This window comes from Gambusia affinis, linkage group LG16 (genome assembly GCF_019740435.1).
Source record: "Gambusia affinis linkage group LG16, SWU_Gaff_1.0, whole genome shotgun sequence".
NCBI classification, from domain to species: Eukaryota; Metazoa; Chordata; class Actinopteri; order Cyprinodontiformes; family Poeciliidae; genus Gambusia; species Gambusia affinis.
The window spans coordinates 5,312,319-5,383,740 of record NC_057883.1 but is presented as its reverse complement, the minus strand read 5'-3'; the positions used below and the strand labels follow the sequence as shown (position 1 = coordinate 5,383,740).

General features: G+C 39.7%; 1 protein-coding gene and 16 gene segments (V, D, J or C); all 17 read left to right on the top strand.

Annotated features, from left to right (window-relative positions):
• The first annotated feature begins 753 nt into the window (after positions 1-753).
• On the top strand, positions 754-1,504 carry LOC122846174. The segment is given in 3 exon segments: positions 754-836; positions 977-1,284; positions 1,372-1,504. Coding segments are annotated over 3 exon segments (363 nt in total).
• A 3,278-nt stretch (positions 1,505-4,782) lies between these two features.
• Positions 4,783-8,259, top strand: LOC122846143 (zinc finger protein 239-like). 2 transcript variants are annotated; one of them, XM_044142928.1, is made up of 3 exons: positions 4,783-4,855; positions 5,299-5,347; positions 7,162-8,258. In XM_044142928.1, the coding sequence occupies exons 2-3, from the start codon at positions 5,306-5,308 to the stop codon at positions 8,134-8,136; spliced, it is 1,017 nt and encodes a 338-aa protein (XP_043998863.1). In that variant the 5' UTR covers positions 4,783-4,855; positions 5,299-5,305; the 3' UTR covers positions 8,137-8,258. The 2 variants fall into 2 exon arrangements, with proteins under 2 accessions (XP_043998863.1, XP_043998862.1); XM_044142927.1 differs by lacking the exon at positions 4,783-4,855 and having other exon boundaries at positions 5,243-5,347; positions 7,162-8,259.
• Positions 8,260-9,479: 1,220 nt separating this feature from the next.
• On the top strand, positions 9,480-10,031 carry LOC122846617. The segment is given in 2 exon segments: positions 9,480-9,571; positions 9,670-10,031. Coding segments are annotated over 2 exon segments (396 nt in total).
• Positions 10,032-36,261: 26,230 nt separating this feature from the next.
• On the top strand, positions 36,262-37,271 carry LOC122846164. The segment is given in 2 exon segments: positions 36,262-36,585; positions 36,680-37,271. Coding segments are annotated over 2 exon segments (510 nt in total).
• Positions 37,272-41,073: 3,802 nt separating this feature from the next.
• On the top strand, positions 41,074-41,924 carry LOC122846178. The segment is given in 2 exon segments: positions 41,074-41,374; positions 41,453-41,924. Coding segments are annotated over 2 exon segments (417 nt in total).
• A 762-nt stretch (positions 41,925-42,686) lies between these two features.
• LOC122846190 lies at positions 42,687-43,478 on the top strand. The segment is given in 2 exon segments: positions 42,687-42,883; positions 42,967-43,478. Coding segments are annotated over 2 exon segments (480 nt in total).
• A 1,397-nt stretch (positions 43,479-44,875) lies between these two features.
• LOC122846189 lies at positions 44,876-45,447 on the top strand. The segment is given in 1 exon segment: positions 44,876-45,447. A coding segment is annotated over 1 exon segment (297 nt).
• A 1,711-nt stretch (positions 45,448-47,158) lies between these two features.
• LOC122846169 lies at positions 47,159-47,935 on the top strand. The segment is given in 2 exon segments: positions 47,159-47,419; positions 47,492-47,935. Coding segments are annotated over 2 exon segments (468 nt in total).
• A 460-nt stretch (positions 47,936-48,395) lies between these two features.
• LOC122846177 lies at positions 48,396-49,251 on the top strand. The segment is given in 2 exon segments: positions 48,396-48,469; positions 48,545-49,251. Coding segments are annotated over 2 exon segments (420 nt in total).
• A 2,551-nt stretch (positions 49,252-51,802) lies between these two features.
• LOC122846175 lies at positions 51,803-52,579 on the top strand. The segment is given in 2 exon segments: positions 51,803-52,014; positions 52,093-52,579. Coding segments are annotated over 2 exon segments (417 nt in total).
• Positions 52,580-53,271: 692 nt separating this feature from the next.
• On the top strand, positions 53,272-54,077 carry LOC122846167. The segment is given in 2 exon segments: positions 53,272-53,520; positions 53,604-54,077. Coding segments are annotated over 2 exon segments (480 nt in total).
• A 162-nt stretch (positions 54,078-54,239) lies between these two features.
• On the top strand, positions 54,240-55,033 carry LOC122846168. The segment is given in 2 exon segments: positions 54,240-54,508; positions 54,581-55,033. Coding segments are annotated over 2 exon segments (468 nt in total).
• Positions 55,034-57,432: 2,399 nt separating this feature from the next.
• Positions 57,433-58,244, top strand: LOC122846181. The segment is given in 2 exon segments: positions 57,433-57,511; positions 57,640-58,244. Coding segments are annotated over 2 exon segments (402 nt in total).
• Positions 58,245-61,211: 2,967 nt separating this feature from the next.
• On the top strand, positions 61,212-62,583 carry LOC122846179. The segment is given in 2 exon segments: positions 61,212-62,073; positions 62,192-62,583. Coding segments are annotated over 2 exon segments (411 nt in total).
• A 923-nt stretch (positions 62,584-63,506) lies between these two features.
• LOC122846170 lies at positions 63,507-64,316 on the top strand. The segment is given in 2 exon segments: positions 63,507-63,754; positions 63,904-64,316. Coding segments are annotated over 2 exon segments (465 nt in total).
• A 981-nt stretch (positions 64,317-65,297) lies between these two features.
• LOC122846173 lies at positions 65,298-66,348 on the top strand. The segment is given in 2 exon segments: positions 65,298-65,531; positions 65,628-66,348. Coding segments are annotated over 2 exon segments (444 nt in total).
• Positions 66,349-70,381: 4,033 nt separating this feature from the next.
• Positions 70,382-71,004, top strand: LOC122846184. The segment is given in 2 exon segments: positions 70,382-70,493; positions 70,588-71,004. Coding segments are annotated over 2 exon segments (357 nt in total).
• The last annotated feature ends 418 nt before the right edge of the window (positions 71,005-71,422 follow it).

Here is a 71,422-nt window from a genome sequence, read left to right as displayed (position 1 = left end):
GTTCGCAGCATCTGGTGAACAAACAGACGAGAGACATTTCAGACCAAATATTCAGCAATCAAGATAACACTGAGTGAGATCTGACAACTCCCAGACAAATCATCTGTTGGAAGCTAGTAAATAATCACAAGGCTGGAAAAGTGGAGGAAGAAAAGATTCTACCATTTCTTACCAAGAGGTCCTTTCATTTCTCTAAATGAACACAAACTAAAACATATTTGAAAAAGGAATTGGGCTGAAAACATAAAAGAGGTTAGGAGAAACTAACAAAAAATAAATAAATTTTTTGACTCAGTGGTTACAATATTTAGCTAATTTATTGGAGCAGGTTACAAACACATTCATGGAACAAGACTGATTTTTGACTCAAATCTCAAAAGATAGTTTAGAATTTAATCAAATTCTTTGAATTCAATTTCATAAAGTGGCAGAATCTATTATGAATAGTGATAATTTACAAAAAAGCACATAGAATTTAAACCCCACCGACTCAAAGATCGGTGTTGTGATGGATGACACAGAAACGTGTAAAGAATCATTAGAATCGTGCGTAGTTTAAATTTATTCATCAAACAACACATGGCAATCACAGGCTTTTGTCTGTTTTAATTTGTCTTACAGTCCATATCTGCTTTCACCTGCATTCGCATCAATATCTGTTCCCTCCCCTGATTTAATCAGGGATCGGAATGGGAGGTTCTTACTGCAGACTGGCTTTAACTCTCCTGTCTTCCGCCTTAAATAACTGCAAGCTTAAACATGAGGATGGTCATTAAACACCACCATGTTGGGTTGCATACTTCTCACTTTCATACATGTATTGTTTTGGCAACCAGGTACAAAAGCCCAGCACCAAAAGATATTTTTAATAACCGATGACACTCAAATTTCAGAGTGAATTTAACTCTACGCAGATGATAATATAGTTCATCCAAAATTTACAATTTGTATCGTACTTTTGTCTTTCTTTTCACAGGTCATTACCAGGATGTGACTCAGCTACCTAAAATCATCTGGAAGTCTGCGGCCGAATCCGCAGAAATGAACTGCAGCCACACCAGAGACAAAGGTCACAGCCAGATGTACTGGTACCGACAGCGACGGGGGGAGACCATGACCCTGGTTGTGTACACGCCGTTCGGTGGGCAGCCAGACTACGGAGAAAACCCGCAGAGCAAATACTCAGCGGTCAAAGACACCATAGAGACCGGAGCTCTGACTGTGAAGGACCTGCAGCCTGATGACAGCGGCGTTTATTTCTGTGCCGTCAGCAAACACAGTGATGTGAGGAAACACAACAGCTGAACAAAAACTGACAGCCGGTTCATTCTGTTGGGAGCTTCAGAAATTTACTTGTTTTATTCTTTCCAGTAGATGGCACTGGAGATCCACGAAGGCTTTTCAGCTTCAACTATAATGGCTTGGCAAACTGGGCGTGTTCATAAAACAGACTAAAACGCTGTTGGACACACTGGTCTGCTCAGAGGGAGAGAGAGAGATAGAGACAGTACCTCATCATGCAGATGGTTTTCCTTTGGTTTTCGCTCATTGGTAAACAACTTCTTTATTTTTCATATTTCCTGAATCCTAATTTATATTTCCCATACACTTAAAAGAGAGATGGATTTTTTTTTTTTTTCAAATGAAAAGTCGGGATGAATAGTAAAAACAATTGCACTTCAGTTAGAGGGATTCAGGTGTGGAATAATTGTTGTGAGGAGTTAAAACTGTGTTTCTCACTTTTAAGATGAAAAAGAAAAAACATGTATAAAATACAATAAGGTTTTTATTATGTCTTGTTTCATGAGTGTGTCAACAAACTTAGTGGGAACTCCATATGTTCTTGAAAAATACACAAGAAAGAGTCTGATGGTTTGATTATGACGGTAATTTATTAATAACAATGTGAAAAGACACATAATAAACGTGTGCTCTGTTTACTCTTTTGTCCCTCCAGAAATATTGTTTATTTCTGTACTAGTTTTGTCTTGTGTTTTTTCTTCAGCATTGTGTGTGTGTATGTTTTTTTCTTTTGTGACTTGTATGAAAAAGTTTAAAGATGACCAAAAAAATATAGACATATATAATTGAATTGAATTTTCTTTCACTATTCAAGGCGTTTGTCTGAGCGTCGAGGTCCATCAAACTCCTCCGGCAGCTTTAAGAAAACTCGGACAGAACATCCAAATGGTCTGCAGCCATGGAAAGACCGACTACACGCTCATGCAGTGGTACCAGAAATCCCCCGGAGACAAAGCGCTGAAGCGGATTGGACACTTGAACTACGGCAACAAAGAACTTGAAAAACCTTTCGAGGGACACTTTAACCTTCATGGAGACCTGAGTGGAGAGACGGCGAAGAACGGCTCTCTGTTAATCACGGACCTGAAACCTGAACACGCTGCGGTGTATTACTGTGCAGCCAGCTACGCACAATGACAGCAAAGCCAGCGTTCTTCATACAAAAACTCAGACCGGTTTCCGTTGGTTTATGTTTGAATAAGCCCCGCCCACGTCTTGATTTAATGCCATCACTTTTTGTTCTCATAGTTCACTCTACCGTTAGTCAGAATTGCAGTCTGATAGCATTTGTTACACTTTTAAGATTTAATGTCACCGATCGGGTTTTAATATGATTCGTTTTCTCTTTTTTTGTTTCACAACAGGTATTATCTTGACTGTAATCAAACAAACTGTGAACCAATTCCCCACATTTCGAGATCATTTATCGATCTTTGCTGTCTTCCAGATGTTGCTTTCGGTCTTGAGGTCCGTCAGTCCCGCTCCGACATCACCGTGACACCTGGAGAAAAAGTTCACATCTTCTGCACCCACGAGAAAACAGACTTCTGGGTAATGCTTTGGTACCGGCAGCCGCCTGCAGACACGGCTCTGAAACTAATTGGACATTTGTACACGAGCGACATCAAGATGGAGGACGAAGACGATCGAAACGTCCAAATTGCCGGAGACTTGAGCGGCAGCACGGCAAAGAATTCCTCTCTGGTGATCAATGTCGCCGATCCGAAACACACGGCTGTTTACTACTGCGCAGCACGAGAAGCACACTGATGAAGAATCCTGCCCGTGCTTTACAAAAACTGCTTTATCACCACCATCGGTGGTTTGGCAGAAGAATTTGGCAAAAAATAAATAAATGCTCTCAAGCACCTGCTTCTCTCTGTTTTGAATTGAGCGTCTTCGTGTTACAAAGTGACATTGTTCTATTAAAAAAAAGATAAAAAAATAAAAATAACCCCGAAAAAACAAAACTCGCCCAAAGATATTAGCTAATAAATTAGGCCTAAGCATTCCAGAGAACTAGGTTAATCAAAGTTTATTTCTCAATCAACTAAAAAAAACAAAAAACAAAACAAAAGTAGATTAAGATTACTTTTTCACAAAGGTCCAGGTAAGGTTGAATTTTTCCCCTTAAAAATAAAATCAACATACAAAAAACTGCATTTGGTATTGTTTCTGGTTATTTTTGTTTGACATTAAAATGAGTTTGTCGTGAGTGTATAAAATTGTATTTTGGTTACAGACACATTTGAGGTGATTTTATGTTGTGTTGCCATTGTGTTTAATTGGATTTTTGAGTTGAAAAGTTACGGAGCCACAGCTGTTTTTCAGAGCCTATTCAAAAGATTTCATTATCTTATAAATCACAGAACGGCTCAGCACCAAAAACACATCAAAGATCTGTTGTTGTTGTCATATCAACCTCCATAGCTCTTCTGGTTCTGGTTCTGCTCTGCATCCCCAGAACCAGAACCAGACACGAAGAAGCAGCATTCAGCTTCTATGCATCACAAATCTGGAACAAACATCCAGGAAACCGTAAAACAGCTGAAACACGGAGTTGATTTAAATCATTTTTGATGATGGCATTTGATAAAATATAATGTTTACGGCTTGTTTCACAATGGGTGACTGTGTGACGTTTTTAAGGTGTAAACGCAATTTTAAATGTGAAATGTGAAATATAAAGAAGTTTGACTTAAAGGCCTCATCTATTCATTCGTGTTGCTCTGTTCATACACTAAGTTTGTCCTTTCGTCATTTTCAAATCTGAATTTATTAGGCCCAAGCAGCAAAGCGCTGCGAAGGCCTTTTGTTTTCATACTGTTTATTATTATTTTTCTGAATAATAATAAACAGTATTATTATTATTAAAAAACCTCCCTAAATAGGAGGCTTTTTAAAGCCTTTATCATATTCAAAAACTCACCAAACTTGGCGGACGCATACAGCCTGTTTAACATTTATGTATTTTAAGGTCGTCGCAAAAATTGCAAAGAATAATCTCAACAGCGCCACCTAGCAACTTTCAAATGACCCTCTTACTTCATCGTAGAGACATGACATTTGGTACAATTGTAGAGCTCACCAAGACGCTCAGAAATTACAACTAATGTCATAGTGCAAGTATCACAAGAAGTCGGCCATTTTGGATTGAAGTTCCAATTTTGCATGCTAGCATAAACACAAAGACACACACATGCAGCTTGTTTCAAAAGACATGACATTTACAAAACCAAACCAATATAGTCATTTGTTACAACTATGGTTACATTAAGATGTAAAATATCAAAACAACCTGTCTCCATGGAAACAGTACTGTATGCATCATAACAAGTTTCCAGATCTGTTAAAATAAAATAGATTTAACATTTAAGTGAAACTTTCTGATTAGTCTAATCAGATGGCTGAATGTTATTTTTTAAATACATAGAGAGTTAAATGTTTAAGGAGCTGTAATCCTTTGAACAATGTTACCATGGAAACCATAAGAGCATCTGTCAAATGTCAATATTATGACAAAGATAATCTGAAGAGGTGGCTCACAGCAATTGTAAGTAAAGGCTTATTTCTTTATCACATATATTTGTAATAATTCAGACTGATGTTTAATAATTCGCTTTGCAAAATGTAGAATGATGTCATTACTAAAACTTAAACATGTGAAGCAGAAATCATCCCTCTGTTTCATGATTCTCATTTATTTCTGTTAAAAGTGCTAGAAGTTTACAAAGCATCTGTTTAAATGCATAGTTAGCTTAGCTCATGAAAACTTTCTAATGAAAAACAGACATGAAAACTTTCCAGATAAATTAGGGAATGTATTTAATCCTGGCTGACATAAAGCAGGAAGTTAAGACTGTTTTAAAATCCTAATGTGTGAAATCAGGTTGTCTCTAATCAATATCTGGTTTCAACTATTTCAGAAACTGCTACCACTGCTGCACAAATATCCACAATTAAATTTGACATGTTATGAATGTTTGTTTTACGCAGGACTGAAATGGAGAAACTTCACCTGGAAGAGAAGACATCACTGGAAGAGGTTAGTTATTAAAACTTGTGGGAACTAAGTGCTACTTTTGTGTTTTTAATAGTCTTTCTGCATTTACTTTGACTGTTCTCTCTGTGCATGAATGTGATTTCTCTGGGTACTCTGGCTTCACGCCAAACCTCAAAAATATGTCATTTATTTTCATTTGGTTTTTTTAAATTGCTATAAGTATGAGAGTGTGTATGCGTGTGTGCGTGTGTGTGTGTGTGTGTGTGTGTGTGTGTGGTTGTTGGTCCTGGTTGTCTCTGTGTTGCCTGGTGACCTGACCTAACAAAACCCAAATCTTTTTGTTTTCTTACAAAAGAGATCAGAAACCTTTACAGTCCAAAGAACCATTTAAAAAACAACAACAACACTTTTTTAGAGCCATAAATGTTTCCTGACTTGTCATTTTGATAAACATCTAACTATAGAAAATCTGTTGTCATTTTTTAAAGTACCACAATTTTATTTCTTTTTTGGGATTTAAACAACATAATAATAGGATCCCGAGTTGTTTGGTTGGGTTTTGTTTATTTCTATGTTTCTTAGTTCCTCTTCTTTTATTTGGATAAGCTGCTTTTTGTTTTATTCTGCTTTGGTGTTTTTTTTTAATTGTTCTCATTTCAGTATTTTATGTGTCTTATTTTGTGTATATCAGTCTTCTTTCTGTAATTCAGTCCTTTCTTAGTTATTCCAGTTCATTATGTCTCGTTAGTCCAGTTCTCCTTTATGTTAGATTCATTTATTCCCCAGTGTTCCCCCTCAGTTTTTCTGTCTCCCCTCACACCAGCTACCTGTTAGTCTTTAGCCTGGTCCTTTGTGTCAGCATTCAGCCTCCCAGTACTTAAGCACCTCTCCTTCAGTTACTCCTTGCTGGTTCCTCCTGTCACTTCCCCTCATCTTCCCCATGTTCTCATCACTGGTTTGATCTTTTCATTATTCACTGCACGTATCCGCTGTTTTGCATTTGGGTTTTCAATTAATCTGCCAACAAATCATCGTGACACATAAATCTTACATAAATCTATAGGATGTTGATGAGGTCAGTAAACCTGCCCTAGATTCGTATGTGAAGAATTAAACCAACACAAACAGAGTCAGCGAGGAAAATGGAATCATATGTATTGAATACAAAAATATATCTTTGAGATCACACTTCTCAGAACATCTGACAGCAAAACTCCCAAAGTGATCAGAGATTTTCAATGACAAGAAAAACAGATTAAAAAACACATAACTGGAACTTTTCTTGTCCTTCTGTTGAGGCAGTTCAATTGTTGTATACTAGTGACGACTAGGAGTGGCTCTGTGGGTAAAGTAGTTGTTTTGTGATCAGAAGGTTCTAGGTTCAACTCCAGCTTTTTCATGGCACATGTTGATGTACCCTTGGGCAAGGCATTTACCCCCTACTGATGTATAAATGTGTGAGTTTGTGTGGGTGCATGTGACTCCAGTGTAAAGTGCTTTGAGTGGTCAAAATGATTGGAAAAGCGCTATATAAGTTCAGTCATTTACCATTTTATTAAAATGTACTTTTGTCATTATGCCTAGATTAACAGACCGTCAGTTGGTTTCTCTGCATTTTTAACTAAATTATTAGAAGCCATTAAAAAATGTCCAAAGTGCCACTCGTGGGGCCACAGGTTCCAGACCTCTAGTCTACCTGAGAGAAAGGCAAATTTATACTTTTGCACTTGATTAAACTAAACGGCGAGATGTGTTAGGATGCTTTTAATCTCTGCAAAGCAATAAATGTTTTGACTATCAAAGTGTTTGTGTATAATATTTACTGTTGGCTATAATTACTGTTCTTCCCTTCATAGAACCAAACCTGCACAAACCCAGGCGGACATGAAGATAAAAACTCAGTTGGTCCCAGCGATGGACAGCAGGTTCAGCCCAACCAGAGGCTGCAGAAAAAACACCGTTGTGACAAGTGTCTGAAAAAATTCAGATGGAAGACATATCTGAAATGTCATCAACGCATTCACACTGGAGAGAAGCGCTATCTCTGTGACCAGTGTGGAAAAACTTTCATTCAGAAGAGTGCTTTGAACACTCATCTGCGAATCCACACTGGTGAAAAACCTTATAGCTGCAGTCAGTGTGAGAAGAGATTCAAACAATCCTCACATCTGAAGTGTCATCAGCGAATCCACACTGGTGAAAAGCCTTATAGCTGCAGTCAGTGTGAGAAGGGATTCAAATATTCCTCAGCGCTCAAGAGTCATCAGCAAATCCACACTGGTGAAAAGCCTTATAGCTGCAGTCAGTGTGAGAAGAGATTCAAACGATTGTCAGCGCTGAAGAGTCATCAGCGAATCCACACTGGTGAAAAGCCTTATAGCTGCAGTCAGTGTGAGAAGAGATTCAAACGATCCTCACATCTGAAGTGTCATCAGCGAATCCACACTGGTGAAAAGCCTTATAGCTGCAGTCAGTGTGAGAAGAGATTCAAATGTTCCTCCGAGCTAAAATGTCATCAACGAATCCACACTGGTGAAGAGCCTTATCGCTGCAGTCAGTGTGAGAAGAGATTCAAACAATCCTCACATCTGAAGCGTCATCAGCGAATCCACACTGGTGAAAAGCCTTATGGCTGCAGTCAGTGTGAGAAGAGATTCAAATGTTCCTCCGAGCTAAAATGTCATCAACGAATCCACACTGGTGAAGAGCCTTATCGCTGCAGTCAGTGTGAGAAGAGATTCAAACAATTCTCAAATCTGAAGTATCATCAGCGAATCCACACTGGTGAAAAGCCTGATCCACGTAAGACAGCAGCAACATCTGGAATGTGAGGGAACTTCTTTCTCTCCTCTTGTCTTCTATCACTATGGCGACAACAGTCGGTGCTGTCAGTGACATTTATATCAATAATAATAACAAGCATGCAAATAAATTGTCTTGTCATCTTTTTGTTGTAACAATAACAAAGATGCTGTCAGAATCTGTGGTTTGATTTGGTTTTGGAATTTTGTCATCTTTGGTGTTCCTCAGATTTTTCTATTTTTGTCTTGTGTTCCACTTCTGTTCTTCCTTAGAGTAATTAAATAAAGTTTATTTATAAAGTGCCTGTCACAGACATAAAATCAAAATAGAAATCAGCCTTAAAGCAACAGAAAACATAAAACCAACATAAGAAACTCAGTAAAATCAAGAGATAAAAGCCTGGGAAAATAAAATGTTTTAGTTGCTTTTTAAAAATCTCCAGTCAGAAAAACGGAGCTGCAAGTGTAAACTGGCCCCGCTAGTTTTTCTAAACCCACTTGTTTAGAGTTGTATTTGAAACGTAATCATTTGCAAATTTATTGACGGAATCTGACTTAATGTTCTGTTTTTAATGTTGATTCTATGTTGCTTTGTGTTTTTGTGTTTAATTTGATGTAAAGCACTTTGAAATGCCTTGCTGCTGAAATGTGCTATACAAATAAAATTTGATTTGATTTGATTTTAACCGTGTTCATGGAACGACCAAAACATTCAGAGTTTCAGAACGAAGAACATGAGCAGCAGAATATTTAGTTAAAAACTGACAAAGGTAATCAGGAACCTGGTCTTGTAATGTTCTGTATGTCAGCAGAAGTACTTTAAAACAAATCTTAAAATCACCTGAATATATGAATTATTGTCATTTTCGTCTTTAAAATAGCAAAATTTCCACTTAAATTTATACTTCGGTCCATCTGATGATGTAATTTTTAAATATTAAATGACTGATTATCTGATCAGTACTTGAAAACTTTTTACCAAATACATTTTGCTCTTACTTGAAAACCTCCTGGTAGTTCCACCAAATATTAATTTCTGAACTCTTCCTGAGTTAAAAGATCAGTATTGTTGTTCCTAAATGAATATGAACTTGTTTCCTTTGCATTATTAGAGATCTGAAAACACTGCAACCTTTTTGTTATTTTGGCCTTTTCTTATTTTCTGTAAATAAAAGCTACATTTATGCTTGGAATTCCGGAGAAATGTTGTCAGAAGTTCATAGAATAAAAGAGCAACATGCATTTTACTCAAACATAAACCTATGAAATCAGAGAAGCTGACCATTTTAAGTGATCTCTTACGTTTTTCCAGAGCTGTACAGAAAGTCACTCCACCCATCTGGTGACATCACAGTGATGAAGAAACACCAACAACTGAAACTGAGAGTCAGTCTGCAGATGTAAAGCAAACTCCACTCATCTCAGCGAAAAATGATTTTCATTCTCTTTTGCCATTTCCTTACAGGTACCAGCTACTTTATTCTGGAGTAACACATAATGTTCCTTCACTTTCTAAGTCACTAATCTTTAAAACACAAAATAAAAAAAAATCTTTCACTGCAGCAGGTTTATCTCTGGGAGTTCAGGTCCATCAGTCTCCTCCCGCTCTGCTGGGTAGAGAAGGACAAAGCGTGCAGCTGCTGTGCAGCCACGAACACGGCGACCTCAGAGTGATGCTGTGGTACCGCCGGCGGCCCGGCGAAGCCGCCCTGGAGCTCCTCGGCTACGGATACACGGAGTTTAGAGACGACGGCATCGAGGAGGCTTTCAGGAAGAAAGGCTTCAGCTTAGCCGGAGATCTGAGTGGAAACAAAGCCAAGAACGGCTCGCTCCTCATCGGGAGCCTGAACGCGGCCGAACACGCCGCCACGTATTTCTGCGCCGCTAGTAAACCCACAGTGCATCAAACAGCCAACTGCTCCTGACAAAAACACCTCTCCTACTCTGTTCTCACTTCAGCAGTGGGTATGCGATGTATGCAATGCACAGGCGCGCTGGAGGGGGCGCAAAAACCATGTGGGGAATTTATTTTTTTTTCTTTCTAGTCAACATTTTATGTACTTGACAGCTGTTTGTGTATGAAATGATCAATAACAGAGGAACAGCACTGATTAGGCGCCCCTCCCTCCCATTCAGGCAGCTTAGGCAGCATCCCTTTGAGGGGTGTTTTTTTTTTCTTCCTTTATATTTGAATTGTAGGAATGTACTTAACAGGGAGCTAAAGATGGGGCAGAAAAAAAAAACTCCAGGGCACAAAACAGAAAACGGAAGAGTGGGAAGGATAAAGAAGTTAGACAGATGAAGAAAAGTGTTTCAAAGTGGTTGATAGACAGAAGGTGAGTAATGTCAGTGTGTCAACAAGAGAGTAGTAAATATTCAGTTCAGCCTAAAATGATAGGTGGTTGTTGTTTCCGCCCGTATTGAACCAATACATATTGCTATAAATGTCTGATAGACACACCTAACACACACATTTCAACAATAAGTGTAATAATAATGACCAAAACAAAACACGGTAAATATTAAAGTCAGCTAAATTGTCGTTGCGGGACCTAAATAGTTCCTAATCACCAGACTTCCTCCTCTGCCTCCAGTATCATTCTCCCTCCTCAGGATTTTAGCTTTTTTCGTTTTCCTGGAATGATTTTTGATCAAAGCATATTTGTGTCTTCAAATGGCCCAGTAAACGTCCAGACCTCAAGCCAAAATGAGAAACAACTGCGTGATATGAACTTAACATGTCTGAGCCTGAAGTCCTTGGAACAAAAATGTGAAGAAAAAAAAAGTCTAAGTGGTGTGAATACATTTTTCAGCTTTATACAGCGAGGTCACTTCCTGCTACACCTTCCTGCTCACGAAGCCCTGCAGAGATCAGGGGGGCCGCTCAGTTTCGACATGAAGCTTCACCATCTCACAGTGTGCATCGTCACTCTCTCCTGGTTTGAAGGTATCCCCAAAATATTCACTTCATTTTAGCAAAAAAACAAAAAAAACAAATGGACTACATAATTCATTCTTCAACAATTTCTCTTTTTTTTCTGCAGGAGTCTGGCCGAGTGAAGAGAAACCGGTGTTTCAATCTCCACCTGATCTCCTTCTGCAGCTACACGACGCAGCCAAGCTGACGCTGACGCACAAGATCCAGAGCTACGACACGATCCTCTGGTATCAGCGCTCAGCGGGAGACCCTTCCCTGACGCTGATAGGCTACATGTCTTATCAAAATCCAAAAATCGAGGGCGGATTTGTCGGCCGCTTCGAGGTGAGCGGAGACGGAGAGAACACGGCTCATCTCCACATCCTGAACCTGACCGACGGCGAGTACGGCGGAGAATATTTTGGAGCGGCGGGTAGGCACAGTGGAGAAGACGGCGGCGCTCTCTTACAAAAACCCCCCCATTAGCAGCAGGAAACCAATAAAACCACACAATGCCTGCGGAACAACGTCGGCACGATGCAAACACAAACAGGTGTACTAGAAAAATAATAATGAAGATAAAAACATCTAAATCTCAACACTCCAAACTATAACTGCACTCGAAGAGTGAAAGATTTAAATTCAAGTCAAGTTTGTTTGTGGTGAACATTCCAGCAACACGGCAGTTCAAAAGAGCTTTAAACTAATAAAAACTTCCTACAGTAACTAATTATAAACAATCAATAAACATCACTTTTTGACAAAGGCCACCAGCAAAATCCAGGAAATACACAAGAAGTATGTTGATAAATGTTCCACAACAGAGACTCTAAGAAGACGGGTCTTTAGTCTGGTTTTATGGGAAATCAGTGTTTCGGCTGTTTTGTAGTTTTCTGGGAGTTTGATCCCGATTGCAGAATCAATGCTGCTTCTACATGTTTGGTTCTGGTTCTGCTCTGCATTCCCAGAACCAGAACCTGCTGGAAGGTTGGTATAACAACAACAGATCTTTAACATATTTTGGTGCCAACTTAAATATGTTCTACGTGGGAAAAGAAATCAGCAGTTTCTACTTCCTAATAGACGTGTCGTATTTTTAGCACATTAATTCTGATTAATCAATGAGTTGAAATTCCTCTTTCAGAAACTTTTCAATGGATAAATATCAAATTGAGCAGAACGATGTGAAAGCTGATCAAGTAGCAATATTTTTATTTTTTTTTCTGGAACGATGAATAAAAGTTAAGAAAATATGATTTAACAGTGGGAGAATAAGCACCAAAAAGCAAAACTATTATTTCTTAATCTTTTTAAGGTTTTCTCCCATTTAATAATCATACTAAACTTTGGATTTTTCCAAAAGCTGAGATTATTTTAGACATTTCTGTCAGTCAGTGCTGCCATTAAGCGTGGCGGCTGCTCTGTGTGTCGTTTTAAGTGTGTGAATCTACACCCTGACCAGCAGAGGGCGGTAACAACACATGGACGAGTTGACTTCTGTAAGCTCCTCCTCCTTTAACACTACAATAAATGTTTTCCCTCCAGTTTGCTCTTTCACAATATCTCTGTATGTTTGCACTTTTAAATAAAATTCTATAAACGGAAATAAAAAATAAAATTAAAATAATCAAAAATGTCAATCACTTTCCTGATTCTGTTTTTGTTTGCAGGTGAGTAAAAAGACGAGATGAAGTTTTCTAACAAATATTTATGCAACTTTCACTCTTATTTATTTATTTATTTGTCTTGTAGACATCATGGCGTCACAGCCCATAATCCAGCAGTCCCCAGCCTCCATCCTGGTAGAGCCGGGACAAGCTGCCCGTCTCCACTGTTACCACGGCGATAACAGCTATCCCTACATGCTCTGGTACCAGTCGGCGGCGGGAGGCGGGCGACGGACCGTAGACCTGATCGGACTGCTTCACTATGAAAACCAAAGTCCCGAGAAGGGCTTTGAGAGTCGCTTCAACATGACGGGTCATTCGAAAGGCAAAGCTCAGCTGATCGTCTCCGACGCCAAACCTGGAGACACAGCAGAGTATTTCTGCGCAGCGAGTCAACACAGTGCTTCACTTCCCCTGGCTGCTGCACAAAAACACTGGAGCTCAAACCCGCATGGGCTGAGAGATAAACGTTTGGCAAGAGGTGTGCATAAGACTGACTTGACGCCGACATAAACATGACATAACACCTGTCATGAGCAGGAAGGAATCTTTATGAATGTTTACGACTGTTGCCATGAAGAGTCATTCGGTAAATCATGACACTTTTAAAGCAAAGTTGCTCTAAAAGTTGCATCAAAAGTCCATTAAAAGTGTCAACTTTGCATTAAAGTGTCATTATTTACCCAATAATTCAAAGCTGGGCCCATTAAAGGACTTTTAATGCAACTTTTAAAGCATTAATAGTGTCATTATTTACCAAATGACACTTTATGACACCAGTCATAAATACTCCTTCATGTGTTATGTCATGTTTATGTTTATCCCCGCTCTGAAGACGTGAAGGTGTTTAAGAGGTGGAACACTCAGAAACGAGCTTCTCTCCATCTTTGTTTCGGAAGTGATGTCACTTCCTCCTGATAGATGCTAACCCTTTGGCTCAGTGAAGTTAAACGGTTTTTGCTACTCTGAGGACAAAATGACTCCAGGTAACATCGCATGGGCATGTTTCATATTTTGGACTGCAGGTATAGTCAGTACGGTTTCTCTTATTATAATTAATAATGAGCAAAGCCATCCAGCATTGTTATTTAAGATTTTTAGACATTTTTTAATTGTTTTCCCAGGTGTATGTGAGTGCGTCCTGATCACTCAGTGGCCCAGAGACATCATCAGTAACTCGAGGGCACAAATGCACTGCTACCAGAACGACACCGAATATGAATATCTGTACTGGTACCGACAGCTTAGAGGAGGAGAGATTCAGCTCATCGTGTATTTGCTGGCTGGCAACGCAAACTATGAGCCAGACTTTAAATCCGGCTTCGAAGCAAAGCGCTCGCAGACGAAGCAGTGGTCTCTGACTGTCTCCAGCGTTCAGCAGAGAGACGAGGCCGTGTATCTGTGTGCTGCCAGTCACACAGTGCAGCAGCACAGCTGGAGACTGTGACAAAAACACACCCAGGTAGTAGTAGTAGTAGTAGTAGTAGTAGTAGTAGTAGTAGTAGGAGTAGGAGTAGGAGTAGGAGTAGTAGTAGTAGGAGTAGGAGTAGGAGTAGGAGGAGGAGGAGGAGGAGTAGGAGGAGGAGGAGGAGGAGGAGGAGGAGGAGGAGGAGGAGGAGGAGGAGGAGGAGGAGGAGGAGGAGGAGGAGGAGGAGGATACTCAAATACTTGAGTTTTTTTTGTTTTGTTTTGTTTTTTTTACACACATAAAAATCCCAAAATATTATTACCACTCGGCTGATATGGCCATATGACTCTCATATATAGTACAAAGTCTGCAAAACGCGCATTCATAAAAATATCTAAATAATAAATAAATAGAAACAAGCTCTGTCTGCAGGGATGCTCGCTTATGTTACAATCAAAACATTAATTTAGGACAAGTTACCAGAAAAAACTTTATTGAAGAAACATTGTCAATATTGAACACTGAAGCAAATGTCAATTTCTGATACTTTATTTGCTTCAAAATTCTTTTACAGTAAAAATCTAGGAACAAAATGAAAATACAGAACACGCTGTTACCCAGTTCATTTCTTCCTAAATCGATTTCGTCTCAATATTTTCACAACACTCAGCTGCAGAACTGTGTGACGAAGCTGCCCTGTGCTCACGTCACCAGCAGGTGGAGCCACAGCACATGACATGCGGCCTCCTCCAATCGGGTGTGTTCACGATTTGACCCATTTCTCGCCCTCCTCCTTCACCCGGCGGAGACTCTGCCTCTTCACCTCATTGCTTCACAATGTCTTCACCAACACAGACCTTCAGCTTCCTCCTCATCTGGTTCTCATGTAAGATTTCAAATCCACGTTGACATTTATCACAAGTACTGACCTGATCTTCTGCTTTTGTCTTTACAGATCAGGTAAGCGCTGCCAATTTTCGCCAGTCTTCTCCGCTCATAGTGAGTGAGAGCAGTGAGGTAGAAATCACCTGCAGCCATGACGATAGCAGTCTTATACTGATGCTCTGGTATCAGAGTAAAAAGGACACAAACTCAATGACCCTCATCGGATACGGATATGAAAACTCCCAAAACTACGAGGGGGAATTTGACAAGGAATATAAGCTGACAAGAAAGAACACCGTTGAAGGAGCCTTGAAGATACTCAAAGCCGACCCGTCTCACTCGGCTGTGTATTTCTGCGCTGCCAGTACACAGTGATGTGGTTTATTGGAACTGCCTCACCAAAAACCCTGACAGGTTTTCCTCCTGTGAGACGTTCACGCTTCTAAAAGTCGCGTCTCTTTACAGATCCCGATGGGAGCAGCGACAAAAACCTGCAGGACGCCGCGAATGATGATCCTGCTTCTCCTCATCTTGCCTCAGTGTAGGTTATGATGCATTCAAAATGTCAAGAAATTTTCTATTTTACTTTTTTTTTCTTCTTTTTTTTTTTAAGTGTAGGAAGAGGATACGGGTCACTGGAAAAAAAAAAAAAAAAGAATTCTGACTAATCTCAAAATTCTGAGAATAAAATCATGATTCTGACATTTTAAAATCAGAATTCAGATTTTAAAATAATAATTCTTATATTAAGGTAAAAATTCCAAAGGAAAAGTCAGAAATCTGACATTTTCTCAATTTTGAGAAAAAAAAAAATCAGAATTCTGAGATTAAAATCAGAATTCTGAGAAAATATAAATAAATCTGAATTGTGAGATAAAATTCAAAATTCTGACTCTTTTCAGCGGCCCTAATCGTCTACCGTACATTTGCAGTCAGACCTAACAAATCATCCGTTTTCCCCACAGATCAAGCTAAGAGCGTGGAATTTCAACCAACTGATCCCAAAATAGTCAACATGGCAGACAAAGTGGATTTCCACTGTCGTCACAACGACAGCGGGCTAAATGTTATGCTCTGGTACCAACAGACAGACACTGGTGCTATGGAGCTGATAGGATACAGCTACGTCGGGAGTGAAGCGGTCCATGAGAAAGCCTTTGAAAGCAGGTTCAAGATTACAAGAAAAGACACCCAGACAGGAGGCCTGAACATCACCGCCGCCTCTGCCTCAGACTCCGCCGTGTATTTCTGCGCTGGCAGTACACAGTGATGTGGTTTAATGAAACCTCATGACTAAAAGTCCTACGCTTTCAGAAAGCTTCAAGTTGGGTTGCCTTTGTCTAATGACTATCGATTTCTATGAAATCATTCAACTGTTATTGGAGATTGTTGCAATTTTTCCTTTTATGTTCTTTTTGTTTTCATTATTTTACTTTTACAGCCAAACTCAAATGACTGCAATGTTGAATTTACCTACATTTTTGGAAAGACGAGCAGTGTGAAAATCAATCAATCAATCAATCAATCAATCAATCAATCAATCAATCAATCAATCAATCAATCAATCAATCCATTCATTGGTTCAGGATCAGTGATGTTAATTTGTAATGCGTTACTGACGTCGGACCACTTTTTCAGTAACGAGTAATCTAACGCGTTGCTGTTTCAAATCGAGTAGTCAGACTACAGTTACTTATCAAAATCACTGTGCGTTACTATCTTCTTTTGTTATTTACCGTAATCGTATTTCCTCTACTCGTCTTGTCGAGTGACCAACGTCTCTATGCGACAAAAATGTAAACAATGGAGGGAGATGAGCATTTTGTTGGTGGAAAAACTGGAACTATTTTGAGTTTCTGTCGCCAAGTCCGATTATTATAAGCGGCTTTGGGCTTCATTTTTTAAAGTTGCTTGCCGATTTAATGAGCGGCGGGTTGCGCTTTTTGGGCTCGTTTTTGAATGTGAAGTTACTCATTTGGGCTTTGGAATAAGCAGAGACTCATAATAAATCCAAGAATTTGTCCGTCATTGAAGTAGTTTTACTCAGTCTCTCCCTGTCCATCATTTCTCAGATGATCCGTCCCGCTGTGTTTTTGTTAATGTCAAGATAATGCATCACCTCTGAATGACGTCGAGCTTCGCATTGCGCTCCAGAAAACTGCAAACATCGAGAGCAATATGAACAGCACAATAAACGTGTCCGTAGTTGGCAATGATTATAATGGCAAGTTAACGCCATTATGATTATTAATGTTAAGATAAGTGTCACCAATCTGTGCAGCCATCTGAGTTGTGGAGCTGCAGGAGGAGCTCTGTGCTGTGACAACAAATGCAGGGCCGTAACGCAGAACCTGAAGGTGGGGGGTGGGGGCTTTACAATCCTTCTTAGAGTTTTCCAGACAACAGTGGACCACACATATTACTCACGTTTTTTATTTTTTTTTGGACTGTTTTTTCTACAATCTCCTCTTCAGTTCAGCCTTATCAGTGGAGACACATTGTTGATGTTACCATTATAAAATAGCTTACAATTAAATATTGACAAAGATCAATGTTATTTTCACAGGAGGCGGAGCGTTGTTGTTAGCAGCTGCTGAAAGTAACTAAAAAGTTACTTTTAGTGTAACTTAGTTACTTTCCAAATCAAGTAGTCAGTAATATAACTAAGTTACTTTTTCAAAGGAGTAATCAGTAGTCCGATTAAAGTTACTTTTTCAAAGTAACTATGCCAACACTGCTCAGGATAGACTCTTCCATTTAAAGGATCTTGACGTTTATGCCATTTCAAAGCAGTGCTATTTTCCAAACATGGACACTGCCGTCTTTTTTCCCTTCTTTCCATCATGCTACTATTAGCTGTGTTTCTATTTCAAATGTTTGCAAAACTTTGTCAATATTCTGTTAATGTCAAAATCCCCCCACAATTTAGTAATTCCTGTGTTGCCATTAAATAAGAAATGCAATTAAAATCACACAAGAACAAGTTTGTTCACAGCATGATCCTCGATCTACTACTGCTTGACCTCTTCTTCATGGTTTGCACCAGTGACAACATCCGGATGCAAATATATATTTTTTGTGAAATAAACCAATTTCAATTAGGCATCCCCCCCAAAACAACAAACAAACAAACAAAAAAAAAAACCTCTCTGATCCCTGCACCAAACACCTTTTGTCAAAAAAACAAGAGTTCTTTCCAAACTGCCGTGTTTCGATTGAGCAAACTTTTTTTCGATATGCCACACAGAAATTGACTGAGGGAGGAATTATGTTTTCACATAAAGCCATGTTGGCTTGAATAGTTTTTTTTTTTTTTATCCCCTTAGTGAATCCAATTAAAGTTCAAAACCTGCACTTACTTACAGAGTTTATCTGATGTGAATGATTACCTGATGGTCTGACAGGAAGCAAAAACAACAGAAATCTGTATCACATCTCACATATTGATAAATTACAGACCAGTGTGAACTTCAATTGGATTAAAAAACGGATTGTTAATCCAATTCCTGGACTACAAATCCAGGAATTGTTAACTGTGACACTGACTGGTGAAATGTGGTCATGTGACCTCCTCCTCCTCCTTTTTCTTCTCTTTCCTCTCAACAGAGCGGCTCTGCCTCACTCAGCCCAGCGCTCCTCCTCAGGCAACATGCTGCCCACAGCTCTTTATCTGCTTCTGTTTTTACACTTAGGTGAGTTCAGCAACGCCAAGAAAAACTTATTTCTCATGCGTTTGACCTCCATTTCACTGTAACGATTAAAACTAAATATTTCATCTTCTGCAGGTCTCACTGGTGAAGTCCTCCAGCCTGCAGACGTCATTTCTCACCAAGGAGACAATGTGACGCTTGAGTGCTTGTTGGGAAAACGTTACATGACTCACTTAACCATGTGCTGGTATCAACAGAAGCACCGCGGCGCTCAGGTCGAGTTCATCCTCAGAAAGAACCAGACGAACGCCGGACGCTTCCAGTTGTTTATCGATCACGAACAAAACAGCTTCACTCTCCGCATGTTTGGGCTGTTTGTGAACGACAGCAGCACCTACTACTGCGCTGCCCGTCACAGTGATGCACACAAACCACAACCTCGTTCAAATAGCGTTTCAGAGGAACGCAGGAAGGAGCTTCGATGGGTTTGGTTTGGTCTTTGAGCTGCGCACTAGTGGGGGCCGATATGGACATGAAGTTTTGTCACAATATTCTGCGGTATTATTGTTGTAACAAGAAAAGTGATGAGAACTATTCATGACTCTTTTTAGGTAACTGTGTTACTGTGACCTGATGACAGCAATCCTAGCCACACAAACTCTTACTAACAATATTCCTATTTGTCAGGCATTTCTCTAGGATGCCACTCAAAGAAGTGTGGTTGGTACCACTGAAACACACAGTACACACAGGTCTAATCATATGTTCAAATTTATTGATATTCAAAATCTTACTGTGGTAAGAAATTTATTATGATAAATAATAAACGATGCGATAAATGGCCACCCCTAAAAACACGAGGGGAAATCGTTTATACGAAAAAAATTGATGTAGAGTGAAGGAAATAATTAGTTCCTCTGCTCTGAATGAGCCTCCTCCTCGTTTCGCAGCTTCCTCCGCCTGTGTTGAAATCCTACAGCCGCGAAAACGACCCGTCCGTCACGCTGGCGTGCGAGCAGGACGACGACCAGCACCACTACATGTACTGGTACCGATGGAGGAGCTCAGGTGGACCGCAGCTGGTGGCGCTCTCTCTCGGTAAAGACACGTGGGACGTGGAGCCTCCTTTCAACAAGTCCAGGTTCGCCATGCGGCGACCCGCCGTGCTCAGCTCCACCCTGCGGAAACGGCGGCGGACTCAGTCGTGTATTACTGCACGTTGAGAAGAGCACAACGACTCAGAAAAAGCCTCGGCTGCTCAACAACAACCCGGAGAGATCACAGAAAGGGTGGGGGGAGGAAGATTGGTGGAAGGAAAAACTCCAGCGGATGCTGAGCAGGATGTAGCAAAATCAAGAAACAAACTTTTAATGTGAAAACTAACACATACTTTGTGTTTTTTGTTTTTGTTTTTAGCTGTAAAAGTAAAAGTATTTACATTTATGTTGGCATTTCTTTTGCATTCAGCTCTGAAACACCACAAAGCTGATCTGCTCTGATTAGGCTGCAGGTGTTTGCAGGGTTAGCCGCACAGAAATACTGCCTCATAGTGTCTCATCAGTTTTCATTTAAAAGGTTTCGCCTTTAAATGCTTTTTCTTATTTGGATTTCCTGGCGATTATATCACGTTTCAGATGTGATCACACACTGACCTCTAGAGGGTTCATGGAACATTACACTTAAATGGAGTAGTATAACAACAAACTAAATCATGCATCCATCATGCATACATGTATATATTTTTACATAACCAACAGATTGGTGGGTCTGGTTGCCCCACAGTGTCAGGACAGGTTTGCTTTACAGAAAGGGGAAAATCCTGAATGACTTTATTGAATTAAAGGCTCAACTGATCATATTTCTTTCAGGCAAGTGGAAAACATGCAACGCAACACAACGAGAAAAACAACAGGGGGTCAGAGAAGACGGACGAGTGTGGAGAACGCCAAACAGTCACAAGCTATTCACGATGTAAGGAGAAGTAACTGTGATTTCAATTTCACTAGAGCCACTCACGCCTGATTACTGGCTGAGCTGCAGGAGAGAGAAAGCAAAGCAAAATGTAAAAATGTATTTAAAAAAAATAAGAGTTCAAAGATTTTTGAGCTTTTGAAGTGGGTCAGTCTGGAAAAGGATCACAAATCCATTTTGGGAGGCTTTGAGAACACAGAGGAAGTCAAAGTTATGAAGCACAAACAGAGAAAACATGAAACTTGACTACAAAATGAGCTCATCAACAACTCAGACAGGACGTCACAAAGAAGACGAGTTGTTTTAAAGGTGACTGTTTTTAATAGTTCTTTGTAGAACATTTTAACTGTGTAACTAATTGCAATTGTCTTGGCCAGGAAGCCTTTGGAAAGTGGTTTTTAATCTGAATGGGACTTTCCTGGTTAAGAAAAGGTCAAATAATACTAATAATCAATAAATAAATTGGCAACGTTCATCATTGAGCAATAAAAGAAAAAATGAGAGTTCCCAGGACCAAAAGGGACTCGTATCTCACATTTAGAAAACAGTATGTTGATTTTGAACGTGTGGGGAAACATTCTGTGTTTTGAAGGTATGTCCAACAAGAATTATTTATGCTCTTTATAGCTGCACAACAAGTTTAGTAAATGCGTAAAATATATAAATGTAAAACTCAAACATGGACAAAACCAATGCTTTGTGATTTGTTTTAACCAGAAGTGGGTTCCCTTATCACATCCTGCCCGGGTCCCAGGATCACTTTGGACCGGCTCTCATCAGTTAGCTGTATCACGTTTTTATGGTGATGGTGTGACTACATACATAATGATGTATGTAGTCAAAGGAAGAATAATAAAATCTACCTGGAGAGTTTAAAAATGCAGCATGAATTTATGAGAATGTATGAATGAATGTTGATATTATTGTAAGCATGAAGCTGCTCTGTTGACCAGAACCAAACATGGAGGAGCTTCAATGATTCCTCCAGTCTGGAAAAAACTTCCAGAAAACCACAAAACTGCCGAAACACTGAGTTCCTATAAATAAAGGCTAAAAACCAATTGAATCATAATAACTAGAACATTGATCAATGTATTTTATGTGCATTTATTTGATAATTTTAGTGATGGCATTTAACAAAATGTTTATTCCTTGTTTCATAATTGGGGACTGAATTATTTCCTTATGGTAAAACATTCTCTGAACCGTACAAATAAACTTGACTTCATATTTCTAATCTCTTTTCCTCAAATTTCCAGAATTTAAACATCAATACACACATCATGAACCTGTTCTCTCTCTGCTGACTGATTGGCTGCAGAGCAATGGAAGTTTTCGTCCAATCAGCATATTCCTTAGATGAAAAAGAACCAATCACAGCCAACAAGTCAAAATATTCCAGGAAATGAGAGTAATTACAAGATTATAGGACAGGGAGGTCACAAGTGGGTAGCAAAGTCCCGATTAATTATATATATATATATATATATATAATTATATATATATATATGATGATATATATATATGATATCTATATATCATATAGATAGATATATAGATCTATCTATCATAGATCCATCTATCATAGATATATGATAGATAGATCAATCTATCTGTCATATATCTGTGATATATGATAGATGATTCTATCTATAATAGATCTATGATAGATAGATCCATCTATCATAGATCTATGATAGATAGATCCATCTATCTATCTATCTATCATATATCACAGATATATGACAGATAGATCGATCTATCTATCATATATCACAGATATATGACAGATAGATCGATCTATCTATCATAGATCTATGATCTATCTATCATAGATCTATGATAGATGGATCTATCTATCATATATGATCTATCTATCATATATCTATGATAGATGGGTCTATCTATCATAGATCTATGATAGATGGATCAATCTATCTATCATATATCTATGATAGATAGATCCATCTATCATATATCACAGATATATGACAGATAGATTGATCCATCTATCATATATCTGCGATATATGATAGATGGATCTATTTATTTTTTTTCTCTGCCCTGCAAAATGTGTAACTAAAATAGCTTTGAAGTTTTCCCAGGCACAAAACACTTATGTCGTATAATCTCTCGTGTCCGTCCATCCATCCATCCATCCATCCATCCATCCATCTTCTTTCGCTTCATATCGCATAAGTTAATAAGTTAATATTCTTTCTATCTCTACAGGTTAGTGAGCGAGAAACTAAGATAAATTTAAAAGACACCAATTAACCGAATCACTTTTTTTCCGAAGGTAGGAAAAACCGGAGCACCCGGAGAAAACCTATGTATTGAGTTTAATAAGTGTTTCGTAGAAAAAACACAATGTCCAGGACAGGGAGGAACGCAAGTTATTAATTAATGTGTTAATCTAAAGTTGATTAGATTAACACAGAAAATTATGGCTATGGCCAAACAGCGAGAATAAATAAAAGTCTAAACGTTATTAGTAAATACAAGAGGCGTATACGAACTGTCCGCCCGCCTCTAATGAGGGAACTTTAACGTTCTCCTCTCCCACCAGGTTGACCGCTATTTTTTCCGGTTAGATTTTCCACCCCGTCCTGCCTCCCGCTATAAATGGAGGTCTTCCAGGCTTTCCTTGGCTAGGGGGTTGTGGCTTACGCTGTGTGGTTAAATTGTCTTTAAAATCTGGCAATAATTTGCCTTCACCCAAACGCAAAGTTCTTCGATTGGAAGATACCTTTGGTTTGGGTGGCTCGAGGTTGGAAACAACTGGTGGTAAATATCTAATTTCACTATTTTCAATTGGTGCCTTCATGTTGTTTTCAACATCTGGTCTCACCACAGCAATGTCTTCTTTTTTCTTATTTAAGGATTTCTTCAAATCCGCTTGTTCAATTCTCTTGAACAGCATCTCTCTTTTGACCTCTGACAATTGCTCAGTTAGTATTTTTATTTGCTGTTGGTCTTTCTGTCTGTTCTCCATATGGACTTTTATCTCTGCATTTAAAGCCACGTTGTCTCTTTTAACCTGTCTCCAATCTGCCGCAGTTGGTTCAAACCTTTTTTTTTCTGTCTCAGGCTCTGTCTTTACCTTGGAGGGCGAGGGTCGTCTCTTTGCCTGCTCCTCCAAGAGCTCATTGAGCTGCCGATCTTTTTTTGTTAGGCATTCCTGTAACATCCTGCTTCGCTGCTTTTCCTTAGCGAAGGCGTCAAAATCAAGTCTGGCTTCAAATGCGATCCTTGTCCTTTCAATGGCTTCATCCCTTGGAGTTTTTGCCAGTTTCTTCATCAGATTTTTGTTTTCATTTTCTTCCTCTATCAGTTTCTTTTCTAGTTCTCTGATAGAGGTCTCAAGAAGTTTGGACTTCTCTTTTTCTTTCTGAATTTCGTTGTTCTTCAAGCCGATCTCGTTGACTTTCTTGGACAATTCGATCTCAAGTCTTTTAATTTCATGTTCATTCTTTTCAGTTTTAAGTCTATATGCTGTGAATTGTGACGTCACTTGCCTTTTTTCTTCTACAATCTTTTCTATCTGAAGTTTGTAGTCCCTCTCCTGGTTTTTCAAAGAGTTTTGTAAATCCTTTACCTTACTTTGATAGGACTTCACCTCAGCTAACAATTGATTTCTGTGGGAAGTCCAGGTCTCTATTTCTAGTTTTAGTTTTGGTATTTTTTCATTGTTCAAATATCTGTTGTGCCTGTGAGAAATCTGTAAATCTTTAGTCAACGAATCAACTTTCTCATTTAAAAGGTCGATTTGTTCTTGGGATTTTTCCAAGTCCTGCTCCAGTATGTCTTCCTTTATCAAGATTGCAGATTTCTCTTTTAACCGTTGTAGAAAATCTACAAGCAATGTAACCAGTTCATCTCTGGGCATCAGTCTAATTTGAGACAGTGTCAATGAATCTGTACCAAATAACGACATTTTTATTATCCAACTAACGTATCCAAAAAGCTACGAAAAAATGTAACGATGAATCCAATATGGCAAAACTACCGTCCGTGTTGCTGCTCCTCGCGATCTGCCAGTTTGCTTCAGATGCAGGATATTCAAGGCTTCTGTCTCTTATGACATCATAACACTATGACATCATCAGATTCCATCAGTGGAAAAATCTAATGTATTCAATGTTGCTAGGCAACAGCAAAGCCAGCTCTCCTGGGAGGCTTATATATATATATATATATATATATATATATAGTAAAATCCAAGAGCATGAATGTTATTTTAAGTCACTGTGTAATGAGGGGCTTCACCACAAACCCTTCCCTGTCAACTCATGTTCCTGCACTTTTGAAAAGTTCACTACATCACGGTGATCACAGAATGAAACCTTCCTCTGTCTTATTTACTCAAAGCCACAGACTGATCAGACGGAGCAGCTGGCAGCAGAGTGCAGTTTTCCCACTCTGTAATTTGATCCTGAATCACTCCTCATGTCTCCAAGTTCAGATTTTCCCTTAATCCTATATTCCCATTGAGATTAGGAAGTTTAAATTAAAATTCTCATCTTATACTGACCTCTACTGGCCATGTGGGAAAAATACATTACAAAATACATACAAAAATACAAGTGAATCGATTCACAACACTCGACTTTAACTTCAAACTATTATATAACAGAATTAGATTTTCAACATCTGCAGAAAAATGGATTCTATCAGGATAAATAAAGTTAAATGTGCAAAATGTATTCAGACTTTTGAATTGCTGAGACGTCTTTAGCAATTCTGGACGTCTTGTTTACTTTACACACTCTGAAAACTTAAAATTAAATTATGGCAACAAAGTAACAATTAATATAACTGAACAGATTTTAAGAACTGGTGGGAGAATCTGTTGCTATGACAACTGTCCACTCTACAAATAAGGCCTTTACAGAAGAATGGCAATAAACTAAATAAAAAATAAAAAAAATAAAAACACATATAAAGTTTTGTATCCATTTTGCCACATTGGTGCTTCTCAGGGGGAGGTTTATTAATTCAGTCCTGGTAGGAAACGTGGAGGTTGCAAAAGTTTTACCTTCCAGTACAGGAAGATCCCCAAACATGCTTACGTTGCATATTCTCATGTCTGAATGGCCCAGTCAAAGTTCAGAGGCTAATCCAACTGGGAATTCTGACTGAGTTTGAGCTCATTTGGAAAGAAGGATGGACAAACTTTCTGTAGACATACAATACTGTTAGAGGCTCATAACTTCAACTTTCAACCTTGAAAAAGTTTTTTTATTTGTTTCTGTTTCATAGTCATCATTCCAATTTTATTTTTTGATAATACAACAACCTTAAAATCAATACACACATCAGTGAACCTGTTCTCTCTCTGCTGACTGATTGGCTGCAGAGTCGTGACCAGCTGACGTGTCACTTCCTGTTTATACCTCCAAACAAACAAAAGCAGTCAGCAGCTTCCTGTCCTCTGCTCTGCCTTCTTTTCTTAGCCGACCCAGAAATAGCAGCAGGCAGCTCGGAGCTGCTCCAGCGTCAAGTCGGCCCGACCTCCACAGCTGCTCCCACAGACTCACAGATGGAGGCTGAGATACGGAGAGGCTGGCTGGGGGGAGGCGGGGAGAGACGGAGGCAGCAGGTTTTTGTGTGATGCTTTTTCACCGTGGGGACAGGGGGCCACGGTGATACAATCCTATAGAGCCGCCGTACAAAAACCTCCTCCCATTGACATCCATCATGTGGACGGCTGAGTGGAGCTCAGAGAGCAGCAGCAGGCAGCAGGTGGAGGTGGGCAGGGTGGAGGCTCAGCCAGGCTTTAAAAAACACTTTAATATGTAGAAAATGAAGCAGAAACAGCTTTAATTAACACATGTTTGAGTTTATACATGGAGCCACTGGATCATTTGTTCCTCAGGGTCACAAATCACAACTTCTTTAAACGTTGTGAAGCTCATCCTGCAGGTTTGACCTTCCTGATGATCTGGGTTCTTACAGCCAGGCTGAAGGAGAAGATTCTGGAAAGTCTGGACACTTTTTGGTCTAGGAGAGATTCAGTGTGACACTGGAAGCGAAGCTTACTTTGGAAAAGGAACCAAACTCACAGTTTTAGGTAAGTTGGATTCTCACATGTTCAGGTTTAGATCAGATTTAAAATTAACGCAAAGGTCAGGTGGGAATAAAGAAAACGTCTTTATAGTTTAAAAGTTCAGACGTATTAACCTGAAGTTGAAGCACTGTGACCAACACTCAACCTGCTTACTTTGGCCAAGGAACCAAACTGACAGTTTTAGGTAAATATTTCACTATATCACAGAGTTTTAATGAGTAATACTTTGACTAGGACCTCTGTACAGACAGATGTGTCTTTGTAAAGTTAATTCTGGTAGAAAAACAGGTTCGTGTTCAGTATCACTGCACTGTGACAAACACTGAAGCTTACTTTGGTCAAGGAACCAAACTGACAGTATTAGGTAAGTTTAACTTCTCACATGTTCAGTTCATTAAATCAGGTTAAACTAAATTCAAAGCTCCTGGATGAAAATAAAGAAAAAATCTTTAAAGTTTAAAAGTTCAGACGTATTAACCTGAAGTTGAAGCACTGTGACCAACAGAGATCCTGCTTACTTTGGCCAAGGAACCAAACTGACAGTTTTAGGTAAATAACTCACTTCATTACTGAGTTTTAATGAATAAGACTTTGACTAGAGCCTCTGCAGGTTTTATGAAGAGAAATCTGAGAGGCAAACTGGTTCATGTTCAGTATTGCTGCACTGTGACAACGCCAACGAAGCTTACTTTGGAAAAGGGACAAAACTAACAGTTTTAGGTGAGTAAGAGACGCATTAAAAGTAGCTAAAATCACCAGTTTTATGACAACATTAGCATACAGAGTCTCATAGTTATACCTGAAGTCCAACTCAGCACTTCTTGACATTAAGCCGAAGCTCTGTGCCAACTTTGAAGCTTATTTCGGACAGGGAACAAAACTGACTGTTCTGGGTGAGTAAAACGCGAAAACGTCACTTTACTGACTCACATAAAGTACATCCTGCAATGTGATACATTCATATGTTTTGTCATTCTAAGAAATATATTGTAAATGTAAAGCTTTAGAGTTAAAGAAAGAGGAAAAAGTGTTTCAGATAAAACACCCTTGAAGTGGAAACGTGTAGGACAAGCAGCAGATTAGCTTGTTTTGAGCGTTGATCTGCTACACTGTGACTCTGGTGTTAACGAAGCTTACTTTGGAAGTGGCACTAAGCTGACGGTTTTAGGTGAGTAACAAGTTAAACTAATAAGTGAAAAAAATGGGCTATTTTTGAGAGACACTTACTTTGGAAGTGGGACTAAGGTAACTAGTTTAGGTGGGTAGCACCTAGAACCGAGCGTTAGCTAAGCGCTAATTCAGGTTCTGCTTGTTTTTGCTGGAATGAATCATAAAAACCAGACGTAGCTGGTTTTTATGACCTAAATTGATGAATAAAACCCCTCTAGCTTGAAATATTTGTACGCTGGTTAAAACTTGCATCTACTTGTTGGTTTTAAATATATATAAAATAAATAAATAGTAAAAGAAGAGAAGGTAGAAGCTGAACGATCAGCCATTACAAGCAGGGATCTTTCATGCTGTGGAACTGATGGCTACGACGCTCACTTCGGTGGAGGAACGAAGTTAACGGTTTTAGGTAAGAGAAGCTGCAAGTTTCAGAGAAAAGCTGCAAATTATTTACAATTCTTCAAATTATGACAATTCTACCTGATCAGCTTGTTTTTGAGATGATAAATAGATTTAAACTTAAGAGCGTAGGGGACACAGAGAGGCAGGAGGAAGAGGTTTTGTCGCTGTTCAGAGTCTCTGTGCTCCTACGAACAGGCTTACTTTGGAGCTGGAACGAAACTCACCGTTCTAGGTAAGGAAAGTTTGGAGAGACGAAGCCAGCGCTCCAACGACCTGGTGGTGATTTTGTTCTTGAATGATTTGCAATAATTACACAAAACGTGCTAAATAACTTACTTTTTTTTAAAAAAAGGTTAAATTATGATAAATAGTTAGACTTGCCGAGTAAAAAAAGGGTGAACTTTTAAACGTTGATTTGTGCGAGTAGGAACAGGTGTTCTCCACGTTCAGCTTAACCACGTTTGGCTCCAAGCCCAGATTATTAGTCTGTCAGTCAGTTGTTATCAGCTCTGTGAAACACTGTGACTCCCAGTCTGAAGCTTACTTTGGAGCTGGAACTAAACTCACTGTTTTAGGTAAGAAACTCAAAAATAATTCACAATAAATCAACATGAACAAAAAAAAAATCTGATGTCATGGAAAATTGGTTTGGAAGTGAGAAAAAATAATAAATCACTTAATCTTCAGCTGTAGTATAGATGTAAAACAATAAGAAAGAAAACTAACAGGAGGAGGTGAAAGAATTAGTTTTTGGTTGAGTTTTGCTACAGAGGTTGTTTAGTTTGCGTGTAAAAGAGGTTGAAGACGGCGGCAGCTTTTCCTGCAGCTGTTTCTCAGTGTGAACAACTTCGATCCTGCTTATTTTGGACCTGGAACTAAAGTCACCGTTTTAGGTAAGACAAAAATAAAAAAATAAAAAAATTGTAGCTCCTGATTTGGCCTAATTGTGAAATTTTTTTTTTTAGACATAATAATACGTAACCTTCTTGATGATTCATTGTTGAGAAGTCAGATAGTTGTTTTAAAAAATGTCAGATTTATGACATGTCTCAAAAGAACAAAGTTACAATCAAAGTGAATTTTTGTTAAAAAGAAAAGAAAAAAAGTAACAAGAATAAAACTATAATGTCAGCGTTCTGGTTCATGTAGAAAACATAAACTAGAGAGTGTTGGGTTTTCTACCTGTGACCCAGTTCTGTGCTCCGACTCTTATCCTGTTTATTTTGGAGAGGGAGCCAAACTCACAGTTTTTGGTAAGAAGAAAATATTAATAAAACATCTGGTTATATGGCGAAAACCGGACATTATTTCTAATAGTGTTTCAGATTTTGACCATGCAGATCAGAGTAAGTAACTTGCTTAATTTTCTCTTCTTCTTTTTTTAATAAACAGAAGATGGAGCAATGGTCACTGGACCAGAGGTGAAAATCCTTCGTCCTTCACCCAATGAGTGCAGAGACCAGAAGAAGGAGAAAGGGGAGAAGAAGGAGACGAAAGGGGAGAAGAAGCAGAAGAAAGGGGAGAGGAGGAAGACCCTGGTGTGCGTGGCGTCTGGTTTCTACCCGGATCATGTCCGCGTGTTCTGGCAGATCAACGCCCAGGACATCACTGATGGTGTGGCGACTGACGCCGCCGCCAAGAAGGACGAGAGAACAAAAAAGTTCTCCATCACCAGCAGGCTGAGGCTGCAGGCCAAGACCTGGTTCAATCCTGACAATGAATTCACTTGTTACGTCGCGTTCTATAATGGAACTACCTACACAAACCATCCAGCATCCATTAAATGTACGTTACGTTCAGAAAACAAACCTCCATCAGTGACTTTTTATGCTTCAGGTTTACTAATGGTGTCGTCTTCTTTTTTATTGTCTTGCAGCAAATGAAACAGACACAGGGATGACACGAGGTAAAACAAAAATATATATATATGTATTTTTATGCTCAAACGGGTGAATCTGGTGTTAACAGGTCGGCCATTAGCCTCCACAGCTCTAATGTTTCTCCATCATCTCCCCAACAGAGAAATACCTGAAAATTACCCAGAATGCCAAACTCTCCTACAGCGCCCTGATCGTGAAGAGCTGCCTCTACGCCGCCTTGGTCTGCCTTCTGGTCTGGAGGCTCCAGGTCGGTCCTACAGAGTCTGCAGCTTTATCATCTCCATTAATACTAAAGAGATGAATGTCAGGAACTGGGTATCAATGTGGGATTAAGTATGTTTTTTCTTCTTGTTTGTGTTCTCGTTGTTTTGCAGAGTTCACCAAGAAAACAGAAGAAGTGAGCGTTGAACTGATGCCTGAACAAAGTAACAATCTTCAGGAGAAACTATTTTTTTTCTTCTTCCTGGTTTAAAACTTTCTGGTTTCTTTAAATAAAAACTCCAGAGCAGAGTCTCTCTGTGTGTGTTTGTGGTTTGTATGGTTTGATAGGATGTGCTGTATGATTCAATTCTAAATACTGTGATAATCTGAAGGACTTTGAAAAAAACGGAGATTGTCATCATATTGACAACTTCCTACAGTAATGGTCCAAGTCATTCTTTTTGCCCATAAATAATCTTTTAGCAAAAAATAAATACATAAATAAATAAAAAACACCACCAAAAAATGACTTTGGCCATAATTTTACCACGGTGATGATAAACTGTACAGATTAATCGACTGAAACATCTTCTAAATCTACATGACATCTGCAAATATTCTTGTTAAACTGTAAAAGTGCTAATGTTTCATACGACTGTTTTTTGTTTAAGCTTTTATTTTTATTTCACCTCTTTCTCAATAAAGATGTATAAACTGCATGTTAGAATTTGCATCTTTGTCCTTATTTTCTGCATTTTCCACACTTCTCAGCACTTATTACTGATACACTTTCAGATGTGCTTTCTGGGAAGTCAGATTCATTTTTTCCATCACAAAGTCGAAACAACTCAACTCAGGTTTGAGTCAGAAGGTTTTCCACAAGATTTTTTTATTTTTTTATTTTCATTTTTAATCTTTAAATAGGTTAAGATAAAGGAAAAAAATGCTGAATTTAAATTGCATGGAATGACTTAACACAGTTTTAGCTTTACTTTCATAGTAGTATTTCTTTTTTTAATCCTCTTTGCATAAACAAAGAGAGATCGATGGTTGCCACGGTTTCCGTCCTCTGGATCGTTGTCAGTGAGCGTTCTGCATGTGAGAACAGGAAGTCGGGGTTCTGATCCGAGCAGAGAAGCAGGTCAGAGCTGCTGCAGAGCGGCAGGATGCGGTCGCCTGGCAGCTCCGCCTCTCTGCTGAGAAACAACCGAGGTGAAACCTTCGACCTTTACCGCAGCATCCTGCATCACCCCCCCCTTCACGCTGCTGCCCTCTGAGCAAACAGCTGCCGCCGCCTCCATTTCTGTGTCAACTGAAGCTAAAAACCGGAACGTGCGTCTAACAACAAACAACAGCTGCTGACTGCGATCTGGAGCAGAACGTTTGCAGCTCAGAGCATTTATGTTGAGGGAAGCTCCATTTAGCTTTCAGTCTCAGAAGTATCTGCTCAAAAACCAACAAAAACAAAAGAGAAGGAAGGTTTATAGCAATGGAAACTTTTTTGCACTTGTTACTTTCTTTATATATATATATATATATAAGAGATTACAGAAAGATAAAATAAGAACTTAAATTTGATGCAAATTTTGTTGTTTTGTTCCATTTCTCTGAATATCTTGTTTTTATTCACCCAGTCAGACAAACAGGAAACAGCAAACCAGCCTGTGTTGATAACATCTGTGTTTTGATCATATTTCTGCTTCTCCTTAAATAAAAAATAAAAAATAAAAAAAAAAACAAGAAAAAAAAAAGTTTTTTGTTTTTTTTTAAAAAGATGTAGACAGATAAATTCCAAAATTTTTACTTTTCAAAGTTCTTATTTAATGTCACAAGGTGAAAATATCTTAACTAGTGTATAAAACGCTGTTGCTAAAATCCCTGACTGGCAGCTTTGTAAGAAATGAGTTATCCATTTAAACTAAAATTGTCTTAATGTTTTCTAAACAGGCTGTTGTTGAAAATCAGATTTTGTTCTCAATCAACCCACCTGGTTAAATGAATGTTAAACAAAGTAAATAAAAATTCAACAAAATGATTTAGTCATTTTATCGATCGAAACAGAGGAGCTGGTGGTTACAGATGGAATATAAAATAAACATTTTCATTTGTCACTACTGCACTCAAAGTTGTGTAAAAAGTGAAGAAATCTTCAGGGTGGCCAAAGACAACCAGTCAGACAAAAACATCTCAGCTTTTGCTAATTTAGCCATTTAAAACTACCTGCGAGAAACAATGTTATATTAGTAGATGTTTAAGAAACTGTCGGGGAAGTTAGTCGCCATTTCTCAGCCGAACCAACATTTAATTTGTGACGCTGAAGTTGTGCTAGCAGAAGCTGCTAACGTAGCTGAAAGAACACAGCCTGTTAGCTGTAGCGCAGCAGTTCGTATTGAGGACAGAATAAACCGTTCTACTTTGCAACAGGATGTCGTTACCGGCAGCTTTATCCAACCTTCATGTGTGAGTTGTAACACGGACGTTGATCAAACTGCATTGGACCGTAAGGACATTAACAGTTTCAGTTCATGTTGTTTAGAACAGCTGACAGGAGCTAAACCTGAGGGATCATGTCTGACTTACTGTCTGCACCAAAACCAACCAAATATGACATCTGTGTGTCTGCAGGAAAAATAGTTCAGATCAGAATCTTATTTCATGTTGGGGAACAAAAAAATCTGTTCAGAAACTACTCCTTTGAAAAGCTGCTTCTGTTAATAAACTATTTAACAAATATAGTTGGTTCACTGCCCAATGATCCTTCTCAGCACTGCTGCACTTTCAAATGAAGCCGTTTTCATCTTCTAAAGACCAACACTCACCTGCTTCATCATGTTTCTAAGATTTAAACAGAGAGACATGAATTAATTATTACATTTTCGAGATGATCAGAGGGTCTAAAGACGTTTAAAGTATGTTAAGTAATAAAAATTCACGATTTTGAATAAACCAATAAAATAAAAAGACCCAATTATATTAAAACCAAAGGTGGGTGATTTTGGTAACGTTGTCCCTATAAGATTAGAGCAGCTTAAAAATATATAAGATCATTTTAGAGGGGTTTTTACACATCTCTACCTTGGTTACCAACAAGTTAAGGGACATTTCAGCCAGCGGTTGGAAACATTTGTCACGTTTAGCGACCCCTTGTGGTACAAACTGTGTGTTGCATCACATAGTGGTTCTCAAACTTCAAATCAGTTCAATTTTTAAACCAAAAAAAAAGAAATATGAGAAGAGTGAGTTGAGACATAAACAGCATTAAACGCTGTTAACCAAATGTAACTGTATTATTTAATATAATCATGTTAAAAAACTAATTCTACTTTTGCTGTCAAGTAGAGATTCCTAATATGAATTTTTGGGTAGATACTTAGCGACGGTAGAATTTATTAACATTACTTGTCCATAACTCTACATAATAGTAAATCAACCCATTTTCCAGTCTCATGTGTTTGTTTAAAAGGGCTTTAAGGTAAAATTACAACTTTCCGAATGTTCAACCCATTCTGGTACGTTATTACTGTATGGCAATTGTAACCTAGAGTAAAATAAGACATCATAAAATCCACATGTTCATGTTCTGATCAAAAGATGGTGGAATTTATCAACAGGCACCTTCAGTGTTTTAATATTGGAAGCAGTTTGAAGCGATTTTTATGAAAACACAATATCAAAGAGCTGGAACTGTTGATGAAATTAGCCGACATTAAATGAATAAAAGAATGTTCTAGAGCGCTGAATCCATTTTAGTAACATTTATATTCACTCCAATCATTATTAACACATGGAGAGCTGAGAGAGGCCAGTGGTATGTAAGTTTTCTAGTGAAAAAACCTACTTAGCACTAGCTTACTTGTTGGCTGTATGAACACAGAACTACAACCACAGAACAATTTTTTCTCAGAATTTGCATCTGATTCGAGAAAAGTCTAATTTTAGCTCGTAGCTTTTTCAGACTCCTCCTTATTGGCATTTTTACATTCACCATCAAGATCAAAACCGGTAATTCAGCTTTCTGTCCCCGAATGCAGCCAACGCTGGTAGTCATACAGAAACATACATAAAAACCATGTTCAGAAACAGGTCAGTGCGCCATCTGCTGGCTGAACCGGTAATTCAGCTGTCAATCACAGCTAAAATCTCTGAACTTTGATATTTTTTTTTTTTTTTTTTTTTTTTAAGGCACTTTCATAGATATAAAAAGTGACATAACAGTATTTACTGAACCTGAAGTACATATGTAACCTGGGCCTAAATATTATGCAAACCAGTCATTCTTGTTGTCAAACTCAATACCGCTGTGATCTGGAAAGAAAAAATGTGTGCGATTTTCTGATTTTAAAAAATCTGAACATTTTAAGGTAAAAACATTAAATCTGAAATTGTGACTTTGGTGATCAAACGAGTCATATAGTGTATTTTTTCTACATGTTAACATGTGAAACATGTTAGTTCTGTGTACTGTAGAGGGCTCTCCAGTACCAAGTTCTCAGTACAATAGTCGAATAAACGGCAGATTAAAAACACACACACACCAAATTCTGTCATACAGTGAACGTCACATGAACGTCACAACGTCTCCCACCTGCAGCTCATAACTTCTGAACACACTGATCACTATGAAACATGGCGATCAGAGCTTCACGCAGCTTCTTCACCTCATCAGTCTTTCTGCTCTGGCTATCAGGTAAATAAAAATCATCTATTAAATTAGGTTTAAAGCTTGGATCAGAGCTCTGTGTTTATGCTTTATTTTTTTTTAGGTCACATTTTATCTAAAAAATGATAGAAAACAAGAGAAAATTAATTATGATGGCATATTAGGGCTATTTTAGATTGGCAGAGTAAATTACAATTAAAAAAAACAACAAAAAAATATAAACGCAGAAATGTTGAAATTATTTTCAGATTTTTTTTTTTATGTATATTTATAAAAAACTTGGAAATTTCTGAGATTCAAAGGTCAAATTTGCTAGAAGAAAAGAGGAATTTTTGCATTTTGAAAAGCCAAACATCTTTTGACTTTTGGAAATTTCCAGAGTTTTAAAAGTTGAAATTTTGTGACTTTTCAAACAGAAAAATCCAAAGTGTTTTTCAAGATCATTTCTGAGATCTCAAAATTGTTTTTTGGTTTGTTTGGTTTTTTTGGCGGAAAGTTACCACTGTTTTTCTCCCATCTACAATGGCCCTAATGGGCCCCCGTACCTCTCATATTGACGTTCTGTCATTTACACCCAGGCCGTACTGCGAGCGGCGAGCCCGTGTCCCAGACTCCTACGCTGTGGACAAATCAGGACGCCGACGCCACGATGCAGTGCAGCCACACTAAGGGCAGCACGTACCGCCTGATGTACTGGTACCAGCAGCTGCCGGGTCAGAACATGAAGCTAATCGTTTTCACCACGGCGTACAGCGCACCCGAGTACGACCCAGGCTTCACGGAGGAGACGTTTCCGGCGCAGAAGAAGAACGCGGAGACGGGATCTCTGACGGTGAAGAAGGTGAAGCCTGAAGACAGCGGAGTGTATTTCTGTTCTGTCAGTGAGACACAGTGACGCAGCCGACTAAAGAGCTGAACAAAAACCCGGCTGAGACCCTGGGAACGGAGAATATTGTTTGGAGCTGACGCTAGAGGGCGCTACACCTCACTACACCTCACTAATACCTTGTAGGTATGGTAACTGACTAAAATGGGTTTATTTTGACTGTATATTTCTCTACGTCCTATCAAATGTACATTACTGCCAATAAAATACAGCAATTCAACGCGACATAATTGACAAAGTTAATCAGATGCGAATGCCTTTGCAATACTGTAATATGAGCTTTCTTTTTTTCCAGATTTTGCTTTATTTGGTTGCTGGAGTTCATTTCTTTTTAAAAATGAAATCCCTAAAAAAAACACACAAAAAAAACAATGGTGGCCAACAAAAGTTGTATCATGGAACAAATCAAATTTAACCCTCAGGATCCAACGGGCTGAAAAGCATGTTTTGTGTTTTCATTTTATTATCATGAACCATCTTCTAGGTTTTTCTTCACTTATTACAAAGTATGCAGAGACTCTATTAAGGATTAAACGACATGGAGTCGGCTTGAATCGGATGTTGCTATGACGATCCCATTTTGTGTCTCCTCCCCTCTCATTTGATGCTCTAACATGAGTTCAGCATGTCAGTCACAGCCGAGACGGAGAGGAAGACAAAGACGTCATGATCAGCATCAACACTCTGCTGCTGCTGCTCTTCTGCTTCTGGAGTAAAACGCTCGATTTCCTCGCCGTTGTATAAATCAAATTAATATCTTGGTCCAACTATTCTTAACTTCATCTCTCTTTTTTTTTTTTATCCAGAAGCGTCTCTAAGCAAAGAGGTACATCAGGATCCTCCATGGATGCTTAAAGTCGCTCAGAGTTCTGCAACAGTCGACTGCAACTACTCAATCATCGGATACAACCAGATTCTGTGGTACAAAAACCCAATCGGTGACTCCACCCTCAAGTTAATTGGTTATGTCTACTACACCACAGTAACTCTTGAGAGCGAATTCAGAGATCGTTTCAATATAAGTGGAGACGGCACAAAGGAATCTGAGCTCCGTGTGGATAAACTGCAGCCAGAAGACAGCGGCGTGTATTACTGTGCAGCTGGTCGACACAGTGACTCGGTTCGTGTCTGTCTGCTACAAAAACCCTCTGTGGTAATCCAGCTCACAAGCAAACGCACACTGAAGAGGAACACAGCTGCAGCAGAGAGCACTGAAATACAGCAGCAAATCAAAGATGGCAGCAAAAAAAAAAACAACAAACTGTGCTAACTGTCAGGAAGTCGGACCGGTAGATGTAATAATCCTGTTCCTGTTCAGATCATAATCCTAAACAAAGTGAAGCATTAAGTTTCAAACATGACACTGCTGGGATGTGCTGTGGTGGCGCAGGGGTTAAGCACAACCAACATAAGGAGGCCTTAGTCCTCGACGCGGCCGTCGCAGGTTCGATTCCCGGCCTGGCAACCTTTGCTGCATGTCTTCCCCCTTCTCTCATTACCCACTTTCCTGTCAATTAACTGTCAAATAAAGGCCAATAGAGCCAATATGTATACAGTATTATCACACAAATATGATTTTTTTGCTACAAGTCAGAAGTAGGGGTTAGCATGTATCGTATCGTTTATCATTTATCGTGATAACAGTTTGGATTCATCGTTGTCATGATGAATTCCAACTCATGTTTAAACTGAACTGATCGCAGAAATAAATGAGCTTCTAAATCATTCTTTGAATGAGTCAGTATACTAAAAACTGGAAAACTTGCAGTTTGAGGTTCGCAGCGAAAAACCTGCATGCAGAATCTAAAAATTGTTTTATATTCCTGTCTTGTGACTGAAAACGGCGATACAAACAGAGGGAGGAGCCGAACGTAAACCTCTGCTCACTGTCCACCGCCACACTGTCTGACAGTAACCTCACCCTCCCACCTCTAGTGAAGTCAGAGCTCCATCGCTCTGCGTTCAGTCGGCTCACATCACAGTCAGCCATGATCCCAGCTGCTCTCATAAAGCTCTCTGCAGCTCTGCTCTGGCTTGGAGGTACGTCATGGACTCTACGTCCATCATCATGTCACCGTTTGTCTCGTTTTTTTTTTGTTGGATGTCCCGTAACGTGATGCGACATCTGACCGCTGCAGGTCCAACAGGCGGCAGTGATGTCACTCAGACTCCTCTGCTGTGGACCAACCGGAGTCAGTCTGCCACCATCAACTGCAGTCACTCTAAAAATGTTGATTTTGACCAGATGTACTGGTACCAGCAGCGGCCGGGTCAGAACATGAAGCAAATAGTTTTCACCACGGCGTACAGCGCTGCACAGTATGAAGAAGGCTTCACCGGGGAGAAGTTTGGAGCAGAGAAGAAAGACGCTTTCACCGGGTCTCTGACGGTGAAGCAGCTGCAGCCTGAAGACGGCGGAGTGTATTTCTGTTCCGTCAGTAAACACAGTGATGCAGCCGATTAAAGAGCTGCACAAAAACCCAGACAGTGAAAGAAAACGTCTCTGTTTTAACCAGTAGATGGAGCTAAAGAGCAGAGTAGACTGTTTATATCATATACACGTATAATAATCTTTAAAATCAGGCTGTTTTATCAATTAACAAAAAAAAAAAAAAAAGGATACATGGAGAAAAATGAATTTACACAATGATACAACAAAATGTTGGATTTGAATCAATAAATAAATTAGTTCTATTGGGGTGATATTTGAGTAAAGATTATAACTTTAAATGCACAAACATACCTAATAGTAAATAGAAATTATATCACTTGAAATACAACTGAACTAAAACAATGAAATTCTGAATAATTGTCAGAATTGGTTTTCTTATCTGGACACAATTTCAGTTTATTTTGTTAATTTCATTCCACTTAGATTCAACTTTTCTAAATATATCTAAATAAATAAGGCGTTGTCTTTGTATTGTGAAAGGTGCATCTATTATGCATGTCACTCTATCAACTTTTAACCCACAAACATGTCAAATAGTGATTATATTCTTATAAAGTTAAATGATTTAGGTTAATTTACTTGTAATTTTATGGGTTTTTAAAAAAGTTTTTCTGTTCCATAAAACTGGTGCCACAAACGGCTTCAGTTTTGTGTCACACATTCAGTTTTAAACAAACCATTTCAATACACAACTATCAGTTCTTTGAAATTAGTCCACTTACATAGAGACAGGTTTGGAATGAAACATTATTTTTTATTTATTATATAAAAATAAGCTTAGAAGGACACTGTACAAATGCACGTGACCAGAATGTGAGCTGAACTTGATGTTTGAACAGCGAGCTCAGTTTGTGTCTCCTCCCCTCTCGGTTCAACCTCTAACATGAGTTCAGCTCGTCAGTCACTGAAGAGACAGAGAGGATGATAAAGACATGATGATCATCATCATCACTCTGCTGCTGCTCTGCTTCTCTGGTGGGTTTGATTCTAAATTTACTCAAATTTAAGGAGCCCTCGCTGCGTCTAATCTTCACCCATTTTGTATTTTATCGCAGATCTGACACTGAGCAAGGATGTGCATCAGCATCCGCCATCAATACTAGGGAGTCCTCAGAGTTCTGCAACAATCACCTGCAACCATTCAATCAGTGGATATGATACTACACTGTGGTACCAGAAACCCACGGCTGGTTCTGCTCTTAAATTAATTGGTTATATTTTGTATAGCAGTGTCACACTGGAGAAGGAATTCGAAGATCGCTTCGGAATAAAAGGAGACGGATCAAAGAAATCTGAGCTCGAAGTGCAGAAACCGCAGCCAGAAGACAGCAGCATGTATTACTGTGCAGCTAGTCAACACAGTGACTCGCTTTGTGTCGCCCTGCTACAAAAACCCTCTGTGATAATCCAGCACACAAACACACTGGAGAGGAACACAGCTGCAGCAGAGAGCAGTAAACTACAGCAGGAAATCGTCAGATATCAGCATTAAAACTGTCTCTGCCAGTGGCGACCCCAAGAGGAGGTCAGGGGGGGCCATGGGCCCCTCTGGAAAAATGTTCACCTCCTAAAAGAATCATGTTCAGGTCATAGAAAGGCATATTTAGTCATTTTATAAAATTAAGACATAAATATAAAACCCAAGAGAAAAATAAATAAATGCATCTAAATAATAAAGGTAAATTAAAAACATATTAATACAAATAAATAAATAACCAGTTAAGTTGTAATTTATTTATTTACTTTTATCTGTACTGCCTAAAATCCTGTCTGGTCTGCTCTCCTATAGAAATGTTCTGGGTGAGCTACTGTCCACTTCCTGTGTTGACCTCCTGCAGGAAGTCGATGTCTTGTTAATTAGTGTCGACCCCGCCTCCTTCCTTTCATGTACACAGCTTTACTCAGTCTGGCAGCATCACTGCAGCATCAGATTCATCTGTACCAGGATCATGTTCAAACTCTTCATTGTTTTGGTCTCTCTGAACTTCTGCTTCACATGTATATTTAAATCACTAACCGTTGTTTAAAGTAGATTCTCTGAATCTGAATGTGTTTGTTTTTTTTTCACCAGACAAATCTAAAAACAGCGTTCATCAAACTCCCGCTGCGTTGATCAAAGAACCAGGAGAATCAGTCCAGATAAACTGCAGTCATTCAAACACCAACTTCAACATGATCCAGTGGTACAAACAGCCTCCTGGGAAAACCGACATGACTCTCCTTGGTTACGCTCGTTATACTTCACACACTGTTGAAGATCAGTTCAAAAACTTGTATACCGTGACCGGTAGCGGCAGTAGTCTGTCATCTCTTGTCATTCCAAAGCTGAGGCAGTCTGAGGACAGCGCCGTGTATTTCTGTGCTGCCAGTGATGCACAGTACCACATGAAGCCTCAGGCTCCAACAAAAACCCTCACTGATACCAGAGGAGCCATCATTCACCTGCTGATGGCAGCAAGAGATACAGGAAAACCTCAGAGGAGGGACTGATCACCCAGCTGTGGAGTTGTACCGTCCACTAGGAGGCGATGTTTCTCAATAAATGCTTTCAGACAGAAGCGGCTCAAATCCCAGCATGAAGTCTTCCTGGATGAAGAAAGACTTACATGTCACACTGGTTATTATGTAACTCTGCCTCTTGTATAATGGCTACTGGAGATTGCCACCAAATCTCTCTGTGACCTTCAAGGATGATGATAATGGATGGATGGATTTTCAAATAAAGTACAAAGGAAGAACTCATTAGTTTTAAAATATCTGTTGGGCACAATTTCACAGTTGTTTTTGTGACATTATTTTTCTTAAAATGCGTCAAAAAGCCAGAGGACGATAAATGAAACGTCTACAAAATGTGCCACTATTAGGGGGAGTTAATCGATTCCTCATCAGAATAATCATTACTAAAATAATCATGGTTGCAGCCATAACTCGTTCACAATCAGTGGGCGGAGTCACAACCTGCAGCGACTCTCAGGTCTCACACACGTTCAGTCTGAGAACATGACTCCTATCAGACACAGCTTGTTTCTTTTTGCTCTCTGGATTAAAGGTTTGGTTCCTGTAACATCAGAATCTGCCGCTGACTAGACTGAACTTCAGCTCATTCAATCTGTGTTTCTATCAGCAGGTCTAACAGATGGCAGTGACGTTGTCACTCAGACTCCTCTGCTGTGGGTCAACCAGAGTCAGTCCACCACCATGACCTGCAGTCACAATAAAGACGCTTCTTACTTCCAGATGTACTGGTACCAGCAGCTGCCGGGTCAGAACATGAAGCTAATAGTTTTCACAACAACATCTCCTCCATTCCAGTATGAAAAAGGCTTCAGCAAGGAGAAGTTTCCAGCGGACAGGAAGGACGCTCTGAGCGGATCTCTGACGGTGAAGCAGCTGCAGCCTGAAGACAGCGGAGTGTATTTCTGCTCCGTCAGTCAACACAGTGATGAGGCCGAGTCAAAGAGCTGCACAAAAACCCAGCTGCTGGAGGCACAGTGAAGTTACACTTCATCGGCAGCAGGGGGAGCTCTCAATTCAAACTCTGTAGCATCTCAACATGTTTACAAAGGGCGGAGTATTTCATCTTTTATAAATATTCTTCTAAAAAGGGAAACAACAACAACAACAGAGAAAAACAGCTACTTTTTAACAGTAACAGTCATTTTTCTTTTTTTTAAATTTATTTAAGTTTTTTTAATTTTTTTTTTACAGGTGAAATATTGTTGTAAAAGAAAACTCCTGGCAAGGTAAAGTATCAAAGCTAGAATTCAAAATAAACAGCAATTAGTCACAAAAAATGCAAATACCTTCAAACTGAAGTACATTAGAGATGCAGCGATTTTTATGTTTTTTAATAATCAATTATTCTGATCATTAATCGATTAATTGGACTTAAAGTTTGGAACACTGTGCACAATTTTCATGTAAGTGTTAAAGCTGTTTTTACACAATTTTAGAAATACATTAAAAGATGCAAAATTCAATAACTTTTTTGAATAAAATAAAACTTTTATTGTCTTAAATGCAACAGCAGAGTGTTCCTTTGGTGTACGACTGATCAATTGCAGCAAAAGATGGACCTGCACTTAAAAGAATACTACCTACTAATCTGTTGACTATCTCTTTGATGGATAGCAAAAAGGGCTTAGTAAGATATTTATTTATTCATCTATTTATTTTACAGAATTTGAACCACGTTTCACTAAAAATGCCAACTTAGGACTTCGAGGTATTTACAGATGAAACAGGTCTAACTTCTTAAATGAAAATTCTTTCTAATTCTTGTACAGTTTCGGCCTACCTGCTGCTCTGAGTGTCTTCTTTCAGACTAACCGTTAACCTGTTACTGAATTAGTTGACTTATATTTCACAAACTCAGTCAGAACTAATTCAATTCCTCGTTTCCGCCCTAAACTACATGCTTTTGAAATTATTCTGGTTTGTGTCTCCTCCCCTCTTATAGTTGATCCTCTAACACGAGTTCAGCTCATCAGCAGAGACAGAGAGGAAGATAAAGACATGATCAGCATCATCACTCTGCTGCTGCTGCTCTGCTTCTCATGTAGGTTAAACACTATTCCAGCTACAAGATAAAGATATTGCTAATATTTATTAATATAGCAGGTTTTTTTTCCCTCAACACAGATCTTTCACTGAGCAAGGATGTGCATCAGGATCCACCATCGTTGTTATCGAGTCCTCAGAGACCTGCAACAATCGGCTGCAGCCATTCGATCAGTGGATACTATGTGATTCTGTGGTACCAGAAGCCGATTGGTGGCTCCGCTCTTAAATTAATTGGTTATATATCGTACACAAACCCAACACTGGAGAAGGAATTCGAAGATCGCTTCGGAATAAAAGGAGACGGATCAAAGAAATCTGAGCTCGAAGTGCAGAAACCGCAGCCAGAAGACAGCAGCATGTATTACTGTGCAGCTAGTCAACACAGTGACTCGCTTTGTGTCACCCTGCTACAAAAACCCTCTGTGATAATCCAGCACAAAAACACACTGGAGAGCAACACAGCTGCAGCAGAGAGCAGTAAACTACAGCAGGAAATCATCAGATATCAGCATTAAAACTGTCTCTGCCAGTGGCGACCCCAAGAGGAGGTCAGGGGGGGCCATGGGCCCCTCTGGAAAAATGTTCACCTCCTAAAAGAATCATGTTCAGGTCATAGAAAGGCATATTTAGACATTTTATAAAATTAAGACATAAATATAAAACCCAAGAGCAAAATAAATAAATGCATCTAAATGATAAAAGTAAATTATAAACATATTAATACAAATAAATAAATAGCCGGTTAAGTTGTAATTTATTTATTTACTTTTATCTGTATGTTCTGGGTGAGCTACTGTCCACTTCCTGTGTTGACCTCCTGCAGGAAGTCGATGTCTTGTTAATTAGTGTCGACCCCGCCTCCTTCCTTTCATGTACACAGCTTTACTCAGTCTGGCAGCATCACTGCAGCATCAGATTCATCTGTACCAGGATCATGTTCAAACTCTTCATTGTTTTGGTCTCTCTGAACTTCTGCTTCACAGGTATATTTAAATCACTAACCGTTGTTTAAAGTAGATTCTCTGAATCTGAATGTTTGTTTTTTTTCACCAGACCAATCTCAAAACAGCGTTCATCAAACTCCCGCTGCGTTGATCAAAGAACCAGGAGAATCAGTCCAGATAAACTGCAGTCATTCAAACACCAACTTCAACATGATCCAGTGGTACAAACAGCCTCCTGGGAAAACCGACATGACTCTCCTTGGTTACGCTCGTTATACTTCACAAACTGTTGAAGATCAGTTTCAAAACTTGTATACCGTGACCGGTAGCGGCCAGAGTCTGTCGTCTCTCGTCATTCCAAAGCTGAGGCAGTCTGAGGACAGCGCCGTGTATTTCTGTGCTGCCAGTGTTGCACAGTACCACATGAAGCCTCAGGCTCCAACAAAAACCCTCACTGATACCAGAGGAGCCATCATTCACCTGCTGATGGCAGCAAGAGATACAGGAAAACCTCAGAGGAGGGACTGATCACCCAGCTGTGGAGTTGTACCGTCCACTAGGAGGCGATGTTTCTCAATAAATGCTCTCAGACAGAAGCGGCTCAAATCCCAGCATGAAGTCTTCCTGGATGAAGAAAGACTTACATGTCACACTGGTTATTATGTAACTCTGCCTCTTGTATAATGGCTACTGGAGATTGCCACCAGATCTCTCTGTGACCTTCAAGGATGAAGATAATGGATGGATGGATTTTCAAATAAAGTACAAAGGAAGAACTCATTAGTTTTAAAATATCTGTTGGGCACAATTTCACAGTTGTTTTTGTGACATTATTTTTCTTAAAATGCATCAAAAAGCCAGAGGACGATAAATGAAACGTCTACAAAATTTGCCACTATTAGGGGGAGTTAATCGATTCCTCATCAGAATAATCATTACTAAAATAATCATGTTTTCAGCCATAACTCGTTCCCTCTCAGTGGGCGGAGTCACAACCTGCAGTGACTCTCAGGTCTCACACACGTTCAGTCTGAGAACATGACTCCTATCAGACACAGCTTGTTTCTTTTTGCTCTCTGGATTAAAGGTTTGGTTCCTGTAACATCAGAATCTGCCGCTGACTAGACTGAACTTCAGCTCATTCAATCTGTGTTTCTATCAGCAGGTCTAACAGATGGCAGTGACGTTGTCACTCAGACTCCTCTGCTGTGGGTCAACCAGAGTCAGTCCACCACCATGACCTGCAGTCACAATAAAGACGCTACTTACTACCAGATGTACTGGTATCAGCAGCTGCCGGGTCAAAACATTAAGCTAATAGTTTTTACAACACCATCTCCTCCATTCCAGTATGAAAAAGGCTTCAGCAAGGAGAAGTTTCCAGCGGACAGGAAGGACGCTCTGAGCGGATCTCTGACGGTGAAGCAGCTGCAGCCTGAAGACAGCGGAGTGTATTTCTGCTCCGTCAGTCAACACAGTGATGAGGCCGAGTCAAAGAGCTGCACAAAAACCCAGCTGCTGGAGGCACAGTGAAGTTACACTTCATCGGCAGCAGGGGGAGCTCTCAATTCAAACTCTGTAGCATCTCAACATGTTTACAAAGGGCGGAGTATTTCATCTTTTATAAATATTCTTCTAAAAAGGGAAACAACAACAACAACAACAGAGAAAAACAGCTACTTTTTAACAGTAACAGTCATTTTTTTGTTTTTATTTATTTTGTTTTTTGTTTATTTAAAAAAAAAAAGGTGAAATATTGTAAAAGAAAACTCCTGGCAAGGTAAAGTATCAAAGCTAGAATTCAAAATAAACAGCAATTAGTCACAAAAAAATGCAAATACCAGTACAAACTGAAGTACATTAGAGATGCAACGATTTTTATTTTTTAAATAATCAATTATTCTGATCATTAATCGATTAATTGGACCTAAAGTTTGGAACACTGTGCACAATTCTCATGTAAGCGTTAAAGCTGTTTTTACACAATTTTAGAAATACATTAAAAGATGCAAAATTCAATAACTTTTTTGAATAAAATAAAACTTTTATTGCCTTAAATGCAACAGCAGAGTGTTCCTTTGGTGTACGACTGATCAATTGCAGCAAAAGATGGACCTGCACTTAAAAGAATACTACCTACTAATCTGTTGACTATCTCTTTGATGGATAGCAAAAAGGGCTTAGTAAGATATTTATTTATTCATCTATTTATTTTACAGAATTTGAACCACGTTTCACTAAAAATTCCAACTTAGGACTTCGAGGTATTTACAGATGAAACAGGTCTAACTTCTTAAATGAAAATTCTTTCTAATTCTTGTACAGTTTCGGCCTACCTACTGCTCTGAGTGTCTTCTTTCAGACTAACCGTTAACCTGTTACTGAATTAGTTGACTTATATTTCACAAACTCAGTCAGAACTAATTCAATTCCTCGTTTCCGCCCTAAACTACATGCTTTTGAAATTATTCTGGTTTGTGTCTCCTCCCCTCTTATAGTTGATCCTCTAACACGAGTTCAGCTCATCAGCAGCGACAGAGAGGAAGATAAAGACATGATCAGCATCATCACTCTGCTGCTGCTGCTCTGCTTCTCATGTAGGTTAAACACTATTCCAGCTACAAGATAAAGATATTGCTAATATTTATTAATATAGCAGATTTTTTTTTTCCCTCAACACAGATCTTTCACTGAGCAAGGATGTGCATCAGGATCCACCATCGTTGTTATCGAGTCCTCAGAGACCCGCAACAATCGGATGCAGCCATTCAATCAGTGGATACTATGTGATTCTGTGGTACCAGAAGCCGATTGGTGGCTCCGCTCTTAAATTAATTGGTTATATATCAAACACAAGCCCAACACTGGAGAAGGAATTCGAAGATCGCTTCGGAATAAAAGGAGACGGATCAAAGAAATCTGAGCTCGAAGTGCAGAAACCGCAGCCAGAAGACAGCAGCATGTATTACTGTGCAGCTAGTCAACACAGTGACTCGCTTTGTGTCGCCCTGCTACAAAAACCCTCTGTGATAATCCAGCACACAAACACACTGGAGAGCAACACAGCTGCAGCAGAGAGCAGTAAACTACAGCAGGAAATCATCAGATATCAGCATTAAAACTGTCTCTGCCAGTGGCGACCCCAAGAGGAGGTCAGGGGGGGCCATGGGCCCCTCTGGAAAAATGTTCACCTCCCAAAAGAATCATGTTCAGGTCATAGAAAGGCATATTTAGACATTTTATAAAATTAAGACATAAATATAAAACCCAAGAGCAAAATAAATAAATGCATCTAAATGATAAAAGTAAATTAAAAACATATTAATACAAATAGATAAATAACCAGATAAGTTGTAATTTATTTATTTACTTTTATCTGTATGTTCTGGGTGAGCTACTGTCCACTTCCTGTGTTGACCTCCTGCAGGAAGTCGATGTCTTGTTAATTAGTGTCGACCCCGCCTCCTTCCTTTCATGTACACAGCTTTACTCAGTCTGGCAGCATCACTGCAGCTTCGGATTCATCTGTACCAGGATCATGTTCAAACTCTTCATTGTTTTGGTCTCTCTGAACTTCTGCTTCACAGGTATATTTAAATCACTAACCATTGTTTAAAGTAGATTCTCTGAATCTGAATGTGTTTGTTTTTTTTCACCAGACCAATCTCAAAACAGCGTTCATCAAACTCCCGCTGCGTTGATCAAACAACCAGGAGAATCAATCCAGATAAACTGCAGTCATTCAAACACCAACTTCTACATGATCCAGTGGTACAAACAGCCTCCTGGGAAAACCGACATGACTCTCCTTGGTTACGCTCGTTATACTTCACAAACTGTTGAAGATCAGTTTCAAAACTTGTATACCGTGACCGGTAGCGGCCAGAGTCTGTTGTCTCTCGTCATTCCAAAGCTGAGGCAGTCTGAGGACAGCGCTGTGTATTTCTGTGCTGCCAGTGATGCACAGTACCACATGAAGCCTCAGGCTCCAACAAAAACCCTCACTGATACCAGAGGAGCCATCATTCACCTGCTGATGGCAGCAAGAGATACAGGAAAACCTCAGAGGAGGGACTGATCACCCAGCTGTGGAGTTGTACCGTCCACTAGGAGGCGATGTTTCTCAATAAATGCTCTCAGACAGAAGCGGCTCAAATCCCAGCATGAAGTCTTCCTGGATGAAGAAAGACTTACATGTCTCACTGGTTATTATGTAATTCTGCCTCTTGTATAATGGCTACTGGAGATTGCCACCAAATCTCTCTGTGACCTTCAAGGATGAAGATAATGGATGGATGGATTTTCAAATAAAGTACAAAGGAAGAACTCATTAGTTTTAAAATATCTGTTGGGCACAATTTCACAGTTGTTTTTGTGACATTATTTTTCTTAAAATGCGTCAAAAAGCCAGAGGACGATAAATGAAACGTCTACAAAATGTGCCACTATTAGGGGGAGTTAATCGATTCCTGATCAGAATAATCATTACTAAAATAATCATGTTTTCAGCCATAACTCGTTCCCTCTCAGTGGGCGGAGTCACAACCTGCAGTGACTCTCAGGTCTCACACACGTTCAGTCTGAGAACATGACTCCTATCAGACACAGCTTGTTTCTTTTTGCTCTCTGGATTAAAGGTTTGGTTCCTGTAACATCAGAATCTGCCGCTGACTAGACTGAACTTCAGCTCATTCAATCTGTGTTTCTATCAGCAGGTCTAACAGATGGCAGTGACGTCGTCACTCAGACTCCTCTGCTGTGGGTCAACCAGAGTCAGTCCACCACCATGACCTGCAGTCACAATAAAGACGCTACTTACTACCAGATGTACTGGTATCAGCAGCTGCCGGGTCAGAACATGAAGCTAATAGTTTTCACAACACCATCTCCTCCATTCCAGTATGAAAAAGGCTTCAGCAAGGAGAAGTTTCCAGTGGACAGGAAGGACGCTCTGAGCGGATCTCTGACGGTGAAGCAGCTGCAGCCTGAAGACAGCGGAGTGTATTTCTGCTCCGTCAGTCAACACAGTGATGAGGCCGAGTCAAAGAGCTGCACAAAAACCCAGCTGCTGGAGGCACAGTGAAGTTACACTTCATCGGCAGCAGGGGGAGCTCTCAATTCAAACTCTGTAGCATCTCAACATATTTACAAAGGGCGGAGTATTTCATCTTTTATAAATATTCTTCTAAAAAGGGAAACAACAACAGAGAAAAACAGCTACTTTTTAACAGTAACAGTGATTTTTCTTTTTTTTTATTTATTTAGGGTTTTTTTTTGTTTGTTTTTTTAAAGGTGAAATATTGTTGTAAAAGAAAACTCCTGGCAAGGTAAAGTATCAGAGCTAGAATTCAAAATAAACAGCAATTAGTCACAAAAAATGCAAATACCTTCAAACTGAAGTACATTAGAGATGCAGCGATTTTTTTTTTTTTTTAATAATCAATTATTCTGATCATTAATCGATTAATTGGACTTAAAGTTTGGAACATTGTGCACAATTCTCATGTAAGTGTTAAAGCTGTTTTTACACAATTTTAGAAATACATTAAAAGATGCAAAATTCAATAACTTTTTTGAATAAAATAAAACTTTTATTGCCTTAAATGCAACAGCAGAGTGTTCCTTTGGTGTACGACTGATCAATTGCAGCAAAAGATGGACCTGCACTTAAAAGAATACTACCTACTAATCTGTTGACTATCTCTTTGATGGATAGCATAAAGGGCTTAGTAAGATATTTATTTATTCATCTATTTATTTTACAGAATTTGAACCACGTTTCACTAAAAATGCCAACTTAGGACTTCGAGGTATTTACAGATGAAACAGGTCTAACTTCTTAAATGAAAATTCTATCTAATTCTTGTACAGTTTCGGCCTACCTGCTGCTCTGAGTGTCTTCTTTCAGACTAACCGTTAACCTGTTACTGAATTAGTTGACTTATATTTCACAAACTCAGTCAGAACTAATTCAATTCCTCGTTTCCGCCCTAAACTACATGCGTTTGAAATTATTCTGGTTTGTGTCTCCTCCCCTCTTATAGTTGATCCTCTAACACGAGTTCAGCTCATCAGCAGCGACAGAGAGGAAGATAAAGACATGATCAGCATCATCACTCTGCTGCTGCTGCTCTGCTTCTCATGTAGGTTAAACACTATTCCAGCTACAAGATAAAGATATTGCTAATATTTATTAATATAGCAGATTTTTTTTCTTTCAACACAGATCTTTCACTGAGCAAGGATGTGCATCAGGATCCACCATCGTTGTTATCGAGTCCTCAGAGACCCGCAACAATCGGCTGCAGCCATTCAATCAGTGGATACTATGTGATTCTGTGGTACCAGAAGCCGATTGGTGGCTCCGCTCTTAAATTAATTGGTTATATATCAAACACAAGCCCAACACTGGAGAAGGAATTCGAAGATCGCTTCAGAATAAAAGGAGACGGATCAAAGAAATCTGAGCTCGAAGTGCAGAAACCGCAGCCAGAAGACAGCAGCATGTATTACTGTGCAGCTAGTCAACACAGTGACTCGCTTTGTGTCACCCTGCTACAAAAACCCTCTGTGATAATCCAGCACACAAACACACTGGAGAGGAACACAGCTGCAGCAGAGAGCAGTAAACTACAGCAGGAAATCTTCAGATATCAGCATTAAAACTGTCTCTGCCAGTGGCGACCCCAAGAGGAGGTCAGGGGGGGCCATGGGCCCCTCTGGAAAAATGTTCACCTCCCAAAAGAATCATGTTCAGGTCATAGAAAGGCATATTTAGACATTTTATAAAATTAAGACATAAATGTTAAACCCAAGAGAAAAATAAATAAATGCATCTAAATGATAAAAGTAAATTATAAACATATTAATACAAATAAATAAATAACCAGTTAAGTTGTAATTTATTTATTTACTTTTATCTGTATGTTCTGGGTGAGCTACTGTCCACTTCCTGTGTTGACCTCCTGCAGGAAGTCGATGTCTTGTTAATTAGTGTCGACCCCGCCTCCTTCCTTTCATGTACACAGCTTTACTCAGTCTGGCAGCATCACTGCAGCTTCGGATTCATCTGTACCAGGATCATGTTCAAACTCTTCATTGTTTTGGTCTCTCTGAACTTCTGCTTCACAGGTATATTTAAATCACTAACCGTTGTTTAAAGTAGATTCTCTGAATCTGAATGTGTTTGTTTTTTTTCACCAGACCAATCTCAAAACAGCGTTCATCAAACTCCCGCTGCGTTGATCAAACAACCAGGAGAATCAGTCCAGATAAACTGCAGTCATTAAAAGACCCACTTCTACATGATCCAGTGGTACAAACAGCCTCCTGGGAAAACCGACATGACTCTCCTTGGTTACGCTCGTTATACTTCACACACTGTTGAAGATCAGTTTCAAAACTTGTATACCGTGACCGGTAGCGGCCAGAGTCTGTCGTCTCTCGTCATTCCAAAGCTGAGGCAGTCTGAGGACAGCGCCGTGTATTTCTGTGCTGCCAGTGTTGCACAGTACCACATGAAGCCTCAGGCTCCAACAAAAACCCTCACTGATACCAGAGGAGCCATCATTCACCTGCTGATGGCAGCAAGAGATACAGGAAAACCTCAGAGGAGGGACTGATCACCCAGCTGTGGAGTTGTACCGTCCACTAGGAGGCGATGTTTCTCAATAAATGCTCTCAGACAGAAGCGGCTCAAATCCCAGCATGAAGTCTTCCTGGATGAAGAAAGACTTACATGTCACACTGGTTATTATGTAACTCTGCCTCTTGTATAATGGCTACTGGAGATTGCCACCAAATCTCTCTGTGACCTTCAAGGATGAAGATAATGGATGGATGGATTTTCAAATAAAGTACAAAGGAAGAACTCATTAGTTTTAAAATATCTGTTGGGCACAATTTCACAGTTGTTTTTGTGACATTATTTTTCTTAAAATGCGTCAAAAAGCCAGAGGACGATAAATGAAACGTCTACAAAATGTGCCACTATTAGGGGGAGTTAATCGATTCCTCATCAGAATAATCCATTACTAAAATAATCATGTTTTCAGCCATAACTCGTTCCCTCTCAGTGGGCGGAGTCACAACCTGCAGCGACTCTCAGGTCTCACACACGTTCAGTCTGAGAACATGACTCCTATCAGACACAGCTTGTTTCTTTTTGCTCTCTGGATTAAAGGTTTGGTTCCTGTAACATCAGAATCTGCCGCTGACTAGACTGAACTTCAGCTCATTCAATCTGTGTTTCTATCAGCAGGTCTAACAGATGGCAGTGACGTCGTCACTCAGACTCCTCTGCTGTGGGTCAACCAGAGTCAGTCCACCACCATGACCTGCAGTCACAATAAAGACGCTTCTTACTTCCAGATGTACTGGTATCAGCAGCTGCCGGGTCAGAACATGAAGCTAATAGTTTTCACAACAACATCTCCTCCATTCCAGTATGAAAAAGGCTTCAGCAAGGAGAAGTTTCCAGCGGACAGGAAGGACGCTCTGAGCGGATCTCTGACGGTGAAGCAGCTGCAGCCTGAAGACAGCGGAGTGTATTTCTGCTCCGTCAGTCAACACAGTGATGAGGCCGAGTCAAAGAGCTGCACAAAAACCCAGCTGCTGGAGGCACAGTGAAGTTACACTTCATCGGCAGCAGGGGGAGCTCTCAATTCAAACTCTGTAGCATCTCAACATGTTTACAAAGGGCGGAGTATTTCATCTTTTATAAATATTCTTCTAAAAAGGGAAACAACAACAACAGAGAAAAACAGCTACTTTTTAACAGTAACAGTGATTTTTTTGTTTTTATTTATTTTGTTTTTTGTTTATTTAAAAAAAAAAAAGGTGAAATATTGTAAAAGAAAACTCTTGGCAAGGTAAAGTATCAGAGCTAGAATTCAAAATAAACAGCAATTAGTCACAAAAAATGCAAATACCAGTACAAACTGAAGTACATTAGAGATGCAGCGATTTTATTATTTTTTTTAATAATCAATTATTCTGATCATTAATCGATTAATTGGACTTAAAGTTTGGAACATTGTGCACAATTCTCATGTAAGCGTTAAAGCTGTTTTTACACAATTTTAGAAATACATTAAAAGATGCAAAATTCAATAACTTTTTTGAATAAAATAAACTTTTATTGCCTTAAATCCAACAGCAGAGTGTTCCTTTGGTGTACGACTGATCAATTGCAGCAAAAGATGGACCTGCACTTAAAAGAATACTACCTACTAATCTGTTGACTATCTCTTTGGTGGATAGCAAAAAGGACTTAGTAAGATATTTATTTATTCATCTATTTATTTTACAGAATTTGAACCACGTTTCACTAAAAATTCCAACTGAGGACTTCGAGGTATTTACAGATGAAACAGGTCTAACTTCTTAAATGAAAATTCTATCTAATTCTTGTACAGTTTCGGCCTACCTGCTGCTCTGAGTGTCTTCTTTCAGACTAACCGTTAACCTGTTACTGAATTAGTTGACTTATATTTCACAAACTCAGTCAGAACTAATTCAATTCCTCGTTTCCGCCCTAAACTACATGCGTTTGAAATTATTCTGGTTTGTGTCTCCTCCCCTCTTATAGTTGATCCTCTAACACGAGTTCAGCTCATCAGCAGCGACAGAGAGGAAGATAAAGACATGATCAGCATCATCACTCTGCTGCTGCTGCTCTGCTTCTCATGTAGGTTAAACACTATTCCAGCTACAAGATAAAGATATTGCTAATATTTATTAATATAGCAGATTTTTTTTCCCTCAACACAGATCTTTCACTGAGCAAGGATGTGCATCAGGATCCACCATCGTTGTTATCGAGTCCTCAGAGACCCGCAACAATCGGCTGCAGCCATTCAATCAGTGGATACTATGTGATTCTGTGGTACCAGAAGCCGATTGGTGGCTCCGCTCTTAAATTAATTGGTTATATATCAAACACAAGCCCAACACTGGAGAAGGAATTCGAAGATCGCTTCGGAATAAAAGGAGACGGATCAAAGAAATCTGAGCTCCAAGTGCAGAAACCGCAGCCAGAAGACAGCAGCATGTATTACTGTGCAGCTAGTCAACACAGTGACTCGCTTTGTGTCGCCCTGCTACAAAAACCCTCTGTGATAATCCAGCACACAAACACACTGGAGAGGAACACAGCTGCAGCAGAGAGCAGTAAACTACAGCAGGAAATCATCAGATATCAGCATTAAAACTGTCTCTGCCAGTGGCGACCCCAAGAGGAGGTCAGGGGGGGCCATGGGCCCCTCTGGAAAAATGTTCACCTCCCAAAAGAATCATGTTCAGGTCATAGAAAGGCATATTTAGTCATTTTATAAAATTAAGACATAAATATAAAACCCAAGAGCAAAATAAATAAATGCATCTAAATAATACAGGTAAATTAAAAACATATTAATACAAATAAATAAATAACCAGATAAGTTGTAATTTATTTATTTACTTTTATCTGTATGTTCTGGGTGAGCTACTGTCCACTTCCTGTGTTGACCTCCTGCAGGAAGTCGATGTCTTGTTAATTAGTGTCGACCCCGCCTCCTTCCTTTCATGTACACAGCTTTACTCAGTCTGGCAGCATCACTGCAGCTTCGGATTCATCTGTACCAGGATCATGTTCAAACTCTTCATTGTTTTGGTCTCTCTGAACTTCTGCTTCACAGGTATATTTAAATCACTAACCGTTGTTTAAAGTAGATTCTCTGAATCTGAATGTGTTTGTTTTTTTTCACCAGACCAATCTAAAAACAGCGTTCATCAAACTCCCGCTGCGTTGATCAAAGAACCAGGAGAATCAGTCCAGATAAACTGCAGTCATTCAAACACCAACTTCGACATGATCCAGTGGTACAAACAGCCTCCTGGGAAAACCGACATGACTCTCCTTGGTTACGCTCGTTTCAGTTCACACACTGTTGAAGATCAGTTCAAAAACCTGTATACCGTGACCGGTAGCGGCAGTAGTCTGTCGTCTCTCGTCATTCCAAAGCTGAGGCAGTCTGAGGACAGCGCCGTGTATTTCTGTGCTGCCAGTGATGCACAGTACCACATGAAGCCTCAGGCTCCAACAAAAACCCTCACTGATACCAGAGGAGCCATCATTCACCTGCTGATGGCAGCAAGAGATACAGGAAAACCTCAGAGGAGGGACTGATCACCCAGCTGTGGAGTTGTACCGTCCACTAGGAGGCGATGTTTCTCAATAAATGCTTTCAGACAGAAGCGGTTATTTTTTTACCTGTTCATACAGAGTCAACCCATACAAATAATTACACAGAATGTACATTGAGTTATGTTCATCTTTTCGGAACGTTACTCAACTAATGAGTTTAATAAATTTGATATACAGACAAAAGAAAAATGGCAAAAAACTAAAACTCTCCTCATAAAGCTTTGAAGCAACTTATTAAATTTAATAATGTGTAGTGCTGTGTAACTTTTAAAAAAACCCAAAAAGCAAACAAGGTTTGCTCTGTGGATTTTGTCCATCTTTGAGTTTTGTGTTTGACTTCATTCAAGACTCAAACACTGCATTCAACTCCCCTGAATAGGGATTATAAAGAATCTTCTACAATGTGCTACTTCAGATTGGTAGATTATAAATGCATCTCTCTCTTTTTTTTTTTTTACGTTTTATCACACAAAGTTCCAATAACACTCTCTGAAGTTTGTGACAAAATGTCAGGTTGCAGTTTGCAAAGCTCCTCTTAGAAGTACAAAAACCTTTTTCTTTTTAAAAATTTTTTTTTCCATTATTTTGGATTTGTTGTGACTCCGCCCTCCTCCAGGGTATCTGCTTCATTTGCAGATCAGATTTTTTTCTTTTTCTGAGACAAGAGGCTCCAAGCACACAGTCAACAGCAGAATGATCACAGAGCTGTTCTTACTTTCTCTCAAGCTCGCGCTGGTTTTAGGTAATCATTATTTTTTTACTTCAAAACAATGTATTTCTCTGTTACTGTATCTACTTTGGGCATTTTTTCCCCCCCCATACACTTTATCATTGTGTGTCGCTTTTCTCTACAGGATCTTCTCTCAGTGATCAGGTTCATCAGACTCCGTTCAACATTCTGGCAAAGCGAGGAGAAGCAGCCAGAATCAGCTGCTCTCACAGTATCCAGAGCTACAATGTAATCCTCTGGTACAAGAGACTAGAGGACAAACAGCTGCAGCTACTGGGCTACATGTACATCGACAACAAAAATCCTGAACCTGGAACGGATGTGAAGATGGAATTAGATGGAAATGCAAATGAAGGACAGACCTGCACTTTAACAATCAAAGAGCTGAGAGAGAAAAGCAGTGCAGTTTACTACTGTGCTGCTCGCTACCACAGTGCTGAATATCACTGCTGCTCTGTGCAAAAACCTCCCATCCTGCTGCACCTGTGTGAACTCGCCACTGCCAGTCATTTTATTAGGGACTATTTTGTCTAAACAGGATTTTGTTAAGGAGGCGAAATTTTACGATACTGGACAGAAACATAGCTTGGGTTTGTTAGAACTGCTTTGGAGTACCACTGGCCAAAGAACTCATATGTAACTCGATGGACAGTAATATCAATAGATGAGTCCGATAGAATGTTCAATAATTTCACTAAACTCCGATCCAGAACCGCACAGCTTTCTGGGGCGTTGTAGACAGAGAAAAGGCGTCAGCCACTCAACCTCTCACGGCGAGCTAAGCTACGTTGCTAACTCGCTCACTTTATTTTAATTTTACCTAGCAACAACTTGTTAACAGTTTCATCCCTTGCCAGCGTCCCTCATAATTGCTGAAAAATAGAAAACTACGCCGTGGGGTGACGGTAGAAAATGAGTAAAAGAACTCAAGAGGAAATTGTAGATAAAACAGGAAACGTCAAGTCAGCAGCGTGGCAGGATTTCAGATATATAAAACATAAAAAAACTAACAAATAACTATCAATATCGACTGACATGAAACACTTACACCGTAATACGCTTTTCAGCCATAATCACTAAGATGAAAAACTGCTTTGATTAGACTCATAAAACAATACTTAAGCACACAGCTTTTATTTTGAAAGTTTTATTTAAATGGCCACTTAGATTCTAGAGGGTCACATAAGTTATTTCATAATAATTACTTGGTATTGAGTTAACTTAATGCAAGTCCATGCCATTTTATTTAAAAATGTTTAAAAATAAATAAATAAAAGCTAAGCCTGTTTCTGAATGTGTTGCATATTCAGACAGTGTTATGGCACAAAGTGGTTAAAACCACGATTCACTTTGTGTTAATTCAAGTGAATTGATCATTAAGTATCTACATTTCACGTAAAATTTTGTTGAATTTGTTGACAGTAGATTTAACCGACTAAAATGATGTTATAAAACTGGACTAATAATTTTTGGTGACTAAAACTAAATATTTGAGTGAAGAGACAAACACTAGAGGGCAGTGCATGGCTACAGACTGAAAGGTGTTCAGTGAGTTGATTGGTTTAGACTACAAGAGGAAGTGTGATGTCACACATCCTTAAAAAACAAAACACCTGTTTGTGATTGTCATGTAAAGGTTTCCTCAGATTAGGAAGATCAACAGTGAGTACATTAAACAGTCACTTCAACTGCACTGATAGTCCAGAAAACTCAACGATATGATCGTCGTCTTCTGCTTAATGTTCAACATGATTCACGTTTTAGGTCAAATCGCCTCTTGGTTTATTTAAAACCTTGTTTCATATTTCTATTCCTTTAATCATTCTGGATAAAGGAGTGTTTTTACACTTTACTTCCATCTCCGCTCATGAGACGTCACATTGTTCCAACAGGCTCTTCCCTCAGCGATCGGGTCCGTCAGACTCCGGCTGAGATGTTCCACGAGCCCGGAGAAAACGCCACCATCAGCTGCACACACGGAATCGACAACTACGATGTAATCCTCTGGTACAAACACTCAACGAGCCGCCAGATGCAGCTCCTGGGATACAACGATGTCGTTAACGGATACCCAGAGCCGGGAGCCAAGGTGAAAATCAGTGGCAGCGCAAGCAAAGACAAGAACAGCACTCTGACGTTGGAGCGTCTGAGCATGAGCAGCAGCGCCGTTTATTTCTGCGCCGCTAGATACCACAGTGCTTCACGTCGACGCTCCCCAGCACAAAAACCTCGAGTTGAATCTTTTTGATGTCATATCTGTTTTTGGAGCCGTGTTGCTTCCTTTCATGAGGCGGCGGTGTATCGTCACAGACGGCCTCAGTGCTGAGGAGAAACTGAAGCTCCTCCTCCTTCATGATGATTTGATAAAAGGAACATCTGATAAAACACTAATAATCAGTCCACTCGGATACACTGGCAGCACCTTTCTGCCTCTTTAACAGAGGGAGGCTGTTCTTGGTTGGAGCATTTATTCGGTTCTGTTTCCAGGCGACGCTACAATCGGTCCAGGTTCTTCTGGCCGGCAGGTCCGGCAGACTCCAGCTGAGATCAGCCGTCTGAAATTATTGAACGTTCTGGCCAGTCTGTTATCATCTGTACATGAACTGTAACAGTCTCATTGTTGTATAATATTTTACCAGTTCCAGTGTAATCAGTGTTCATGTTCTTCACAGGATCTTCTCTCAGTGATCAGGTTCATCAGACTCCGTTCAACATTCTGGCAAAGCGAGGAGAAGCAGCCAGAATCAGCTGCTCTCATAACATCCAGAACTACAATGTAATCCTCTGGTACAAGAGACTAGAGGACAAACAGCTGCAGCTACTGGGGTATCGGTACAAAGACAACACAAACCCTGAACCTGGAACCGATGTGAAGCTGGAGATGGACGGGAGTGGAGATCAAGGAGAGACCTGCACTTTAACAATCAAAGAGCTGAGTGAGAAAAGCAGTGCAGTTTATTACTGTGCTGCTAGTTACCACAGTGCTGAATATCACTGCTGCTCTGTGCAAAAACCTCCCATCCTGCTGCACCTGTGTGAACTCTCCACTGCCAGTCATTTTATTAGAGTCTTTCTGCGTGGAGTTTGTGTTCCCAAAGTGGAAGAGTGGGTTCTCTCTGCAGCTTCCACCCACAGTCCAAAAACATCATTTAGGTCCACTGGTCTCTCTAAATTGTCTTTATGTGAGATTTATACTAGATGTGGGCAGATCGATCCAAAAATATCAACAATATCAATACCAAGTAGGTATCAGTATCGGATTGATTCTAATATAGTAAGAGCGATACTTCAGTTTTAGATTCCATCTTGAAATGCTATTTTAATATTGCACTATAGATTCTCATCTCTAACTAATAAAAAAATTGGCTTTGATTTGCTCTCAGATGATTTTTTTGCGCTGTGTTTAATGTTAATATGTTATTAAAGAATTCTGTACAGACCTAAAAAAACTTTGTATAAATTCTGTCCTTGGTTTACAAAAAAAGTATCAATATTTGTATCAGTATTGGCGATACTGACCCTTATTGACTTGGTATCAGATCGATGCAAAAATATAGATACCAAACCTCTCATTTCTATTTTTACAGTTGTTTATATTCAGCCCTCTGTTCTGCAATAGTAAAAAAAAAACTAAAATATACATTTGTGTGTTTAACAAGATTTATTTTGTAAAAGAATCAGAGGCATGTTAGCAAACATTAGGGCACATATAGCATCAGGAAGACCAAGGAAAACAGCAGAAAGTTCAGGGAGGAGGATGAGAAGTTTAAGAACATCCATCCATCCATTTTCTTACACCCTTGTCCCATAATGGGGTCAGGAGGGTTGCTGGTTCCTCTCCAGCCGCGTTCTGGGCGAGAGGCGGGTTCACCCTGGACAGGTCGCCAGTCTGTCGCAGGGCAACACAGAGACATACAAGACAAACAACAATTCACACACACACTCACACCTAGGGAGAATTTAGAGAGACCAATTAACCTGACAGTCATGTTTTTGGACTGTGGGAGGAAGCCAGAGAACCCGGAGAGAACCCACCATGCACAGGGAGAACATGCAAACTCCATGCAGAAAGACCCCGGGCCGGGAATCGAACCCAAGGCAACAGCTCTACCAACTGCGCCACTGTGCAGCCTAGTTTAAGAACATGTGGGTTATAAAACAACATCATCTAACAGAGTTCTGTTAGGTCCAAAAGTAAGGAGAGCATTTATCTAAGAACCAGCCAGGAGAACTATGGTAAGTTTGGGAGAGTTGCAGAGATCAAGTGGTCAGGTGAGAAAATCTGTTGTTAGGAAAACAATTAGTTATGCACTCCACAAATCTAGTTTTTATGGTACAACGGTAGGAAGAAAGCCACAAGAATATGAAACCCTTAGACAAGGACTTGAGACTGAGCAGAGGTCTGTCTTCCTGCAGGACAAGGGACTACAATACGGTGGTTGAACAATTATATTCAAAGATGGTCTCTATTTAGTTTGACTGAACTTGACTGAACCAAAAATGCTAGTTTGACATGAATACTACACTGAAGGACTCGAAATGCAACACTGTAGTGCTGAACCAGCTGTAGAGAGATGTGTGGGCGATTGGTTTCTGTGTTTAAAAGAGGAGGAGACAACATGATTCAACCCACTTTGAAAGTCTTGTTTTGTCTGAAAGGTTTTTCTTCCCGTTTCTAATGTTACGGAAGGCAACTGTTCTGACAGAAAATGATCATCTTCTTCAGCTTGGCCTTAGCTTTTGTTTCCGTTTCAGGTAACTTGCTTGAGAAAGAGTGAGCTCACCGTCTGAAGTATTTGAACAAAAAAAAAAAATCCTTCTTCCCCGTTTTTAAGTTCGATTTTAGCGAAATAATTGTTTTCAACAGGTTCTTCTCTCAGTGATCAAATCCACCAGACTCCTTCTGACAAGTTCTGCTACCGAGGAGATGAACCCCAAATCAGCTGCAGGCATGAAATTCAGGACTACAACGTAATCCGCTGGTACAAACAGTCGACGGACCACCAGATGCAGTACCTGGGGTACACGAACGTCAACGACGGCTACCCTGAGACAGGAGTGAACGTCAAAATAAACGGAGGAGCAACTAAAGGGAAAACCTGCAATTTAATAATAGAGGGAGTCGACATGAGCAGCAGCGGCGTTTATTTCTGTGCTGCTAGTCGACACAGTGCTGCATGTCTCTGCTGCTCAGTACAAAAACCTCCAAACAGCAGATTTCTTTCATCTGAGGCCAGCAGCTTACTGATCGTTACAGCTGCTTCATTACCTCTTGTTTGTAGGGTTATTTTGATCCCAGGTTTTTTGCTGTTTATGTTAGTTAGTGTGATTTTACATGGTTATCTTCGATATGGAAGTTCGGTTCATATTTCAGATAGATTCCTAGCCGTAAAGTTCACTCTGAAGTCATGGTGAGTTCCTCTTGAAGTGTTAAAAACTAAAGTAAACTAGCATGTTGTAAATAAATCACTGTAAAATAACAGCTGCCTGAGGTCTGATGAGGATAGATCGTTTTAATGTTTTGGTCTGATCACACCTAGACTGGCCCTGATAAGTTCTAATTTCCTGAAAGTAATCTCAAAGTCACTTTCCGGAACTTGGAGTTAATCAGCAAGCTAGCTAGTTAGCTGGTTGGTTAGTTAGTTAGCTAACTCGCTAACAGATATTCAGCCCAAACTGATAAAATGCGCAAAATATTTTATAAGAGTGCATAGCCTTGATTTATTAATTTGTTGGAGCAATTTGTTGATTTAATTTGAATGTTCTGTCTTTAAAATGAATGTTAGCTGGATTTAACAATAACAGTCCACATCTATACAGTTGTGGGGATTTTTTTAATTTTTAAAACAATCCTTTTCAGGTGAACTTTGTTTTGTTTTGTTTTTTTCTGTTTAATTCAAATCAGAACTCTGGTTTGGACATTTGAAAAGTGAATGATTTTTTAATTGTGTGAAGTTGATTTATGTGGATTTCGACATAAATACGTCGCACACAGTGATGCTGGAAAATAATTTCTCTACATTTTCAGTGCCAGGACATGACGCTGTTGAATCATGTTGAACAGAAGGACAGACGGTCCATGTTCTTACCGTCAGTAGGTGGCAGCACAGCCTCACTGTTTCAGCGCTGAGTGGATGCTGGGATTCCAGTAACATTCAGAAGGAGAGCAGCATTTGAACACAGCCCACTTTGAAACTTTCCCAGCTCAACCGCTTTCCTCAGAGTCAGAGAGTGATGTTTGAGTACACACTCATGAACTGCCGTGAGATTTGCTCTGACAATGATCCTCCTACTTTATATTAGCTGTTGCTTACTTTCCCTTCCAGGTAAAATATGTTTTCTGTAATTTTGCAGCATATCTGAAAAACATGTTGCCTTATTGAAGGTTTTCTCGCTCCGACACACACAAAACGTAACTTTCTCCACCGTTTTTCCTTTTTCCAGGTTCTTCGCTCGGCGACCGAGTCGTTCAGCTTCCGGCAAACATCCTTAGAAACTCTGGAGAAGCTTCTGTGATAACATGTTCACATCAAGTTCCCAACTATGATAAGATCCTCTGGTATAAACAAACCGAGGACCACCAGATGCAGTACCTGGGGTACATGAACGTGAACGACGGCTATCCGGAAACTGGAGTGAAAGCGAAGATAGACGGAGGAGCAACTGAAGGGAAAACCTGCAGCTTAACGATGGAGGGAGTCGACATGAGCAGCAGCGGCGTTTATTTCTGTGCTGCTAGTCGGCACAGTGCTGCATGTCTCTGCTGCTCAGCACAAAAACCTCCAAAACAGCAGATTTCCTTCATCTGAGGCCAGCAGCTGTAAGATCACTGCACCTGCAACTCTTTAGACTACACATAAATATATATATTCCAATTTTTAGTACATTAGACAAAACAGTAGAAATCAAATTAATCAACTTTTCTACTTTTATGTGTTTTTAAATTCTTACATACCTGCTTGCTTTTACCCCAAATTACTTGAGATAAAGATTGAATTACAGACTCAACTCTCGGACCAGGAGTCTGGAATCTGGTTTTGTGAATTGATTCTGATTCTGGTTTGATGTTGAAAGTCAAATCACCATCAAAGTGGTGAGACATGAGGGAGAAGGTAAACAGACTGATTAAAAACTAATCACTAAGTTTATTGTGAAAATCATTTCATTGAAACGCTCAGAAACACATAATGTGCCGGTTTCTGATGCACAATATCCTCCTTAATGTTTCCTCCTCTTCATTTACCTCTAACCAACTTTATTTTGATTTTTAACCCTAATTTTGTTTTTTAAAGCAAACCTTTTTCAGATAGGTGTGCAAGTATAATTTTGTCCACAAGGGGGCAGTGTTTCTCAACCAGTGCTGCTCTAAGGACAATCACATTGCAGGAAACAGGTGAGAGTTTGACTCAATAAATAATGAAACTCATCAGAAAACAGAATCACAAAGAAAATGAAGTGATTTTCATCATTTGCAAACATGAATCTATTTTACAAAACGACATTAAATAACTAACAAGCATATGTCAGCGTTTAACATTAAGACGGTTACAGTTCCACCTAAAATGAGCGGCAGAATATTTGATTTATTGTTTTTCTTTTATAAGCCAGTTTCACAAAGAACTTGATCAATATTTTTATACAGTGCAAGAACTTTTACAGAGATTATTTATGGCAAACGCCACATGATGGATGGAAAAGCACAAAAGCGTTATCAAATAGAAAACTTAACTGAATTAATCTTTCAATATTTTCTGCTTGTTTAAAGATTTTTATTTGACTATTTCAGAGTTTATAGAGAGTCTTTTACCTCTCCGGTTGATCTAACGCTGATCAGCTCGGATGTCGTCTCAGTTTTATAGATTCGGCAGAAGACGAGGCGAATCGACCACGCCCACTTTCCTGGCTTCACATGCAGTGAGGAAAACAGAAGCAGAGCCATTTTAAAGTGAGATAAGATGACGCTGTTCATTCTCTGCTGGATAACCTCAAACATCTTACTAGTTTCAGGTAAAAATGATATGAAGAGTCGATTAAAACAATGCATTTTCCTTCTAAGGTTATGATGCTAGCTTCTTTTGTTAGTTTTGTTTCTTTAGATTCCCTTCCAGAGTTAAAATTGGGCTCATCAGAATGACATTTGTTGTCTTTTCCTTCAGGTTCCTCCCAGAGCGACCAGGTCGTCCAGACTCCAGCTGAGATGTTCCATAAAACCAGAGAAACAGCCAGAATCAGCTGTTCTCACAGCATCCAGACCTACAACCAGATCCTCTGGTACAAGCAGACCGGGCAGCAGATGCAGCTGCTGGGATACACGACAGGAACCAGTCCGCTTCCAGAGAAGGGACTGAACGTGGAGATGGCGGGGAGCGCGAACGCAAACCAGAACTGCACTTTAATAATCAAAGAGCTGAACGTGAGCAGCAGTGCTGTTTACTTCTGTGCTGCTAGTCAGCACAGTGCTGCGGTTCACTGCTGCTCAGTGCAAAAACCCAACGTCGGTGTTTCTGTAATCAGTAATCAGCTCACCTCATCCTCTTCCACTCATATTACTAACTGCATTCATGTCTAACCCAGACAGTACTCCCAATCATATCCTTACCTTAAGGATATGATCTAAATCTTACTGAAAAAGAACTGAAGTAAAAAAAAAAAATTAAAAAGTAAAGATCATCTTCCACAAACGTCCTCTCTTTGTTGGTAGTCTGCTATATGAAGAATATTCAAACACAGAAAAAGAGAAAGAGAGAGAGAGAGACATAGAGAGAGTGAAGAAAGAGAAAGAGACATAGAGAGAGTGAAGAAAGAGAAAGAGAGAGAGAGTCCTGGAAGAGAAGGAAGTACTTTCACTGTTTTCTTCCTGTGGGAGTTTCTACAGACTCTCATACTGAACAGAGCTGCATATGATGGGTGTAGAAACACAACATCATCTGCATATAAGAGAACCTCCAATGAAATCAATCATCATTGTGAGATAAAACACCAAATTACAGTTTTTCTAAGTTTAAGAAAAAACAATGATCATCATCTTCTGCTTAATGACCAATGTTGTTCCAGCTTTGGGTAAGACTGTCGACTTTGTTCATATAAAAAGGTGTTTCTATGCATTTTACCACAGCTAAAGACCACGCTGAGCTACTTTGTAGAAATGGGGTCTTTAAAGGAAATTGTTTACATGACTTAACAGTAACATTCCATGTTCGACCCGTTTCAACAGGAGCTTCTCTCAGCGATCTGGTCCATCAGACTCCGGCTGACATGTTCCTCAAACCCGGCCAGGCCGCCGTCATCAACTGTTCACACGGTATTGACGGCTACGACCGGATCCTCTGGTACAAACACTCAGACAGCAACCCGATGCAGTTCCTGGGATACATGAACGTAATGTTTGGAACTCCAGAGCCGGGAGTCAACGTGAAAATCAATGGCAGCGCAAACAGAGACGAGCTCTGCACTCTGGAGGATCTGAGCGCGAGCAGCAGCGCCGTTTACTTCTGCGCCGCTAGATACCACAGTGCTTCACGTTGACGCTCCCCAGCACTAAAACCTCGAGCTTAATCTTTTTATTGCCATATCGTCCTGCAGCTGTGCTGCTTCCTTTCATGTGTCGTCACAAACTGCCTCAGCGGGGAGGAGAAACTGGAGCTCCTCCTTCATGAAGATGGTTTGATAAAAACAGGCAGTCACTCCAAACTCGGTAGAGTTCAAGCAGAGGAACCGTAAAACAATAAAGAAATGTTGATCGCTGTCTTCCTGAGCGTTTATTTCAACTGGATTCTGCTCCCAGGTGATTTTAAGATTTTAACATCTACACGTCTGTCCACTCAGTTGATTCCAACAGGGTGTTACAGTGTCATTTTTCTTCTTTTTCAACTTTTTCCAGGCTCTTCTGGGAGTCAGCAGGTGTTTCAGACTCCTACCAGCGTCTTCAGTAGATCAGGTGGGACGGCCAACATCAACTGTTCACACAATGTTCAAAACTACAACCAGATCCTCTGGTACAAGCAACAAGCCAGTGGACTGCTCCTCCTGGGATACGTCTACTACAAGGACGCCTACACAGAGAAAGGGCTGGACGTAAAGATGACCGGGAGCGCAGATAAAGATCAGCAGTGCATGTTGACAGTAGAAAGGCTCGACTCTAACGGCAGCGGGGTTTACTTCTGCGCTGCCAGTCGCCACAGTAACACAACCCACCGATCTGTCAGTACAAAAACCTCTCAACCAGGTTTAAATGTGCGACTCCAGACTCAAAGCCACAGAAACCCAGAATAACTGTAACTTGGTGTTTCGTCTCACATTGACAAATTATTTCCCTGGAGGTTCTCTGGTGGCTTTAAGATGTTTTTCAGAGAAAATAAGTAAATATATTATGTTCTGGTTGAGGCAGTTCAATTACAAGTATACATTTAGTCCTACAGATTTGTCTGTTCTAGAAACAATAAGACAACCTGAACAGTTGTGCAGTGATCTTCCTGAGTCTCAGAAATAAATTGCCTTATTATAAATAAAATGCTTCTGTTCATTTCTAAATTACTGACTGGCGTAGCGCCAAAATACATTAAAGACATGTTGTCATCGTATCAACCTTCCAGACCTCTCAGGTCTTCTGGTTCCGGTTCTGCTCTGCATCCTAACCAGAACCAAACATTCAGCTTCTATGCGCCACAAATCTGGAGCAAATTGCCAGAAAACTGCAAAACAGGAAAAAGAAAAGAAAACACTGAGTTCCTTTAAACCTTTAACGGCTTTAACTCACCGGTTTATAGTTGCTTTTGAGTCGTGATAAATGGAACTTTGGCCAATAGATATTTGATCTATATTTTCTTGATTTATATGATGACATTCGACCAAATGAAACATTTATTGCTCGTTTAAAAAATGGTGACTGTCATGGTGTAAAGGACTTGAACTGCCTTTTAGCTAATATGCGAAATACATATAACCTTGACTTGACTTGTTGATTGGTGATTGGTTTCCTTATTTGACAGGGGGAGGAGCCACAGTAACTCCTCTCACTCCGTCTCAGACGGGAACCAAACTTCTAGGTTTGTTGTGACCCAGATGGTTTGAGCTGTTAGGATTAAACCAACAGAGAAAAGTAAAAATCATGATCGTCATCTTCTGCATCATCTGTCATGTTATGCTCGTTTCAGGTGACTGTATTTCTGCTTACAATCATTCTTATTCAACGTGTACATTTAGAGCTTTATCAATGAAAAAAAATAAATAAAACCAACAGGTTCTTCTCTCAGTGACCAAGTCCACCAGACTCCTTCTGAAACGTTCTGCAAAACCGGAGAAAACCCCCAAATCAGCTGCCGGCATGAAATTCAGGACTACACCCGGATCTTCTGGTACAAACAGTCGACGGACCACCAGATGCAGCTCCTGGGGTACATGAACGTCAACGACGGCTACCCAGAGACAGGAGTGAGTGTGAAGATAAACGGAGGAGCAACTAAAGGGAAAACCTGCAGCTTAACGATCGAGGGAGTCGACACGAGCAGCAGCGGCGTTTACTTCTGTGCTGCTAGTCGGCACAGTGCTGCATGTCTCTGCTGCTCAGTACAAAAACCTCCAAACAGCAGATTTCCTTCATCTGAGGCCAGCAGCTTACTGATCGTTACAGCTGCTTCATTACCTCCAGCTAACACTGTCCTGCATTTCTAAAGCAGACAGGTGTTAAATTAACTATCACTAGGATAGATAATAGCTTAGATCTAAATCCAGTTTTGAAAGACTTAAAGGTTTTCTGTCACTCTATCCGATCTGACTGAGTTCAAGGTATTTTTGCAAAGTTGATCAGGAAAAGATTTCAGTCTCCAAATCTTTAAAGCTAATGAAGGGCAGAGGTATGTAGAGGAGCAAAAACAAATGTACTCAAGTAAGAGTAGCACTACTTCAACATAATTTTAACCAAGTAAAAGTGAAAAGTTGCAAGAAATTCAAGTAAGAGTTTAGAGAAAAGAGTGTTTGGTGAAAAGGCGACTAGCACTGAGTAACAGATCAAAGCATATGATTTGATATCTGAAAATTGCATCCTCAAGTATAAAGCTATGGGAAAGTTTTGGTGTTTTAATGATCAAAATGTAAATAATTCACTGCAAAATAATCAGGTAAAAGAAACATTTTATTATATGAATTTATTTGAATATTAAACCATCAGAAACTATCGGTGTGTGTCTGATCAACTTTTGGTTAAGACAAGTTTGTTCTTCGTTCAGTGAAGTCGATCACAGTTTGTAGAGGATCCAGAAATGTTATTAGCATCCTGGAGTCAATAAATAGTTACCAAGCAGAACATGGGAGCCCAGTCTGTTTTATGAGTGAAGTATCTGCGCTACTATTATATTATTATATAAAATCCCAATTAAAAACATTGCATTTTTGTTGCTGTAATTTGAAAAAAAAGTGAAAAAGTTCACTGGACATAAATCATTTTGTGAGAAGTTTGTTTTGCAAACATATACCTTTAATTTGAAATTTTACAGAACTGATGTAGGTTTAATCTGTGTGGTTTCACATCCTACCATTAGGTGGCAGCATACTCTATTTTAAGGCAGTACTGCAGATTCAGTGTTAAGAAGAACAACTTGCCTCCTCTGGACTTGGATGCTCTTAGGTTGATGTTGGAATTATTGTTACTGTATCGACTTGACCAATTACAATACAATGATTCTTTTCTTTTATATCTGCTTCGATTGTTTCCTCCTGTCAGGTAGAATAGCTTAAAAATTTTGCTACAGATATTTTAAACACTGTGCCATAACATGCAAAGACATTTCAGCATAAGGTTTCCGTCTATCTGTCTGGTTTTGTTCTCCTTTCCCAGGTTCATCTCTCAGTGACCAGGTCTTCCAGGTCCCTGATCACATCCTTGGAAAGCCGGGGGAATCCGCCACCATACGATGCTCACACGCTATTCCGGACTACGACCGGGTCCTCTGGTACAAACAGTCCACCCAGCTCCAGTTCCTGGGACACACGTTCAAAAACATGGATAATCCCGAAGCCGGGCTGGGTGTGAAGCTGGGTGGGAACGCGGAAAAAGACCAGAACTGCACATTAACGCTGGAAGTTCTCGACCCAAACAGCAGCGGGGTTTACTTCTGTGCCGCTCGCTACCACAGTGCTCCAACTTACTGCTCCTCAGTACAAAAACCTCCCCTTTGTTTCTATTATTATTATTATTATGGCTCACACAACTCAATCTGATGAAATGTCTCTCTCTCTCTCTCTCTAAAAGGGGAGGATCTTCTTGAAGCAACACAGTATTTAACCTCCCTCAGAAATTCAGTGCAACATTTTTAGACCACATCAATGGAGGCTAACAGATGTAATTCAAACATGATATCTCAAGTTATTATCATATTGCTACTCTTTTTTTCAAAGAAGCGAGATATTACTCCGACGCATCAGATTGGACTTCTACGTCTGTTGATTCAAACACTTAAAGAGTTCTTGAATGTCCTTCTGTCTCCTCACAGTTCACTGCCAGGACGTCGCCCAGGACCCAACAATCAGCTGGAGACATTTCCGCAGAAATGAAACGCAGCCACAAAAAAGATATCACTTATACCCAGATGTACTGGTACCGACAGCGACCAGGGGAGACCATGACCCTGGTTGTGTACACGGCGTACCGTGGGCAGCCAGACTACGGAGAAAACCCGCAGAGCAAATACGCAGCGGTCAAAGACACCATAGAGACCGGAGCTCTGACTGTGAAGGACCTGCAGCCTGATGACAGCGGCGTTTATTTCTGTGCCGTCAGCAAACACAGTGATGTGAGGAAACGCAACAGCTGAACAAAAACTGACAGCCAATAAAACAGAGTAAGTCAGAAACCCACGTCTGCACTGTTGTGACTCTCCAGCAGGTGGCAGTGAGGCTCAATAAATGAGCAGCCTGAACTATACAACAAGAAGCATTGAGACAACTTGCTTTTACAAACATACAAGCTCTCAATAGAAAGGGTTTCAGATGGATTTGAACCATCGTCTTCAGTTTTAAACAGCCTTAGCTACTCAGGAAAGGTTTGGGGAATGATTATGATCAGTTGGAACAGAAAGCTTAAACGTTTCCACTCTTGATTTATCCCATAGGTGCTCTACCACTGTAAGTTTCAGCACACGTTCATTTCTACTCACTGCTAACGTTTGGAGAAGAAATTTGCAACTCACAATATTTTTATCCTATTTTTACATGAAGACGGTTACTTTTACTGTTAAAGTTTATCAGAAGGTGAAGAAAAGACAGATGCTGTTGTTTTCTGTTCTTAGACTCATGACTTTACATTTTTCCACTGTTGGCATAAATCAACATGGCGACAAACAGTAGCTTACTTCTAGCCATTAACCTCATGTTTCTGTCTGCTTTACAAATATCATGTAAACATTTACAGTTTTATCATTGGAAAACGTGTGATACAAATCATATATGTTTCCATTTACTTTGTTCAAGAACTATCAGCATTAGGCTTTGAATTTAGACATTCCCTTCCCAGCTGAACTTTGATTGACTCCTTTGACTTGGTGATGCGGGACTCATCACTTCCGCTTCCTGTTGAGCTGTAGGCTGACTCCCCATCACTATAAGAACGTCGTTCATCATCACCTCTGAAACTCCACAAACCTTCATCAGCTTCACAGTCAACAGCTGTTCAGCAGGCTGTAGGAACTATCCAAACAAATGTTCATTTGAGCAAGGAAAATGAACCAGATCTTTATCTTGTCTTTCCTTGCAGGTAATTTATTATTATTTTTTTTACCCCAGAACAGCAAGGATTAAGGATTTGTTTCCCCAACAAGAATAATCAACATCTTCTCTCCCATTCCCAGGTCTCAGTTTGGGGCTTGAGGTCCATCAGTCCCACTCTGACCTCATCAAAACGACTGGTGACAAAGTTCACATTTTCTGCACCCACCAAAAAACCGACTACAGAGTGATGCTCTGGTACCGACGGTCCCCTGGAGACACGGCCATGAAGCTCATCGGATATTTGCACTACGACAAGCCGTCTATGGAAGACAAAGATGAAAAGGACTTTGGGATCTCTGGAAATCTGGGAGGGGATACGGCGAAGAACGGATCCCTGACGATCCAAACCGTGAAACAGAATCACACTGCCGTTTACTACTGTGCTGCAAGAGAAGCACACTGACAGAAATGCTCTCTGCACCTCAACAAAAACTGTGCTGTGTTTTTATACCATCGGTGGTTGTTGTAGAAAACTGACACCTGTTTGTGGTGGTAAAGATAACTCCTGAAAATGTATGAAAACAGAGGATTTAGAGTTACTTTTCAGAGAGAAGATGAAAACATTATTGCTTTAGAAAAGAATCGGCATTGTTTGCACAGGAATTAGGAGCTTTCCAACCACAATCACACGCTATATCTCAACTATCCCTTCAAAATAAACGGATAGTTTACACACCTGAATCCCTGCGTTCTCTAACTTTGATCATTATTCTCCATTAAAGTTTCTTAAATCATATCTCTGCCTCCGGTTCTTCCTGCATTTGGGTCCAACTCCAAGCCAACCTTGAGACCAGCACAGATTTATTATTTCAGATTTATTATATGTCCGGGGAAAAATAGTGTTTTATGTGTTTGTTTATCACATGACATAACAGCGACATGACATCCAGGTTTGTGCTTGTAAAGTGACAAAAC

Excerpts from the sequence above, each read along its gene's own strand:
- LOC122846143 (XM_044142927.1), top strand. The coding sequence starts at position 5,282 with ATGTTTGTTTTACGCAGGACTGAAATGGAGAAACTTCACCTGGAAGAG. Across the intron at positions 5,348-7,161 it reads AGAAGACATCACTGGAAGAG|AACCAAACCTGCACAAACCC; the intron begins GTTAGTTATTAA and ends TTCCCTTCATAG.